This window comes from Pagrus major, chromosome 19 (assembly GCF_040436345.1).
Source record: "Pagrus major chromosome 19, Pma_NU_1.0".
Lineage (NCBI taxonomy): Eukaryota > Metazoa > Chordata > Actinopteri > Spariformes > Sparidae > Pagrus > Pagrus major.
In genome coordinates, this window is record NC_133233.1 from 27,826,193 (window position 1) to 27,898,076 (window position 71,884).

A 71,884-nucleotide genomic window follows, 5' to 3' on the forward strand; every position below is an offset into this window, starting at 1 on the left:
ACTTTCTTTCTGACTGACGTCATTTTACAAACATCTCAAGTGTCATTATAATTTAATTGAAATGATTTTTTAACCGTCTTTTGATACAGATTGTTTTGGTGAGCTTGTGCTGGGTTTTAGTGTTTGTTTGACATCTTTTTATTATATTTTGATGTGTTTTATGTTCACGTCTGTTTGTGTTGAGTGCTTCTTCAGGCTTTTTCCCTTCACAACAACAACAAAGTGAAAGTCCCAGTTGAAATGATCAGTATGGAGCCGTGATCACTACATGCAGTTACATGAGAACTGAGATCAAGTGTAAAGTGTTGCCACTGTTTTTATGAACTATTGAGTCTTTGTTAATGTTATAAAGAGCCAGTTCAGACCTGCTCTGTATGAAAAGAGCCCTGAGATCACTTCTGTTATCATCTGTCTCTATAGAAATAAAAGTGACTGGACTATTCTCTGGGTTTGTTCTGACTTTTAATAAAACTTGAGCAGGCCAAGTGTCACTTTGCTAAATCCACATGAAAGATCAGTTTGTGTCAAATAAAAGCAGCTGGACTGTCATTTTGAGCTCAATCCAACATGAGAGTAAAAGTGTGGAGCAGCAGCTGACACTAAACTGTGTTTAGAGAAAACTAAAGATTTAAAGAAATGTTTCACATCAATCTTGTTCAGACACCAGAACACTCAGCAGGAATTAGTCTGGTGGACATTTGTGGCATCTTAAAATAATATTTCTCTCTCCTGTTTGTTTCTTAAATACAAAACATGTTGATGTTTTCTCTGGTTCCTCAGTCTTCATTCTGTCTCCACAACAATATCCATGTTTGCTCGCTGCCAGTCGTCTTCTTCACTGTGTTTCCTGACACGTGGCTGCATCTGTTGGTGTGTTACCACCAGAAAGTGTCGGTCAGCACACATGTATTTACTTCAAATGACTGATGTGTGTCACCAACACCATGAAGAACATCAAGTGAGACAAAAAACAAAATCGATGTCGTCCTCTTTTATAATTTCTCAGAGAATCTGTCAGTGGATAAAGAGGCACCGGACCGAAACCAGGGTTCAGAAATGTGGTGGAGGCTTTGTTGGACTTTGCTGGTTCACAGTAACAATCCTTCAAACTGCTGCTTGTTACCACAGTGGCTGCTGCCTTCATCGCCTCAGTTATGAGGCCTTTTAACACATAAATCCTTTCCTCAAACAATCAGCACACACTGAAAATAACACAGACTGTATTATAATAAAATACAAATGATCAAAAGAAATATTGAGTCGACAGAAAGACTGTTTTCATTTTATTTAGTAATTATTACTTCCTGTTCCTGCAGGTGCAGGTGACGCGCATGCGCAGCTCCTCTCCCCTGCTGCCTCTGGACTGACAGAAGAAAAGATGAGAGAAAGTTCAACATTTGAAGCTTCGTGCTGACAGAAAGAAACGAGGCTGCTGTGAGTCCGCTGCTGTTTTATTCTATTAAAGCTGAGCTCAGTGTGACTCGGAGGAAAACTAATTCAGGACTGTATTCGTGACTCGCTCGCTGGCTGGATGAGACGGGACTGAACCGGCGGCTGCGGCCAAGATGGCGGCCGAGCGGCTGAAATAACCGTTGTAGCATTAACCAACAAACTCTGGTCGCTGCGCAGATAAACGTGTGATTTTTGTAAAATATGAGCAGAATTGTAAGACGGCTCAACAAATACAGTCAGACAGCAGCAGCGGAGTGAGCAGCAGCGGCTGTAGCAGCTGTTCTTGGCTTTAGCTCGCTGCCGTTAGCTCATTAGCTCAGCGGGCCGTTACTGCCTGGACCGCGGGGCACGAGGGGAGTCGCTGCGGGCAACGGGGCTCAGTTCAACCGGGCTCAACCACCTCCCAGTGAACACCGGACCGGGACCAGAAACAAGCTCTGAGGCCGACAGAGGTCAGTGTGAAGACAGGGGGGACGGTGTGGATCCGATCAGGACTATGACTCCGGGGACGAGAAGAGACGACAGGCGGGGACAGGAGAGACGTGAAGCGGCAGAGGAGAGAGGACGAGTCGGGCATCAGTGGCGGCGAAACGAAAACGGCGCGGAGCCTGAATATTTCCACATTTTTACTCTGTGAGCTGATGATTGATTTTCACCAAAGCAGACGTGGTTGTGCAAAGACAAAGCGAGACTTGGTGAGTTTGATTTCATGTGTGTCCAGTTTGAATGAAGTGTTTTAACAGAGTTAACAAGGTGATGAAGCTCGTCTCGGTTCTGTCAGAGAGAAACTTGAACCCAGAAGCTGGACGGGTGAATTGTTCTGTTTAGTCCAGAAAATAACTCTGTGAGTTTATTTAGTTTAGTTATCTGAGTGAAACGTGAAGAGATGTCCTGAAACGTAGCTTCCATCTTCCACATGAGTTTGTGATGATGTGTGTTTTTATGGAAAGAGTCGATCAGGAAAGTGACAAAGTTGTTCTGGTGTCACAAAGACGACTGCAGCAGCAACATGTCTGTGAAGAAGCTGCTCCAGGACAAAGCTCACGTTGAAGAGCTGAACGGTACCAAACACTTCTTCAGCTGATCCACAACCACAAACATTGTTCAAGGGAGGTGAACTCAGCTGACCAGGGGAAGTTTGTCTGACACTGATCTGAACTCAGTTTGCTGTGTTTGGTTTATGTATCTTACTTATGAGGGAGACAGTCACGGAGAAACTTTGATTAAAGTTCACATGTGATTTCCAGTAAATGACAAGAGGAGGAGCAACACTGACCAGGTGGTTCAGGTTGAGTATGTGAAAACAGGACAGGGACAATAAAACAATAAAAGTGAATGTGTTCAGTCAGTCAGACTTCATTTTGAGTCGACAGCAGCAGCAGCAGGAAAAGAAGTCAGAGACAGGGTGAGTTTTATTTCTACATAAATATTGTTCTGTGGTCAAAGTCTCTGATCTGGATCAGTACTTTTGACTGTATGTGGTGTATATGTGATACTTTCCTCTTCTCAGTCTTGGTTGAGACTCTTGAACAGACTCGTTTGATTCTCATGTTGTGAGCTCACTGTCAGTGTTACTGGTCACCTCTCAGACTGACTGAAGTCCAGAAGACGACAGTGGTTTTGTTTTACTGGATTGAATTTTATATTCAATATTTTGTCCACCACTTCAGGTACAGCTGACAAAATGATTTAATAGTTACACAGTGAATCATTATCAGCAGGTTCAGCCTTCATTAAACATCTAACGGTCAAAGGTCTGTTTTATAGACTTGGATCAAACTGCACACGCATTCAAGATATTGTGTTGTATCAGTGTAGATACAATTAATATTGTAGGATCAGTGTTGCTGTTAAATATTAACATAATGTGTTAATATTTAACACTAAGGACTATGAGCCTCTAACGTTTGAGGTTGAAACCATATTGCAAAGCTTTTTTTGTTAGTTTTGCTAATTTCAAGCAAAAGATTTCAAAATACTCAATCATTGTATTTGATAAACACCAATTTAAATGAGATATCACAAAACATGTATGTATTTGAGAAGCTTATGAAAACATGTCATCTATTGCAGGACTATTCAGTGAAGTTACATTTTATTGAGCAAAGAATAACAGAGAAGCTCATAAGTTGATCTCACCACAAACCTGAGCAGGTGATCCAGGTACATGAAAAATGGAGGAAGCAACCAACAACTGACAGAGAAAGTGTGCAGGCAGTTAGTTGAGTCTCTGCTTTGAGTGGACAGAGCAGGACATCATACTGAGGGACGTCCCTTTAATTAGACAGAGACAAGGCCGATCTTTGTAAATGTCACTTTTGTTTAGCGTCACATTGGGTGATGAGTCTGCAGGCTTCACCATCTCCATTTTACACCCTCCTCCTCTGCATCTTGTTTCACCTGTTTGTCCTCCTTGTCTTCATGTTGTTCTCCTTCCATGTGCTACATATTTACCTCAGTGCTTTCTGAAGTGCAGAAGATGAGTGATTGTGTGGAGGAAGAGGAGGACGGAGCAGAGGCTCCAGTCTCCAGCTGTCTGTCTATGAAGAGTGACCGGTCCAAAGGTTTGCCTCCAGACTTCAGTACTGAACCTGGACCCTCAGACACACAGTAAGAAGACTGCCATGTTTTTAATCACCAAACTGTCAGTATCAGCAATTTGTGTATTTAGATGAAATAAATACAAACATGTTGGTGTTTCCAGAAGTCAGTACCACAGACGGAGAGAAGAGTCTTCAGTCTCCAGCTGTCTGTCTATGAAGAGTGACCGGTCCAAAGAATATCCTCTGGACTTCAGTGATGAACCTGGACCCTCAGACACACAGTAAGAGAACTGATACTAACTTCAGTTTATACAATTAAGTCATTATCATTATATGACTGTAGCTGCCCAAATACAGGACACAATCATTTTTCTGTAAATTACATTTTAAAACTTTGTGATTTGTATTATACGTAGGGACGAGACAATTGTGTGTCAACATCAGATATTCTTTTTGAATACACCGGAGTGTTGCATCATGGGGTGTAGCTTAAATATTGTTGGCTAGTGAGAAACTTCAAGTTCATTCATTGTTTGTCTGTTAGAGAAATTTAGGCTTAAAAAGTGTTTGTACTGTACAAACTGTACTTTGTCCAGTATGGCTTAAGTTTTTAATAGCTGCTAATGAGGTCATGTTTTGTGGTCCTTTTTGTTTGTGTGATAAAATTTCCCATTAAAATAAGTTTGTTTACTAAAATCAAATGATGCAAACTGCTCCACTGTGATTCAGACAAAAACAAACTGTTAGTGATTGGGAGTTCAGTCCAGATTCAGAGCTTGGAAAGACATACTTATGTTTACAGTCTGTCTTCTCTTTTGTCAGACTGATCTGTGATTTCTAATCTGAGGGATTTTCCTTTATCTCTTCAGAAAGACAGAGGGAAGTGTTTCTGTGGAGGAGCAGCTGTCCTGCTGTCCAGTGTTAGTCAGTCAGACCAACACTGTACAAAGTAAGACTGTACATCTGTCTGCTGATGTCTTCATGTCTGAAAAAGGAACTTTTTGATTTAATCAAGATTCTTGCTCTGAATTTAATCCCAGAATATTTCCTTCTCTTTCAGCTGATCGTGTTCTGCAGGAGGCTTTAGATGAACATAAGATCAGTCTGAGGAGGAGATGTGAACGTGTGACTGAAGGAAGTGATGACACAGGAAGTGATGAAACAGGAAGTGGAACCCTCCTCAACAGGATCTACACTGAGCTCTACATCACAGAGGGACAGAGTGAAGAGGTTAATACCCAACATGAGGTGAGACAGCTAGAGACAGCTTCCAAGATGGAGGCCCTCCATGACACTCCAATCAAGTGCAGCGACATCTTTAAAGCCTCACCTGACCAACAGAGACGCATCAGAGTGGTTCTGACCAACGGTGTCGCTGGAGTTGGAAAAACCTTCTCAGTGCAGAAGTTCACTCTGGACTGGGCAGAGGGCTCCGAAAACCAAGATGTCAGTCTGCTGGTTCTGCTGTCGTTCAGGGAGCTGAACCTGATCAGAGATGAGCAGTACAGTCTTCTCAGGCTGCTCCATGTTTTCCATCCAACATTACAGAAGGTGACAGCAGAGAAGCTCGCTGTCTGTAAACTTCTGTTCATCTTTGACGGCCTGGATGAAAGCAGACTTTCACTGGATTTCAAGAACAGGAAGGTCGTGTCTGATGTCACACAGAAGTCATCAGTCAGCGCGCTGCTGACAAACCTCATCGAGGGGAAGCTGCTTCCCTCGGCTCTCGTCTGGATAACTTCCCGACCTGCAGCAGCCAATCGGATCCCTCCTTCACGTGTTGACAGGGTAACAGAAGTACGAGGCTTCACTGACGACCAGAAGGAGGAGTACTTCAGGAGCAGGTTCAGTGATGAAGATCTGTCCAGCAGAGTCATCTCACACATCAAGACCTCCAGGAGCCTCCACATCATGTGTCTGATCCCAGTCTTCTGCTGGATCACTGCTACAGTTCTGGACCACATGTTGACTACAGACCAGAGAGGAGAGCTGCCCAAGACCCTGACTGACATGTACTCACACTTCCTGCTGGTTCAGACAAAGAGGAAGAAGCAGAAGTACGATGAGGGACGTGAGACGAGTCCACAGGAGCTGACGGAGGCTGACAGGGAAGTTCTTCTGAAGCTGGGGAGGCTGGCGTTTGAACATCTGGAGACAGGAAACATCATGTTCTACCAAAAAGACCTGAAGCGGTGTGGTCTTAATGTCACAGATGCCTCGGTGTACTCAGGAGTTTGTACAGAGATCTTCAGAAGAGAGAGTGTGATCTTCCAGAAAACAGTCTACTGCTTTGTTCATCTGAGCGTTCAGGAGTTTCTGGCTGCAGTCTACATGTTGCACTGTTACACCAACAGGAACACAAAGGTCCTGAAGGCTTTTCTAAGAGACTTAAAACTCAATAACTTAGAATCAAAGTCTGTTTCTGAGAAGATTTCTCAGTTTTTTGGTAGAGGCAATGATGGCGTGGAGACCCGTTACCCATCCCTGGGTGACTTCCTGAGGAGCGCCATGGAGAAATCCCTTGACAGTAAAAATGGCCACCTGGACCTGTTTGTTCGCTTCCTTCATGGACTCTCTCTGGAGTCCAACCAGAGACTCTTAGGAGGTCTGCTGGGTCAGACAGACAACAGTCCAGAAATCATCCAGAGAGCCATCAACAACCTGAAGGAGATGAACAGAGATGATGTCTCTCCTGACAGAAGCATCAACATCTTCCACTGTCTGATGGAGATGAACGACCACTCAGTTCATCAGGAGATCCAAGAGTTCCTGAAGTCAGAGAACAGATCAGAGAAGAAACTCTCTGTGATCCACTGCTCAGCTCTGGCCTACATGCTGCAGATGTCAGAGGAGGTTCTGGATGAGTTGGACCTGAGGAAGTACAACACATCAAAGGAGGGACGACTGAGACTGATTCCAGCTGTGAGGAACTGCAGGACGGCTCTGTGAGTCCAGATGTGATTATCAACATTATAAATCAGTGTAGATTAGCAGTTTCATTCTTCAGATATACAAACTATAAAATAATTTATTTTGAAATAGCGCTTACATTTTTAAATACAATTGTGATTATTTTTTTTTAAATGTTTCACTTACCATGAGTGCAACAATGTAGATGTTTCAGTTGGATGTGTTTATAGCTGTCAGGTTGTTGAACTCAGTTATTTCATTTATTTCTAATGATCATTAAATGTGACAGTTTTTCTTCCATTAATCTTTCTTTGGGTGATAGAAGAAACCCTGGTGAAACTAATGAAAGAGGTTTTTTAACCGCTATACTGAAGAGTTTAAAATAAGATCTGTATCATTTTTCATGTGATGTTTCTAAAGTCCTTTCTAAGGTTATGTTAATTTTGTCACTCTCACCCTCATGCTAACACTGTGTTGGGCATAAACTAATCTAACTTTTTGGCAAAAGACATAGGATCAGACCACACTGACAGACTGTGGACATCTTGGAAACCCAAATGTAACTACATTTTGTCTTCCTTCATCTGCAAGATTAAAATAAAACAAAGATTTAAAGTCTGCAGGTTTTAGAGAGTGATGAGAATAAATGTTTCATGTCAAACACAGATCAGATGAAGGTTTGCTGAACCACTGATGTAAATAGCAAATGTCAATCAGAACAGAATGTTTCAAACTGTTTTGACATCAAATGCATGAAGTAAATATAAAGTGTCCTCTTTCATAATAACATTTTTGTAATATCTGTGTCATGACAGATTTTATAACTGTGGACTCTCAGAGACTCACTGTGAAGTTGTGGCCTCAGCTCTGAAGTCCAACCCCTCCCATCTGAGACAGCTGGACCTGAGTAAAAACAGCCTGAAGGATTCAGGAGTGAAGCTCCTGTCTGTTGGACTGGAGAGTCAAAACTGTGCTCTAGAGAGTCTGAGGTCAGTTCATTGTCTTGTTTTTCCATATATTCAATTCAAACCCTTCACTGAGACTTAAACAGTTCAGTTAATTAACTCTGAAGATTTGCAGCAGCATAAATCTGAAGAAATGTCAGTTCTTTGAGACATTTTCTGTGTATCCAAGTGGCTCCATCCTGTGGTGTTCAGAGGAGGCTGCACTGAAGGACTCTATTCAGTGTTTTTATTTATTAACTTTTTTCATTCAGTTTATTTCTAACTTGTAAGTGTTTGCATCCAACTGATGCCAGTCCCACTCATTTTAGAAACAGGATCATTAATTTAGAACGGACAGTTTCACTTGAACTACTCGAGTACTTCCAGAGGTGTTGGTATACCAAAAGTTTATGGACAGCCTGCAGCCAATCAGGATCCAGTTTTCACCCAGACCATGGTATAAAATATATGTTTTCCTCTTACCTGTGGTGGTATTTGTCCATCTGCTGTAGATCAGCTGGACCACTGATGTAAATAGCAAATGTTAATCAGAACAGAATGTTTCAAACTGTTTTGACTTCATCATTTGACAAACATTATCAGTATTATACTCATAGTTTGACCAAAACAATAGAAAAGTTTATTAAATGACTTTCAATGACACTTTACAACGTTCTACACAAAATGAGAGTAGTTACTACTATATTTAATAGATAATGATGAGTTTCTGAAGAACAGACTGGGAGATACTATATTAATAAAAAATGATGTCATGATCAGTTCATAAATATCCATGAATCAACATACTGACCACTTTCTTCATGAGTCGTTCCTGATAAACCAGCTGCTTAGAGGACAAACACTAGTGATGATTCATTCGTACTAATTACTTAATGCTAAGTTACTTTCTGAGTTCCCCAACAAGTGAAGTGAAACATCAGACTGACATCAGTCACTGTCTGTTCAGTGTTGAGGAGTTTTGAGTGTGTAGGGGGGGTCGAGCTCGTTCTCATGCATATATTTAAATACTCATAAAAACACACAAAATCCACAAAACAAAGGACATTTCTTTCACGTTTCTTTTTTAAGTTTAGTCAAAGTACTTGTCATTGATCAAGTGCTACAGTAAACAGGTCAGTTCAGTTTGTTCTGAAACCAAAACGACCCTCAAAAAAAGAAAAAAGAGAGATTTCTTACCAGTTCATTGATTATCAGGGCGTTTGATTCATTCCTCACTTTCTTAGTAACTTGTTACATTTTTGTGTACTGTGCTGTAAAGTGTTACCTGACATTTCTTTAAAAATGTGTTTGATAATTATTTATACTAGAGGTCGACCGATAGTGGATTTTTAAAGGCCGATATAATAACGATAGTTTGGAGCATGAAAAAGCCGATAGCCATTTAATCAGCCGATATCACCCCCCCCACCCCCCGCGCGAAAAAATTCAACACTGTTGGAAATTAACAATCTGACGAGCTATTAGCTATATGTTATTATATGTGATTAATATGTAATTAATATTATATAATATATATTTAATTTAAACTTGTATGTATTCAATATCTATTAAAATCTACATGGATGATTTAAGTTGCACTTTAATATGGGGGGAAATTAAGTGATCCTTCACATTTTTGTGAGTGATGGCACTGTGTGCCATAAAAAATAATAGCAAATAGCAAAGGTTAAACAATAGTGAAGGGATTTGAACTGTGATTTTCTCATCCTCCCATAGTCAGGCTGTAACCACTAACCAGCTATAGGAATGGTATGTTAGGATTTTATCTTTATCTTATCCAAACTCTTAACAGTCCTGTTCTTTATCAATACTAAAGAATGGTTTGTTTTTTTGATTGTCTTTTTTTAAAAGAATAAATTCAGAACAGGGAATTCGAATTATTGTTTCCACTGCAGCAACAGTAAAGTTGCGGGCGGCTGGTTTGTCTCAGCCAGCAGCTAAAGTTTACAAGAAATTGCCAAATTTTAAGATTCATGGCAAACTAAGCTGAACAGACTACACACAGACAGCTTTCATTTGAGCGTGTTCTTAACAAGCGGTTAATTGTTGTCTTAATGAGCACTGCGGTCATGTAGGCTAAAACATGCCGGTGGAAATGTCGCTGTTTATGCTGAAATATGATGCACGTTTATGCTTGTTGATGTTTGTTGACTTTCAACCCGTGAAGGTTTTATTGCCCTTACAATAACACGTGTGGTCGTGTTGAGTTATCTTCTTCACCTCTCTCCTCTCTCTGCCGCTGCATACGCCCGTCTCTCTCTCTCCCCTGCTCTCTCTGTGTGAAGAGCAGCCCCGCCCCTCAGGGATCAGAGTGACAGGGAGACAGAGAGCAGCGCAGGGAAGAAGCAGTTTATGGCGCTGTGGAAAAAACTGCAGCCATCGGCCACTATCGGAGCCAAGTTCTGCCGATTCCGATAGTTTGTAAAACGTCCTATCGGTCGACCTCTAATTTATACACATTACTTACAGACTAATCTCCAAGGCTGAAGAATTTAGTTGACTGTGAATTACTGCTGATCAGTAGATGGAAACACAAAATATGATTCATTGCAAATAAATCAAGTGTTTGTAAATGTTTTAAGATGTATTTTAACTCACACGACTCACTTTTTACCTTTTAACAAATGATCTAAATCACCAACTTTACTTTTAAGAGCTGTTTTTTTTTATACAGACTTGAGTGAATATGGACCTTCTCCTTTAATTACACAGACTATACAGCCCTACATGTCTTATTTAATGATGATCCTCTAGTTCCAGACCTGACTGAGATCAGCAGCATGTTATTGATCTGTGTTGACATGAACAGCTGTACGAATGTTGTGCTGACATGTGGATGATGTCTGTAGAAGGCTGATGATGATCCACAATAACACAATGACAAAGTTACTCTACTCATTTTAGAGAAAAGCTCATTGATGAGGACACAGTAATGTTGAGCTACACATTTAAAACCTGAACACATCTGATTGGATTATAAATTAATTTTTGTCTACATCATTTATTCTTTATACAGTTTGATGAGCTGCAGTTTGTCAAAGATCAGCTGTGCTTCTCTGGCCTCAGCTCTGAAGTCCAACCCCTCCCATCTGAGAGAGCTGAAGCTGAGTGGAAACAACCTGAAGGATTCAGACGTGAAGCTGCTGTGTGATCTGAAGAAGAGTCCAGACTGTAGACTGGAGACTCTGAGGTCAGTAGAGGGTTGGAGTCAGTTCATGCTGGTTTCAGCAGTATTGCACTAAACACAGTATCAAAGTAAAGATCCAGTATTTCCTGCTTTCCTCAGTGAAGCTGTGAGAGGAGAACGGTGACAGGCTTCATGATTGGACAGAAAGACAGAGAGAGAGCAGTCAGCCAATCAGACGAGCCAGAAGCTTGTTGTGATCGTGTGTTTGAGTTGATGTGAAGACGACTGTTGCTGTTGTGTTCATGTCTACAGGAAATAAAGCTGGATCACAGCTGACAGCATCACAGGATGTATAGAGACAGTGTCCTCATTCATCAAACTGTCGGAGCATCAAATCTGATCTCAAAGTGTTTGTTCTCTCATTTCAACACTGAACAACTGATCAGTTCATCTTTGTCACAGCTCTCAGATCAGTCTGACTGAAGCCTGCAAATCACTGGCTCTTATTTCAGAGAACCATCATTACATTTAGTAACCATGTGGTCTGTATACGGACCAGAACCTCTGCTGAAGTCCACAAACCACAGCTGATGTTTTACTGTTCAGTGTAGGACCTTTAACGTTATATTTATATCTGCCCATGTGTCATTTGATTTGTCCAGATATTTTTATAACAGACTCCATATTTACATATTTGTCATGTGATGTTTCCAAAGTAGATGAAATATTTAAATGTGAGTGAGACTCTGGTTTTTAACAGCAGTAAATCATCATTAAAGTGAGCTGTGAGTATCTCTCTGTTCCTGCAGTAATGATGCGTTCAGGGACTGTCAGCAGTTTATTTCCACTGTGTCCTTCAGTGAAAGCTGCAGAGTAAACAGACTTGATGTCCAAAGTGTCTGCAGGTCTGTGAGCTTCACTCCAACACGTTAACATGAGAGCTGAAAGGAAGCTGGCTACGCTACACAGCCGCTCCACTTGTGGTCTGAACAGGACTGAAGTCCTGCTGGTCTTTATATCACTGACTGACAGCTGATGGAGGGAGTCTCTGTCAACACTCATTTATCACTTTACTGTCTCTCTGCTTCTCTCATCAGCTGGTGGTCTCTGTCGGAGTGATGAGAAAGGTGGAGGTGTTGAGAGGATCAGCTGTGTCCTGATGATCCAGAGAGGTTGAAGCAGCACCATCAGCTGGTGGGTGGAGAGGCTCTGACTGGGCCGTGTTACTGGGAGGTGGAGTGGAGAGGAGAGCTTCATCCAGCAGTGACTGACGGACCAATCACAACAAGTGGAGATGACTGTCAGTGCTGCAGTGTGAACTGCTCTGAGATCAGCTCCACTGTCACACACAATGTCCAGTCCAGCATCGTCCCTGTGTTCCTCTGGATGTGACAGAGTATCATCAGTGTATCTGGACTGCTCTGCTGCTGCTCTGTCCTTCTACACAGTCTCTGCAGACACACTGACGCTCCTCCACTCCTTCTGCTCCACACTCAGACACCTCCTCCACCTGGAACCTGGATCTTTATTCTTTTATTCACTCACATCTTCTCAACACAAAGAGCCTCAACACTTTAATCTATCGAGGCGTGTTTATCACCACATAATCGTACATTGACACTTTTAATTGGATATTTCCTTGGTGCAGTTAATCTCCACATATTCCTGAATAACAGTGGAGATTAATGCAGTACTCTGTGTGTACTGCCACTGAATAAGACATCAGTGATGTTGTCGATGTTAACTGACATTCATTTTAATCTAAAATCAACATTTTAACAGATGAGTTTATGATGTAATATATGATGTAATAAATGATGGCATTGTTTTGTTGCTGTAACTGATGACCATGAAAGGAAGAACATGTTGATTTCACTGATGTTATTTAGTATTTTTATAGTTTTGTAACACAGTCTTCTCATATGATGGAAATGTTGTAAAACAAACAAACAAAGCACAAATATTAAACACCAGAGTCACATATTTTGGTGGTAATGTCTTTTATTAATGCTGTAAATTCTGTCTCAGCTCTGCTTTGAATTGAATTGAAAAACATTGTTTCCATGTAGACAAAGTGAGCATTTAAAAAACTTGATTTCCTCACAGCAGAAACACACTTCAAATGTGTCCAACAACACAGAACAAGGTTGTGATGCACAGTTACAGTTTCAGTCCCACTGGGACCATCAACAATAAAACATAGTATAGTGACCTCAAACAAAGAAGCGAAGTCACTGAGAGGCTAAGTGAGGGAGCATTGCCTGCTGACTCGCAACACAAACGACAAAGCCATTCCGTAATTTTCGAGTCTGCCCGTATTTATTTCCAACGCCAACAAACATACAAGCAAGGCAAGGTGTTCAAACTACTCAGTTTTCAGTAGGATTAAGCGGTCAACAAAAAATATGCTCTCCCTACTCACCCCCTCTCCATGCAGCCGCCGCGGTGAACAGGTGAATATATGCTCATTCATTCACTCAGTCAATCGCTGCTCCTTAACCACACCCCCCGTGACATACGTGAAATGTGTCAAACAGCTGATGCCAACACAAACGTAAACATCAACATCTCAGCTTGTTGCACAGCTTGTTGCACCTACAACTGTGTTTCCTGACACATGGCTGCATCTGTTGGTGTGTTACCACCAGAAAGTGTCAGTCAGCACACATGTATTTACTTCCCCATGCGGCCCACTTGTAGAAACATCGGCCCATTGCACTACGAGTGGTCACAAACACCACAGGGTGCCTTTAAGGATGAATGAACTTTCAGATCAACATGGACATGTATTTATAGTTTCAACATGAATCATTTGATTGATTTCATATCAGAGACTTGGACCATGTCATCATTTATTGAACTGACTGAACGTCTGACCTCTGCTCTGACCTGGCAACCCAGGTATCTACAGTGACCCGCAGCCTGCTTGTTTTTATTTTTAATTTTTATATATATTTATTCAACAAGGCAAATGTAGACATAAAAAGACACTTTCAACCATCATGTCACAAACTCAGTTTCTGTTTGAGCAAGAGAGACAGAGAAAAGGTTCAGAGTGTATGAAATGAAATACAACTCGTTCAGAGACGAGTAAAAAGGACGCAGATGAATAAAACACATAAGAAACAAACGTAAAATAATCATAATAAATAGATAAGATAAAGCAGGCTCATCTCAAATGAATGTGTACAGAGTGAATAAAGAGAAACTTTGACAGCTGTTTTATCTTCATAATCGACAGATTTACTTTGCACTTTTAACTCATTCTTCATGTTTATCAGACAGGGTTTAGTTTTGAAGTATCTGCATTTATGTTTCAAGAATTGACTTAATAACAGTAAAATATCGATAACAAAATCCAAATCCCGACTTTGGTCAGAAAGTCCAGACTTGACAGTTTCCTGTGTCAGTGGTGATGGTTCGGTCCTCTTGGACTGTAGCCAGCCCTGCATGTCGGTCCAGAACAGTTGGACTGATTCACAGTGAAACAACATGTGATCCAAACTTTCAAACCACAGTTATTCACATCAAAGTTAAACCTCAGTCTCAAGAATCGGTTTGTTTGATGAATCTCAGTGAAGATGTTGAAGTTCAGCTCCTTCAGCTGAGGAGGGAGAGGGATTGAAATGTTTCTCCTCCGTCTGATCTGCACCTCATCACCGGAGCTGCTTGTTGTTGACAGGCTCATCATGTTTGTCTCATCCAAACCTGGCAACAATGACCGTGACGGTGACGTACGTACGTAACGTGGCCCGTGGCCGGTGGGCGGGGCCAGAGCGTCAACGTCTGTCCGAGTTGGACGGCGAAGATGCGTCGAAGGATCAAAGCGTCAGGCGGCGAGAAAAGGAGGAGGAAGAGGCTGAGGAAGCACCAGAACCAGAACCAGGTGATGTGAAGTGATGCAGTGCTCACCAGCTGATGGACGTTTAGCGACAAAGCGTCTGTTTTTAGTTCAACATGTAGAAAAAGCCGTCAGCGGCTGCGGGTGCTGCTAGCTAGCTAGCTAGCTGTAGCCTGCGTCAGGCTCTGGCGCCACCGGCGGTCGCCTCAGTTCTGGAGAAGAGAGAAACTTGAACCCAGAAGCTGGACGGTTGGATTTCTCTCTTTATTTAAAATAGATAAAACATATATGTGAATGTTTCTCTTCTCCGCATATTTTTGAGTTTATTTAGTTTAGTTATCTGAGTGAAACGTGAAGAGATGTCCTGAAACGTAGCTTCCATCTTCCACATGAGTTTGTGATGATCAACAGGGCTCAAGTTCTCAGCACCTGATGGACCGGGATCATGGACCAAGATCGTCCAGCGGCTCCTAATCAGGGAGAAATCGAGCCCTGCTGATTATTGTTGCTTCGCAATAGCAGCAATGAAAGTGTGTTGTCTTTCGACAACTCAAGACACATTTGATGATTGTGAACTCTGAAAGAGACACAACAGTAAAGTAACATTATAAGATTAAATGAAATACATTGCGCTATAAATAAGGGAAAAATGTCAAATCAAAAAATGTGTCTTGTTTTTATTCAATATCAATTTGGAAAGCTGAGGAGACGAGGAGTTCAGGGTGGACAAGGGCAGGAGAGAGTTATATTACAGTGTAGGGCTGTAGGGCAATTACTCCAACATTAAGAAGAATTAACACAAATGTGAAATTGGTTCATGTTAGTTACTCATAGTCCAGAGAAATATAGGCTGAATATATGCATAGAGGAACTATAAGTAAAACTGAAAAGAAAACACGCACAATGCGTTTATTATAATACCATATAATAATATTACATATAGAAAAATAATAAAATATGACCAGAGGCTCATAAAGCATCCTATTTCTGAGTTGTATAGTATAAAATCAAAAAGACAAGATATGCTCTTAATGACAAAAGAAAAAAATCACTGATATATTCATAGAGCATATTTACTGTACATGTAAATATAAAGTTTGCAGCTAATTCACAGAACCTAACGATACACCTAAAATTATATTACATTATAAAAGTCACGCTTCCTTCCATTATTTATACCGAAGCGGAAACAGAACCGAGGAAAGAGACAGGAAAACAGGAAAACCGAGCAGGAAGCATCACGGTGACGTCAAATGTTGGAGAGTGGGCGGAGTTAAACGTTTGACTCCGCCCACATTGAGGTCTGCGGCCTGCAGGGCGGAGACATGAAAGTGAAAGTGTTCAGACTTCATTTTGAGTCGACAGCAGCAGGAGGAGGAGGAAAAGACGTCTGAGGCAGAGGTGAGTTTTATTTCTACATTATTGTTTTACAGTCACAGTCTCTGATTCATCTGTGAGAACAGCGGGATCGGCTACAAAATTCACATTGAACAAGAGACAACAAGCTCATATTTAAAGAAAACTGACCAGGAGCTGGATGTTTGTTTACTCTGTGTGTGTGTGTGTGTATGTGTGTGTGACTTCCTCCTTCCTCAGTCTGGGTTAAGCCTCTTCAACAGACTTTTCTCGTGACTCTTGTGCTCTGAGCTCAGTCAGTGTTATGTTGCTTATTTCTCAGACTGACTCAAGTCCAGAAGACGACAGCAGTTTTGTTTTATGAATTTTATTGTCAATATTTTGTCTCCCACTTCAGGTTCACCTGACAAAATAGTTTAACAGTAAAAGTTTCCACTAATAAAGCCTCGATTAAAGTCTGTTTCATGGACTTGGACTTCGCTGTTCACTCATTGAAGATATTGTGTTGTACCACAGTAGATCCTGGACTGTCCTGTTGGTCAGAAGGATCCAGATTGCTGTTTCAGTATTAACATATTTTGTTATAACTTAACACTAAGAACTAGATTCTGTTAGACATTTAACCTCTGACATTTAAAAGATGAAACCCAGTTGCAAAGACACAAAATGTTTTCTGTAGAAATCTCAAGTGAAAGATGCCAAAACAATCATTTTATTACATTTTACACCCTCCTCCTCTGCATCTTGTTTCACCTGTTTGTCCTCCTTGTCTTCATGTTGTTCTCCTTCCATGTGCTACATATTTACCTCAGTGCTTTCTGAAGTGCAGAAGATGAGTGATTGTGTGGAGGAAGAGGAGGACGGAGCAGAGTCTCCAGTCTCCAGCTGTCTGTCTATGAAGAGTGATTGGTCCAAAGAATTTCCTCCAGACTTCAGTACTGAACCTGGACCCTCAGACACACAGTAAGAAGACTGCCATGTTTTTAATCACCAAACTGTCAGTAACAGCAATTTGTGTATTTAGATGAAATAAATACAAACATGTTGGTGTTTCCAGAAGTCAGTACCACAGACGGAGAGAAGAGTCTTCAGTCTCCAGCTGTCTGTCTATGAAGAGTGACTGGTCCAAAGAATTTCCTCTAGACTTCAGTACTGAACCTGGACCCTCAGACACACAGTAAGAGAACTGATACTAACTTCAGTTTATATAATTAAATCATTACCATTATATGACTGTAGCTGCCCAAATATAGGACAAAATATTTTTTCTGGAAATTACATTTTAAAACTTTGTATCTCATGGAAACTGTCCCAAAATCTTCACTCTGACATTGTTTTTATCTTCATCAAACCTTTTTATCAAACACAGTTGTTGAAAAAAGAGGAGGGTATATTGTACTAAGCGTGGCCGTGTACTTTGTCCAGTATGGTTTAAGTTTTTAATAGCTGCTAATGAGGTCATGTTTTGTGGTCCTTTTTGTTTGTGTAATAAAATTTCCCATTAAAATACATTTGTTTACTAAAATCAAATGATGCAAACTGCTCCACTGTGACTCAGACAAAAACAAACTGTTAGTGATTGGGAGTTCAGTCCAGATTCAGAGCTTGGAGAAGACATACTTATGTTTACAGTCTGTCTTCTCTTTTGTCAGACTGATCTGTGATTTCTAATCTGAGGGATTTTCCTTTATCTCTTCAGAAAGACAGAGGAAAGTGTTTCTGTGGAGGAGCAGCTGTCCTGCTGTCCAGTGTTAGTCAGTCACACCAACACTGTACAAAGTAAGACTGTACATCTGTCTGCTGATGTCTTCATGTCTGAAAAAAGGAACTTTTTGATTTAATCAAGATTCTTGCTCTCAATTTAATCCCAGAATATTTTCTTCTCCTTCAGCTGATAGTGTTCTGCAGGAGGCTTTAGATGAACATAAGATCAGTCTGAGGAGGAGATGTGAACGTGTGACTGAAGGAAGTGATGAAACAGGAAGTGATGAAACAGGAAGTGATGAAACAGGAAGTGGAACCCTCCTCAACAGGATCTACACTGAGCTCTACATCACAGAGGGACAGAGTGAAGAGGTTAATACCCAACATGAGGTGAGACAGCTAGAGACAGCTTCCAAGATGGAGGCCCTCCATGACGATCCAATCAAGTGCAGCGACATCTTTAAAGCCTCACCTGACCAACAGAGACGTATCAGAGTGGTTCTGACCAACGGCGTCGCTGGAGTTGGAAAAACCTTCTCAGTGCAGAAGTTCACTCTGGACTGGGCCGAGGGCTCCGAAAACCAAGATGTCCGTCTGCTGGTTCTGCTCTCGTTCAGGGAGCTGAACCTGATCAGAGATGAGCAGTACAGTCTTCTCAGGCTGCTCCATGTTTTCCATCCAACATTACAGAAGGTGACAGCAGAGAAGCTCGCTGTCTGTAAACTTCTGTTCATCTTTGACGGCCTGGATGAAAGCAGACTTTCACTGGATTTCAAGAGCGATGAGGTCGTGTCTGATGTCACACAGAAGTCATCAGTCAGCGCGCTGCTGACAAACCTCATCGAGGGGAAGCTGCTTCCCTCGGCTCTCGTCTGGATAACTTCCAGACCTGCAGCGGCCAATCAGATCCCTCCTTCATGTGTTGACAGGGTAACAGAAGTACGAGGCTTCACTGACGCCCAGAAGGACGAGTACTTCAGGAGGAGGTTCAGTGATGAAGATCTGTCCAGCAGAATCATCTCACACATCAATACCTCCAGGAGCCTCCACATCATGTGTCTGATCCCAGTCTTCTGCTGGATCACTGCTACAGTTCTGGAGCACATGTTGACTACAGACCAGAGAGGAGAGCTGCCCAAGACCCTGACAGACATGTACTCACACTTCCTGCTGGTTCAGACAAAGAGGAAGAAGCAGAAGTACGATGAGGGACGTGAGACGAGTCCACAGGAGCTGACGGAGGCTGACAGGGAAGTTCTTCTGAAGCTGGGGAGGCTGGCGTTTGAACATCTGGAGACAGGAAACATCATGTTCTACCAAGAAGACCTGGAGCGGTGTGGTCTCAATGTCACAGAGGCCTCGGTGTACTCAGGAGTTTGTACAGAGATCTTCAGAAGAGAGAGTGTGATCTTCCAGAAAACAGTCTACTGCTTTGTTCATCTGAGCGTTCAGGAGTTTCTGGCTGCAGTCTACATGTTCCACTGTTACACCAACAGGAACACAGAGGTTCTGGAGGACTTCCTAAAAGACTCAAAGCCAAAGTCTCCCTTTAAGAAGATTTCTAAGTTTTTTGGTAGAGGCGATGATGGCTGTGAAGCCCGTTACCCATCCCTGGATGACTTCCTGAGGGGCGCCATGGAGAAATCCCTTGAAAGTAAAAATGGCCACCTGGACCTGTTTGTTCGCTTCCTTCATGGCCTCTCTCTGAAGTCCAACCAGAGACTCTTAGGAGGTCTGCTGGGTCAGACAGACAACAGTCCAGAAATCATCCAGAGAGCCATCAACAACCTGAAGGATATGAACAGAGATGATGTCTCTCCTGACAGAAGCATCAACATCTTCCACTGTCTGATGGAGATGAACGACCACTCAGTCCATCAGGAGATCCAAGAGTTCCTGAAGTCAGAGAACAGATCAAAGAAGAAACTCTCTGAGATCCACTGCTCAGCTCTGGCCTACATGCTGCAGATGTCAGAGGAGGTTCTGGATGTGTTGGACCTGAGGAAGTACAACACATCAAAGGAGGGACGACAGAGACTGATTCCAGCTGTGAGGAACTGCAGGACGGCTCTGTGAGTCCAGATGTGATTATCAACATTATAAATCAGTGCAGATTAGCAGTTTAATTCTTCAGATATACAAACTATAAAATCATTTATTTTGAAACAGCGCTTACATTTTTAAATACAATTGTGATTATTTTTAAAAAGTGTTTCACTTACCATGAGTGCAACAATGTAGATGTTTCAGTCGGATGTGTTTATAGCTGTCAGGTTGTTGAACTCAGTTATTCCATTTATTTCTAATGATCATTAAATGTGACAGTTTTTCTTCTATTAATCTTTCTTTGGCTGATAGAAGAAACCCTGGTGAAACTAATGAAAGAGGTTTTTTAACCACTATACTGAAGAGTTTAAAATAAGATCTGTATCATTTTTCATGTGATGTTTCTAAAGTCCTTGAGAATTTCTTTCATGCAGTTATTGTTCTCATTAAGTCGGTTTAGAGACATGTCACAGTGAGCAAATGGACCAAAACGTTCCAGCTCAAATTAATTCTTCTACTTTACCTTTTATACATGACATGAGATTTTTTTCTGAATTGACTCTTATTTAGTTTTAATCTTTATGTATTTTTGTTCTGTAGAATCAGGATCAGCTTTATTTGGCCAAATATGTGTTGACATACAAGGAACCTGACTCCAGTTTATCATTGCTCTCAGTGTAGTTACACAGAAGAGACATACAGCTGGAAAGGAAAACACCAAAACTGAACCAACAACTAGATGAAACGTGAAGAATAAAGAATTGTGAATGTTCAGGACTGCAATGTACAATAGCATCTGAAAAGAGAGTAGGTGTATAAATCAAAATCACCAATGGCAACACCATAAATGCGTAAATCATACAAGTCTTTATAGAAGTCAACTGTTCTGAATCACATCTGTATTAGCTGGCAAAATATGAATCATGTAAATGGAGATTTCTAAGATGGTTTTTCAAACTTCAAGCTCATCCATGTTGAATTCGGGAGGTGCACGATCATTCAGCAACATGATTTGTGGAGCCCACATGCTCGACACAAGACGTGTAATGATGTTAATTTTGGCACTCACCCTCATGCTAACACTGTGTTGGGCATAAACTAATCTAACTTTTTAGCAAAAGACACAGGATCAGATCACACTGACAGACTGTGAACATCATGGAAACCCAAATGTAACTACATTTTCTCTTCCTTCATCTGCAAGATTAAAATAAAACAAAGATTTAAAGTCTGCAGGTTTTAGAGAGTGATGAGAATAACTGTTTCATGTCAAACAGATCAGATGAAGGTTTGCTGAACCACTGATGTAAATAGCAAATGTCAATCAGAACAGAATGTTTCAAACTGTTTTGACATCAAATGCATGAAGTAAATATAAAGTGTCCTCTTTCATAATAACATTTTTGTAATATCTGTGTCATGACAGACTTTATAGCTGTGGACTCTCAGAGACTCACTGTGAAGTTGTGGCCTCAGCTCTGAAGTCCAACCCCTCCCATCTGAGACAGCTGGACCTGAGTAACAACGGCCTGAAGGATTCAGGAGTGAAGCTCCTGTCTGTTGGACTGGAGAGTCAAAATTGTGCTCTAGAGAGTCTGAGGTCAGTTCATTGTCTTGTTTTTCCATATATTCAATTCAAGCCCTTCACTGAGACTTAAACAGTTTAGTTAATTAACTCTGAAGATTTGCAGCAGCATAAATCTGAAGAAATGTCAGTTCTTTGAGACATTTTCTGTGTAAACAAGTGGCTCCATCCTGTGGTGACTCTATTCAGTGTTTTTATTTATTAACTTTTTTCATTCAGTTCATTTCTAACTTGTAAGTGTTCGCATCCAGCTGATGCCAGTCCCACTCATTTTAGAAACAGGATCATTAATTTAGAACGGACAGTTTCACTTGAACTACTCGAGTACTTCCAGAGGTGTTGGTATATCAAAAGTTTATGGACAGCCTGCAGCCAATCAGGATCCAGTTTTCACCCAGACCATGGTATGAAATATATGTTTTCCTCTTACCTGTGGTGGTATTTATCCATCTGCTGTAGATCAGCTGGACCACTGATGTAAATAGCAAATGTTAATCAGAACAGAATGTTTCAAACTGTTTTGACTTCATCATTTGACAAACATTATCAGTATTATACTCATAGTTTGACCAAAACAATAGAAAAGTTTATTAAATGACTTTCAGTAACACTTTACAACGTTCTACACAAAATGAGAGTAGTTACTACTATATTTAATAGATAATGATGAGTTTCTGAAGAACAGACTGGGAGATACTATATTAATAAAAAATGATGTCATGATTAGTTCATAAATATCCATGAATCAACATACTGACCACTTTCTTCATGAGTCGTTCCTGATAAACCAGCTGCTTAGAGGACAAACACTAGTGATGATTCATTCGTACTAATTACTTAATGCTAAGTTACTTTCTGAGTTCCCCAACAAGTGAAGTGAAACATCAGACTGACATCAGTCACTGTCTGTTCAGTGTTGAGTTTTGAGTGTGTAGGGAGGGTCGAGCTCGTTCTCATGCATATATTTAAATACTCATAAAAACACACAAAGTCCACAAAACAAAGGACATTTCTTTCACGTTTCTTTTTTATGTTAAGTTGAAGTAATTGTTTTTCTACAGACTTGAGTGAATGTGGACCTCTCCTTTCATTACACAGGCTATACAGCCCTACATGTCTTATTTAATGATGATCCTCTAGTTCCAGACCTGACTGAGATCAGCAGCATGTTATTGATCTGTGTTGACATGAACAGCTGTATGAATGTTGTGCTGACATGTGGATGATGTCTGTAGAAGGCTGATGATGATCCACAATAACACAATGACAAAGTTACTGTGTGTCTGTGTGTGTGTGTGTGTGTGTGTGTGTGTGTGTGTGTGTGTGTTTTCATTTCATTTTACTCTATTTTATTTTTCTCTTAGTCACTTCCTACCTCGAGCTGCTATTATCTGTTATTGTTTGCACACTGTTCCTTTGTGCTGCAGTGTCAAATTGAATTTCTCCTACAGGGGATCAAGAAAGGTTCATCTCATCTATACTCATTTAGAGAAAAGCTCATTGATGAGGACACAGTAATGTTGAGCTACACATTTAAAACCTCAACACATCTGATTGGATTATAAATTAATTTTCATCATTTTCAGGAGTCTTTCCCTATTTTTAAGCCCTTCACCTGCTGTGCTCCCGTTTGGTCATTTCTCTTGATAATATCTCGGGGTGTGACGAGATCTTGTGGCACAAGATCTCATGTTATTAATACGTGTCTGACGTTTGACTTGAAATTAGCATAGAAGATGCCCCCGCCACTTTCAAACCGTTTGTGTGGCAGCATTTTGGTGCCTGATGGAAACAATAAACGGCGACAGACTGACAGACAAGACACGAACAATATATAAGAACTGTAAGAAAATAGTGCCGTACACCGCGGCTAACACGAGCAGTATGCAAAGACACCTACAGAACCACCACAGCTCTCTACTGAAATCAACCGTGCCTGTGAAGAAAACACTGAAAGGCCGGACAACACTGACAAATGCTTTTACATCTCAACTTCCACAGTCAAGTGCTCGAGCCACAGCAATAACGAAACACATCAGTGTTTTCATTGCAGCTGACATGAGGCCATTTCCCATGGTGGAAAACTGGCGACTCCTCCACACATTGGAATCAAAGTTCACCATCCCAGTGGTCCTGAACCTCTACACAGATAGCATACCTTTCCATCCCTGCTACCTCCGCTCCAAGTGAGCGTGTCTTTTCAACTGCAGGAGACATAGTTAGTAATAAAAATTTGCACACCATCTTTTTTAATATCCAAGAATTCAAATCATAAACTCTCCCACTGACTTCCTCAGTAATGGTTGGGTAGTTTGAACACCTAAACTGAGTAGTTTGAACACCTTGCCTTGCTTGTATGTTTGTTGGCGTTGAAAATAAATACGAGCAGACTCGAAGATTACGGAAATGGCTTTGTCGTTTGTGTTGCGAGTCAGCAGGCAATGCTCCCTCACTTAGCCTCTCAGTGATTTCGCTTTTTTGTTTGGAGTCACTATACAGATTATTAAACACTGAATGATTTCAAGCAGGAACGTTGTCTTCTAAATTTACATAATTTATTCTTTATTCAGATTGTGGGACTGCAGTTTGTCAGAGATCAGCTGTGCTTCTCTGGCCTCAGCTCTGAAGTCCAACCCCTCCCATCTGAGAGAGCTGGACCTGAGTGTCAACAAGCTGCAGGATTCAGGAGTGAAGCTGCTGTGTGATTTTCTGCAGAGTCCAAACTGTAGACTGGAGACTCTGAGGTCAGTTCACTGACTCTGTTACTGCTAACTAATATTTGAGTTTACATTCATACATAACTTACATTGATAAAGTTATAGATTTCCTTTGGTTCATATTTTCAATTTTCTTGAACTAAATTTCTTCTTCAGTCACAAAAGACTTCTGTTTCTTCAAGAAACTGTAGAAAATGTTCAGTTAGTTGTTAAAGTTAATTAATGTTTATAATTTAATCTGTTAACAGAAGAACTGAACTAACATTTGATTTAAATTGATAAAGTTGAGAAGCTGAAGTAGAAATATTTTGATTTCTGTTGATGTCAATGTGTTTTCACAAATAATATCTGATCATTGATATTGATCCTACAGAACACACACAGATCAAAGCATCTTTTCAAAAGAAGATGTTTAAAAGAAAATTCAGTTTTTTCTCCTCTAATAACAGACCTGACTGAGATCAGCAGCATGTTATTAATCTGTGTTGACATGAACAGCTGTATGAATGTTGTGCTGACATGTGGATGATGTCTGTAGAAGGCTGATGATGATCCACAATAACACAATGACAAAGTTACTCATTTTAGAGAAAAGCTCATTGATGAGGACACAGTAATGTTGAGCTACACATTTAAAACCTGAACACATCTGATTGGATTATAAATTAATTTTTATCTCCATCATTTATTCTTTATTCAGATTGAGGGGCTGCAATTTGTCAAAGATCAGCTGTGCTTCTCTGGCCTCAGCTCTGAAGTCCAACCCCTCCCATCTGAGAGAGCTGCAGCTGAGTGGAAACAACCTGCAGTATTCAGACGTGAAGCTGCTGCGTGATCTGAAGGAGAGTCCAGACTGTCGACTGGAGACTCTGAGGTCAGTAGAGGGTTGGAGTCAGTTCATGCTGGTTTCAGCAGTATTGTACTAAACACAGTATCAAAGTAAAGATCCAGTATTTCCTGCTTTCCTCAGTGAAGCTGTGAGAGGAGAACGGTGACAGGCTTCATGATTGGACAGAAAGACAGAGAGAGAGCAGTCAGCCAATCAGACGAGCCAGAAGCTTGTTGTGATCGTGTGTTTGAGTTGATGTGAAGACGACTGTTGTTGTTGTGTTCATGTCTACAGGAAGTAAAGCTGGATCACAGCTGACAGCATCACAGGATGTATAGAGACAGTGTCCTCATTCATCAAACTGTCGGAGCATCAAATCTGATCTCAAAGTGTTTGTTCTCTCATTTCAACACTGAACAACTGATCAGTTCATCTTTGTCACAGCTCTCAGATCAGTCTGACTGAAGCCTGCAAATCACTGGCTCTTATTTCAGAGAACCATCATTACATTTAGTAACCATGTGGTCTGTATACGGACCAGAACCTCTGCTGAAGTCCACAAACCACAGCTGATGTTTTACTGTTCAGTGTAGGACCTTTAACGTTATATTTATATCTGCCCATGTGTCATTTGATTTGTCCAAATATTTTTATAACAGACTCCATATTTACATATTTGTCATGTGATGTTTCCAAAGTAGATGAAATATTTAAATGTGAGTGAGACTCTGGTTTTTAACAGCAGTAAATCATCATTAAAGTGAGCTGTGAGTATCTCTCTGTTCCTGCAGTAATGATGCGTTCAGGGACTGTCAGCAGTTTATTTCCACTGTGTCCTTCAGTGAAACCTGCAGAGTAAACAGACTTGATGTCCAAAGTGTCTGCAGGTCTGTGAGCTTCACTCCAACACGTTAACATGAGAGCTGAAAGGAAGCTGGCTACGCTACACAGCCGCTCCACTTGTGGTCTGAACAGGACTGAAGTCCTGCTGGTCTTTATATCACTGACTGACAGCTGATGGAGGGAGTCTCTGTAAACACTCATTTATCACTTTACTGTCTCTCTGCTTCTCTCATCAGCTGGAGGAGGTGGTCTTCGTCAGAGTGGTGAGAAAGGTGGAGGTGTTGAGAGGATCAGCTGTGTCCTGATGATCCAGAGAGGTTGAAGCAGCACCATCAGCTGGTGGGTGGAGAGGCTCTGACTGGGCCGTGTTACTGGGAGGTGGAGTGGAGAGGAGAGCTTCATCCAGCAGTGACTGACGGACCAATCACAACAAGTGGAGATGACTGTCAGTGCTGCAGTGTGAACTGCTCTGAGATCAGCTCCACTGTCACACACAATGTCCAGTCCAGCATCGTCCCTGTGTTCCTCTGGATGTGACAGAGTATCATCAGTGTATCTGGACTGCTCTGCTGCTGCTCTGTCCTTCTACACAGTCTCTGCAGACACACTGACGCTCCTCCACTCCTTCTGCTCCACACTCAGACACCTCCTCCACCTGGAACCTGGATCTTTATTCTTTTATTCACTCACATCTTCTCAACACAAAGAGCCTCAACACATTAATCTATCGAGGCGTGTTTATCACCACATAATCGTACATTGACACTTTTAATTGGATATTTCCTTGGTGCAGTTAATCTCCACATATTCCTGAATAACAGTGGAGATTAATGCAGTACTCTGTGTGTACTGCCACTAAATAAGACATCAGTGATGTTGTAGATGTTAACTGACATTCATTTTAATGTAAAATCAACATTTTAACAGATGAATTTATGATGTAATATATGATGTAATAAATGATGGCATTGTTTTGTTGCTGTAAGTGATGACCATGAAAGGAAGAACATGTTGATTTCACTGATGTAATTTAGTATTTTTATAGTTTTGTAACACAGTCTTCTCATATGATGGAAATGTTGTAAAACAAACAAACAATGCACAAATATTAAACACCAGAGTCACATATTTTGGTGGTAATGTCTTTTATTAATGCTGTAAATTCTGTCTCAGCTCTGCTTTGAATTGAAAAACATTGTTTCCATGTAGACAAAGTGAGCATTTAAAAAAGTTGATTTCCTCACAGCAGAAACACTTCAAATGTGTCCAACAACACAGAACAAGGTTGTGATGCACAGTTACAGTTTCAGTCCCACTGGGACCATCAACAATAAAACATAGGAGCATGAAAAAAGTGTGTAAACGTAGAAACCTGATTATATTTATTTTACATTATAAAGTTTTTAAGGGAAGATTTTTGTTTTCAGGAATATTTTGCTAAATATTGTCATTTTCCATCAGAAGAAATCAGCAGGAAAGAGCAGGAATCTGGAGACTTGGATCAGGACAGACGAGCTGCATGGGGCCATTTTATATCACAAATGTTTGGTGGAAACATCGAACCTGTAAAATATATCGACATAAATGACGACAGATTTAGGGACAGCACAGAAATGTGGAGGATGTCCTTTACTGCTCGTCCTCACGCACACAAGTCTGAAGTTAAATTTAAAGATCAGCACATGTGATATTAAGTTCTGCATGAGGCCATAAAACAGACAAATCTACCAGTTCATCAGACTCATCTTCCAGATCTACTGTGTCACTGAGAGCTGAAGCTTTTTCTATGGACCATGATTTCACCAAGAATTACAATTAAACACAAAGTGGCACATAAACAATTGTTTTATTGCATTAGTCTGATATTTGGCTCATAATTACACATTGAAGAGAAAAAACAACCTTAAAAAGGAAATTTGACAAATTGCATTTAAATTAGTTAGATGTAATTTGTGAATGGGAGGAACTCCTGAAATGGAAAATTAAAAAAAGACTAATAGAAAATGGTTCAACATTTTGGGAAATGTGCTTTCTCAGCAGCAGTTGTCATCTTAGTGTAAAGAGTGGAAAGTGGCATTGTGGGTAATGACACTGCTGGACTCATTATGGACAGTTTAAAAGACAACTGATCCAAATCAAAACAAATTAAATCAAACGTCATCAGCACCGTTCATGTTCTGCTGGTCCTGCTGGAGCTGCTTCCTGCCAGCAGATGTCCCCATTTCCACTGTTTGGACCCAGACTGGTTTGTGTGAATGGATCCAGGTTCTGTGTGCGGTGAGAACTCAACTGGTGACGTCAGTACTTTCTTTCTGACTGACGTCATTTTACAAACATCTCAAGTGTCATTATAATTTAATTGAACTCGATTTAAAATGATTTTTTAACCGTCTTTTGATACAGATTGTTTTGGTGAGCTCGTGCTGGGTTTTAGTGTTTGTTTGACATCTTTTTATTATATTTTGATGTGTTTTATGTTCACGTCTGTTTGTGTTGAGTGCTTCTTCAGGCTTTTTCCCTTCACAACAACAACAAAGTGAAAGTCCCAGTTGAAATGATCAGTATGGAGCCGTGATCACTACATGCAGTTACATGAGAACTGAGATCAAGTGTAAAGTGTTGCCACTGTTTTTATGAACTATTGAGTCTTTGTTAATGTTATAAAGAGCCAGTTCAGACCTGCTCTGTATGAAAAGAGCCCTGAGATCACTTCTGTTATCATCTGTCTCTATAGAAATAAAAGTGACTGGACTATTCTCTGGGTTTGTTCTGACTTTTAATAAAACTTGAGCAGGCCAAGTGTCACTTTGCTAAATCCACATGAAAAATCAGTTTGTGTCAAAGAAAAGCAGCTGGACTGTCATTTTGAGCTCAATCCAACATGAGAGTAAAAGTGGAGCAGCAGCTGACACTAAACTGTGTTTAGAGAAAACTAAAGATTTAAAGAAATGTTTCACATCAATCTTGTTCAGACACCAGAACACTCAGCAGGAATTAGTCTGGTGGACATTTGTGGCATCTTAAAATAATATTTCTCTCTCCTGTTTGTTTCTTAAATACAAAACATGTTGATGTTTTCTCTGGTTCCTCAGTCTTCATTCTGTCTCCACAATAATATCCATGTTTGCTCGCTGCCAGTCGTCTTCTTCACTGTGTTTCCTGACACGTGGCTGCATCTGTTGGTGTGTTACCACCAGAAAGTGTCGGTCAGCACACATGTATTTACTTCAAATGACTGATGTGTGTCACCAACACCATGAAGAACATCAAGTGAGACGAAAAACAAAATCGATGTCGTCCTCTTTTATAATTTCTCAGAGAATCTGTCAGTGGATAAAGAGGCACCGGACCGAAACCAGGGTTCAGAAATGTGGTGGAGGCTTTGTTGGACTTTGCTGGTTCACAGTAACAATCCTTCAAACTGCTGCTTGTTACCACAGTGGCTGCTGCCTTCATCGCCTCAGTTATGAGGCCTTTTAACACATAAATCCTTTCCTCAAACAATCAGCACACACTGAAAATAACACACACTGTATTATAATAAAATACAAATGATCAAAAGAAATATTGAGTCGACAGAAAGACTGTTTTCATTTTATTTAGTAATTATTACTTCCTGTTCCTGCAGGTGCAGGTGACGCGCATGCGCAGCTCCTCTCCCCTGCTGCCTCTGGACTGACGAGAAGAAAAGATGAGAGAAAGTTCAACATTTGAAGCTTCGTGCTGACAGAAAGAAACGAGGCTGCTGTGAGTCCGCTGCTGTTTTATTCTGTTAAAGCTGAGCTCAGTTTGACTCGGAGGAAAACTAATTCAGGACTGTATTCGTGACTCGCTCGCTGGCTGGATGAGACGGGACTGAACCGGCGGCTGCGGCCAAGATGGCGGCCGAGCGGCTGAAATAACCGTTGTAGCATTAACCAACAAACTCTGGTCGCTGCGCAGATAAACGTGTGAGTTTTGTAAAATATGAGCAGAATTGTAAGACGGCTCAACAAATACAGTCAGACAGCAGCAGCGGAGTGAGCAGCAGCGGCTGTAGCAGCTGTTCTTGGCTTTAGCTCGCTGCCGTTAGCTCATTAGCTCAGCGGGCCGTTACTGCCTGGACCGCGGGGCACGAGGGGAGTCGCTGCGGGCAACGGGGCTCAGTTCAACCGGGCTCAACCACCTCCCAGTGAACACCGGACCGGGACCAGACACAAGCTCTGAGGCCGACAGAGGTCAGTGTGAAGACAGGGGGGACGGTGTGGATCCGATCAGGACTATGACTCCGGGGACGAGAAGAGACGACAGGCGGGGACAGGAGAGACGTGAAGCGGCAGAGGAGAGAGGACGAGTCGGGCATCAGTGGCGGCGAAACGAAAACGGCGCGGAGCCTGAATATTTCCACATTTTTACTCTGTGAGCTGATGATTGATTTTCACCAAAGCAGACGTGGTTGTGCAAAGACAAAGCGAGACTTGGTGAGTTTGATTTCATGTGTGTCCAGTTTGAATGAAGTGTTTTAACAGAGTTAACAAGGTGATGAAGCTCGTCTCGGTTCTGTCAGAGAGAAACTTGAACCCAGAAGCTGGACGGGTGAATTGTTCTGTTTAGTCCAGAAAATAACTCTGAGTTTATTTAGTTTAGTTATCTGAGTGAAACGTGAAGAGATGTCCTGAAACGTAGCTTCCATCTTCCACATGAGTTTGTGATGATGTGTGTTTTTATGGAAAGAGTCGATCAGGAAAGTGACAAAGTTGTTCTGGTGTCACAAAGACGACTGCAGCAGCAACATGTCTGTGAAGAAGCTGCTCCAGGACAAAGCTCACGTTGAAGAGCTGAACGGTACCAAACACTTCTTCAGCTGATCCACAACCACAAACATTGTTCAAGGGAGGTGAACTCAGCTGACCAGGGGAAGTTTGTCTGACACTGATCTGAACTCAGTTTGCTGTGTTTGGTTTATGTATCTTACTTATGAGGGAGACAGTCACGGAGAAACTTTGATTAAAGTTCACATGTGATCTCCAGTAAATGACAAGAGGAGGAGCAACACTGACCAGGTGGTTCAGGTTCAGTATATGAAAACAGGACAGGGACAATAAAACAATAAAAGTGAATGTGTTCAGTCAGTCAGACTTCATTTTGAGTCGACGGAGCAGCAGCAGGAAAAGAAGTCAGAGACAGGGTGAGTTTTATTTCTACATAAATATTGTTCTGTGGTCAAAGTCTCTGATCTGGATCAGTACTTTTGACTGTATGTGGTGTATATGTGATACTTTCCTCTCCTCAGTCTTGGTTGAGACTCTTGAACAGACTCGTTTGATTCTCATGTTGTGAGCTCACTGTCAGTGTTACTGGTCACCTCTCAGACTGACTGAAGTCCAGAAGACGACAGTGGTTTTATTTTACTGGATTGAATTTTATATTCAATATTTTGTTCACCACTTCAGGTACAGCTGACAAAATGATTTAATAGTTACACGGTAAATCATTATCAGTAGGTTCAGCCTTCATTAAACATCTAATGGTCAAAGGTCTGTTTTATAGGCTCGGATCAAACTGCACACGCATTCAAGATATTGTGTTGTATCAGTGTAGATAAAATAAATTCGTCAAATGGATCAGGGTTGCTGTTAAATATTAACATAATGTGTTAATATTTAACACTAAGGACTATGAGCCTCTAACGTTTGAGGTTGAAACCATATTGCAAAGCTGTTTTTGTTAGTTTTGCTAATTTCAAGCAAAAGATTTCAAAATAATCAATCATTGTACTTGTGTCAAGCCTGGACCAAAATGAGGACTCAGATGCAGAGGATATCACTTATAAGCACACTTTATTGAGTTCAGCTCTTTCTTTGAAGAGTGACAAACGAATAGGCTATGAAACACTCACTTAATCACTAAGGCCTGGCTAGAAAAATCACGGAAGAGCACAAATTCCAAAAAGAGGGAAAACACTCATAAAAGGGAGGGACAATAAACACTAGAATCAAGGAAAACAGAAAACTAGACTAGAAATCAAAACGCTCCCGAAGGAGGAAAACCAAATCTAAGATAAATGGGACAAAAGAAAAAGGCTCACCTAAACAGGAGGTTCTACAACTATCTAACACTGTCTAACACAAAATCGCTCCCAAAACGGGAGGACAGAAAACATATTACAACAAAATACAAAAACTCTAAACTAGAAAATATTATCAAACGAAAAATCACTCTCAAGGAGGAAGCAGAAAACAACTTACGTGGCAAATAAACACTCGTGGCAAAACTGACTATGACTATGATAAAGGGCTTGGGTGCACGAACCAGGACGAAACACTTTGGCACAAGACAAAGGGAAGACGCTGACTATAAACACATGAGGGTAATGGGGAACAGGTGGAAACGATCAGGGATCAGGTGAGACAATCAGACCGGTGACACATGAGGAAGGGCAAGCGACCTGAAACGAAAGGAGAGTTAGATTTCAAAATAAAACAGGAAGTTACGAGACAAAAAACCCAAGACAAGACAAACCTCACCGCGGTGTGACAACTTGATAAACACCAATTTAAATGAGGCATCACAAAACATGTATGTATTTTAGAAGCTTATGAAAACATGTCATCTTTTGCAGGACTATTCAGTGAAGTTACATTTTATTGAGCAAAGAATAACAGAGAGAAGCTCATAAGTTGATCTCACCACAAACCTGAGCAGGTGATCCAGGTACATGAAAAATGGAGGAAGCAACCAACAACTTACAGAGAAAGTGTGCAGGCAGTTAGTTGAGTCTCTGCTTTGAGTGGACAGAGCAGGACATCATACTGAGGGACGTCCCTTTAATTAGACAGAGACAAGGCCGATCTTTGTAAATGTCACTTTTGTTTAGCATCACATTGGGTGATGAGTCTGCAGGCTTCACCATCTCCATTTTACACCCTCCTCCTCTGCATCTTGTTTCACCTGTTTGTCCTCCTTGTCTTCATGTTGTTCTCCTTCCATGTGCTACATATTTACCTCAGTGCTTTCTGAAGTGCAGAAGATGAGTGATTGTGTGGAGGAAGAGGAGGACGGAGCAGAGGCTCCAGTCTCCAGGTTTCTGTCTATGAAGAGTGACCCGTCCAAAGAAACACCTCCAGACTTCAGTAATGAACCTGGACCCTCAGACACACAGTAAGAAGACTGCCATGTTTTTAATCACCAAACTGTCAGTATCAGCAATTTGTGCATTGACATGAAATAAATACAAACATGTTGGTGTTTCCAGAAGTCAGTACCACAGACGGAGAGAAGAGTCTCCAGTCTCCAGCTGTCTGTCTATGAAGAGTGACTGGTCCAAAGATTTACCTCTGGTCTTCAGTGATGAACCTGGACCCTCAGACACACAGTAAGAAGACTGCCATGTTTTTAATCACCAAACTGTCAGTATCAGCAATTTGTGCATTGACATGAAATAAATACAAACATGTTGGTGTTTCCAGAAGTCAGTACCACAGACGGAGAGAAGAGTATCCAGTCTCCAGCTGTCTGTCTATGAAGAGTGACTGGTCCAAAGATTTACCTCTGGTCTTCAGTAATGAACCTGGACCCTCAGACACACAGTAAGAGATCTGATACCAACTTCAGTTTATACATTTAAATCAGTACCATTATATGACTGTAGCTGCCCAAATACAGGACACAATTCTTTTTCTGGAAATCACATTTTAAAACTTTGTGATTTGTATTTGTATTTGTATACGTAGGGACGAGACAATTATATGTCAACATCAGATATTCTTTTTGAATACACCGGAGTGTTGCATCATGGGGTGTAGCCTAAATATTGTTGACTAGTGAGATACTTCAATTTCATTCAAAAAGTGTAAAAGTGTTTAGTTTGCTCAGTTGAACCTTCAGGAGTTTGATGGCTGATGCAACGTGTTTTGCTGCGATGGAAGAATTACTGATGAATGAAAACGAGCAGAAGTCGTCCCAATGTCTTTACTGCAGATGATCAAATGATCTGTTAAAAAGCCAAGAATTACAACTTTCACTGAATGTCAGGATGAGGAGCATGAAGTATTTTACAGATAGATAAATTACACAGATGAGGGATTTATGTTCTGCTTTAATGACAAGTGAGGATTTCTTCTATATATTTGCAAAGGAAAAGGCTCCATTGATGAGGGCTGGAAGTATCTCATGGAAACTGTCCCAAAATCTTCACTCTGAGGTTGTTTTTATCTTCATAAAACCTTTTTATCAAACACAGTTGTTGAAAAAAGAGGAGGGTATATTGTACTAAGTGTGGCCATGTTCTTTGTCCAGTATGGTTTAAGTTTTTAATAGCTGCTAATGAGGTCATGTTTTGTGGTCCTTTTTGTTTGTGTGATCAAATTTCCCATTAAAATAAGTTTGTTTACTAAAATCAAATGATGCAAACTGCTCCACTGTGACTCAGACAAAAACAAACTGTTAGTGATTGGGAGTTCAGTCCAGATTCAGAGCTTGGAGAAGACATACTTATGTTTACAGTCTGTCTTCTCTTTTGTCAGACTGATCTGTGATTTCTAATCTGAGGGATTTTCCTTTATCTCTTCAGAAAGACAGAGGGAAGTGTTTCTGTGGAGGAGCAGCTGTCCTGCTGTCCAGTGTTAGTCAGTCAGACCAACACTGTACAAAGTAAGACTGTACATCTGTCTGCTGATGTCTTCATGTCTGAAAACAGGAACTTTTTGATTTAATCAAGATTCTTGCTCTCAATTTAATCCCAGAATATTTTCTTCTCCTTCAGCTGATAGTGTTCTGCAGGAGGCTTTAGATGAACATAAGATCAGTCTGAGGAGGAGATGTGAACGTGTGACTGAAGGAAGTGATAAAACAGGAAGTAATGAAACAGGAAGTGGAACCCTCCTCAACAGGATCTACACTGAGCTCTACATCACAGAGGGACAGAGTGAAGAGGTTAATACCCAACATGAGGTGAGACAGCTAGAGACAGCTTCCAAGATGGAGGCCCTCCATGACACTCCAATCAAGTGCAGCGACATCTTTAAAGCCTCACCTGACCAACAGAGACGCATCAGAGTCGTTCTGACCAACGGCGTCGCTGGAGTTGGAAAAACCTTCTCAGTGCAGAAGTTCACTCTGGACTGGGCAGAGGGCTCCGAAAACCAAGATGTCAGTCTGCTGGTTCTGCTGTCGTTCAGGGAGCTGAACCTGATCAGAGATGAGCAGTACAGTCTTCTCAGGCTGCTCCATGTTTTCCATCCAACATTACAGAAGGTGACAGCAGAGAAGCTCGCTGTCTGTAAACTTCTGTTCATCTTTGACGGCCTGGATGAAAGCAGACTTTCACTGGGTTTCAAGAACAATGAGGTCGTGTCTGATGTCACACAGAAGTCATCAGTCAGCGTGCTGCTGACAAACCTCATCGAGGGGAAGCTGCTTCCCTCAGCTCTCGTCTGGATAACTTCCCGACCTGCAGCAGCCAATCAGATCCCTCCTTCACGTGTTGACAGGGTAACAGAAGTACGAGGCTTCACTGACGCCCAGAAGGACGAGTACTTCAGGAGGAGGTTCAGTGATGAAGATCTGTCCAGCAGAATCATCTCACACATCAAGACCTCCAGGAGCCTCCACATCATGTGTCTGATCCCAGTCTTCTGCTGGATCACTGCTACAGTTCTGGAGCACATGTTGACTACAGGCCAGAGAGGAGAGCTGCCCAAGACCCTGACTGACATGTACTCACACTTCCTGCTGGTTCAGACAAAGAGGAAGAAGCAGAAGTACGATGAGGGACATGAGACGAGTCCAGAGGAGCTGACGGAGGCTGACAGGGAAGTTCTTCTGAAGCTGGGGGGGCTGGCGTTTGAACATCTGAAGACAGGAAACATCATGTTCTACCAAGAAGACCTGGAGCGGTGTGGTCTTAATGTCACAGAGGCCTCGGTGTACTCAGGAGTTTGTACAGAGATCTTCAGAAGAGAGAGTGTGATCTTCCAGAAAACAGTCTACTGCTTTGTTCATCTGAGCGTTCAGGAGTTTCTGGCTGCAGTCTACATGTTCCACTGTCACACCAACAGGAACACAAAGGTACTGAAGGCTTTCCTAAAAGACTCAAAACTAAAGTCTGTTTTTGAGAAGATTTCTAAGTTTTTTGGTAGAGGCGATGATGGCTGTGAAACCCGTTACTCATCCCTGGATGACTTCCTGAGGAGCGCCATGGAGAAATCCCTTGAAAGTAAAAATGGCCACCTGGACCTGTTTGTTCGCTTCCTTCATGGCCTCTCTCTGGAGTCCAACCAGAGACTCTTAGGAGGTCTGCTGGGTCAGACGCACAAGAGTCCAAAAATCATCCAGAGAGCCATCAACAACCTGAAGGAGATGAACAGAGATGATGTCTCTCCCGTCAGAAGCATCAACATCTTCCACTGTCTGATGGAGATGAACGACCACTCAGTTCATCAGGAGATCCAAGAGTTCCTGAAGTCAAAGAACAGATCAGAGAAGAAACTCTCTGTGATCCACTGCTCAGCTCTGGCCTACATGCTGCAGATGTCAGAGGAGGTTCTGGATGAGTTGGACCTGAAGAAGTACAACACATCAAAGGAGGGACGACTGAGACTGATTCCAGCTGTGAGGAACTGCAGGAAGGCTCTGTGAGTCCAGATGTGATTATCAACATTATAAATCAGTGTAGATTAGCAGTTTAATTCTTCAGATATACAAACTATAAAATCATTTATTTTGAAATAGCGCTTACATTTTTAAATACAATTGTGATTATTTTTAAAAAATGTTTCACTTACCATGAGTGCAACAATGTAGATGTTTCAGTTGGATGTGTTTGTAGCTGTCAGGTTGTTGAACTCAGTTATTCCATTTATTTCTAATGATCATTAAATGTGACAGTTTTTCTTCGATTAATCTTTCTTGGGTGATAGAAGAAACCCTGGTGAAACTAATGAAAGGTTTTTTAACCACTGTAATAATAATAAAGAATAAAGAATTGTGAATGATCAGGACTGCAATATACAATAGCATCTGAAAAGACAGTAGGTGTATAAATCAAAATCACCAATGGCAACACCATAAAAGTGTAAATCAAGTCTTTATAGAAGTCAACTGTTCTGAATCACATCTGTATTAGCTGGCAAAATATTAATCATGTAAATGTAGATTTCTAAGATGGTTTTTCAAACTTCAAGCTTATCCATGTTGAATTCAGGAGGTGCACGATCATTCAGCGCCATGATTTGTGGAGCCCACATGCTCGACACAAGATGTGCGATGATGTTAATTTTGGCACTCTCACCCTCATGCTAACACTGTGTTGGGCATAAACTAATCTAACTTTTTGGCAAAAGACACAGGATCAGATCACACTGACAGACTGTGGACATCATGGAAACCCAAATGTAACTACATTTTCTCTTCCTTCATCTGCAAGATTAAAATAAAACAAAGATTTAAAGTCTGCAGGTTTTAGAAAGTGATGAGAATAACTGTTTCATGTCAAACACAGATCAGATGAAGGTTTGCTGAACCACTGATGTAAATAGCAAATGTCAATCAGAACAGAATGTTTCAAACTGTTTTGACATCAAATGCATGAAGTAAATATAAAGTGTCCTCTTTCATAATAACATTTTTGTAACATCTGTGTCATGACAGACTTTCTGACTGTGGACTCTCAGAGACTCACTGTGAAGTTATGGCCTCAGCTCTGAAGTCCAACCCCTCCCATCTGAGACAGCTGAACCTGAGTTTCAACAGCCTGAAGGATTCAGGAGTGAAGCTCCTGTCTGTTGGACTGGAGAGTCAAAACTGTGCTCTAGAGATTCTGGGGTCAGTTCATTGTCTTGTTTTTCCATATATTCAATTCAAACCCTTCACTGAGACTTAAACAGTTTAGTTAATTAACTTTCAGGATTAGCAGCAGCATTAATCTGAAGAAATCCTGTAGTGTTCAGAGGATGCTGCACTGAAGGACTCTATTCAGTGTTTTTGTTTATTTATGTTCTTCAATTACTTCATTTCTAACTTGTAAGTATTAGCATCCATCTGATGCCACTCCCACTCATTTTAGAAACAGGATCATTTGTCTCCACTATATCTTTACATAACTAATAGTTGTTTGCTGACATCTACAGATTTTAACTTCTATCTTGTTGTGTTCAGGTGTCTACGTCCTGTCTACCAGGAAGTGAGACAGGACTCTTTCCCTATTTTTAAGCCTTTCACCTGCTGTGCTCCCGTTTGGTCATTTCTCCTGTTGATATCTCGGGGTGTGACGAGATCTTGTGGCACGAGATCTCGTGATATCAAAAACATGTCTGACTCCGAACTCGAAATTAACATAGAAGATGCCCCCGCCACTTTTAAATCGTTTGTGTGGCAGCATTTTGGTACCTGATGGAAACAATAAGCGGCGACAGACTGACAGACAAGACACGAACGATACGTAAGAACTGTAAGAAAATAGTGCCGTACACCGCGGCTAACACAAGCACTATGCAAAGACACCTACAGAACCACCACAGCTCTCTACTGAAATCAACCGTGCCTGTGAAGAAAACACTGAAAGGCCAGACAACACTGACAAATGCTTTTACATCTCAACTTCCACAGTCAAGTGCTCGAGCCACAGCAATAACGAAAGACATCAGTGTTTTCATTGCAGCTGACATGAGGCCATTTCCCATGGTGGAAAACTGGCGACTCCTCCACACATTGAAATCAAAGTACACCATCCCAGTGGTCCTGAACCTCTACACAGATAGCATACCTTTCCATCCCTGCTACCTCTGCTCAAAGTGAGCGTGTCTTTTCAACTGCAGGAGACATAGTTAGTGCCCAAAGGTCTCAACTGCTGCCAGAAAACGTAGACATGCTCATATTCTTGAACAAGAACGTGACCATATCTTAGGCTGGGCAGTGTAGTTGTAGCCAGCTCTCAGCTCTGTATCATGCTTGGAGGGAAATCATGTCAGTCTCTGTTTGCACTTTAAGTATTGAGAGAGAACTACTTTGATTATTGTTTGCACTTAAAACAAGAAGACTAAGAAAAACTTTGTTATTCATTATTGTTTATTATACAGTTTTTATTTTTTACTTTCAATTTGTGGAGAGGAGTTCAGTTACAAGGTCACACAGCTTCAATTAGAAGTTAGAAGCTCACACATAGTTCATGCGCAGTTATAAGGTCTGAAGAGACTCATGAGAAATCATACAGGAGAGAAGCCAGTCAGTTGAGTTTGTGGTGAAACCTTTTACAGTTCTTACATATTGTTTGTGTCTTTTACTGCATATGATAATTGATACTCAGTCACAAAGTAGAGCTGAAGTGAAATTCATTACAAGATGATTACTCGTTAAAACATTTCAAAATGGACCTGCATTGTTTTGCAACTTAAAAAAAGAAAAAGTGTTAAAATCTTGGTACAATCTTCTACATTCTGAACCTTCTTCAGCTCTGAACAGATTATTAAACACTGAATGATTTCAAGCAGGAACATTGTCTTCTAAACTTACATCATTTATTCTTCATTCAGATTGAGTGACTGCAGTTTGTCAAGGATCAGCTGTGCTTCTCTGGCCTCAGCTCTGAAGTCCAACCCCTCCCATCTGAGAGTGCTGTGGCTGAATAACAACAAGCTGCAGGATTCAGGAGTGAAGCTGCTGTGTGTTTTTCTACAGAGTCCAAACTGTAGACTGGAGACTCTGAGGTCAGTTCACTGACTCTGTTACTGCTAACTAATATTTGAGTTTACATTCATACAGAACTTACATTGATAAAGTTATAGATTTCCTTTCGTTCATGTTTTCAATTTTCTTGAACTAAATTTCTTCTTCAGTCACAAAAGACTTCTGTTTCTTCAAGAAACTGTAGAAAATGTTCAGTTAGTTGTTAAAGTTAATTAATGTTTCTAATTTAATCTGTTAACAGAAGATCTGAACTTACATTTGATTTAAATTGATAAAGTTGAGAAGTTGAAGTAGAAATATTTTGGTTTCTGTTGATGTCAATGTGTTTTCACAAATAATGTCTGATCATTGATATTGATCCTACAGAACACACACAGATCAAAGCATATTTTCAAAAGAAGATGTTTAAAAGAAAATTCAGTTTTTTCTCCTCTAATAACAGACCTGACTGAGATCAGCAGCAAGTTATTAATCTGTGTTGACATGAACAGCTGTATGAATGTTGTGCTGACATGTGGATGATGTCTGTAGAAGGCTGATGATGATCCACAATAACACAATGGCAAAGTTACTTTGTGTGTGTGTGTGTGTTTGGAGTATGTTTTCATTTTACTCTATTTTATTTTTCTCTTAGTCACTTCCTACCTCGAGCTGCTACCTGTTATTGTTTGCACACTGTTCCTTTGTGCTGCAGTGTCAAATTGAATTTCTCCTACAGGGATCAAGAAAGGTTCATCTTGTCTGTACTCATTTTAGAGAAAAGCTCATTGATGAGGACACAGTAATGTTGAGCTACACATTTAAAACCTGAACACATCTGATTGGATTATAAATTAATTTTTATCTCCATCATTGATTCTTTATTCAGATTGAGGGGCTGCAGTTTGTCAGTGTTGAGGCAGTGTTGACCAAATATGAATCAAGTTCCTCGTTCTCTCAGAAATATATTTTCACTGTTTAGCTGTAATATGATAAAGTTTGTGTCCCTGCCACCATGTTAAGAAAGTACCAGGGACGACAGAGAGGCGTTATTATGGATCCTACTGCTGTTGCCTCTGTTGGTTCAGACATGAGGAGTGAGACTGGTTTGTGTTCGGGTAAGAATATCAGGGTAAGATAATCAGAGGCAGACCAGGGCCAATCTTAGCAAGATAAGCAGTGGGATCCAAAATGAGGCGACAGGAGGCACTCACATGCACTAACATGCACACAGCTCAGATCACAACACACACACTGAGAGTGTGACGTCATTTTGTGTTCAGGACACCATGACTCCACTATATCTTTACATAACTCATAGTTGTTTGCTGACATCTACAGATTTTAACTTCCATCTTGTTGTGTTCAGGTGTCTACATCCTGTCTACCAGGAAGTGACACAGGAGTCTTTCCCTATTTTTAAGCCTTTCACCTGCTGTGCTCCCGTTTGGTCATTTCTCCTGTTAATATCTCGGGGTGTGACGAGATCTTGTGGCACGAGATCTCATGTTATTAAAATGTGTCTGAGGTCAAACTCGAAATTAGCATAGAAGATGCCCCCGCCACTTTTAAATCGTTTGTGTTGCAGCATTTTGGTCCCTGATGGAAACAATAAACGGTGACAGACTGACAGACAAGACACGAACAATATGTAAGAACTGTAAGAAAATAGTGCCGTACACCGCGGCTAACACGAGCACTATGCAAAGACACCTACAGAACCACCACAGCTCTCTACTGAAATCAACCGTGGCTGTGAAGAAAACACTGAAAGGCCGGACAACACTGACAAATGCTTTTACATCTCAACTTCCACAGTCAAGTGCTCGAGCCACAGCAATAACGAAAGACATCAGTGTTTTCATTGCAGCTGACATGAGGCCATTTCCCATGGTGGAAAACTGGCGACTCCTCCACACATGGGAATCAAAGTTCACCATCCCAGTGGTCCTGAACCTCTACACAGATAGCATACCTTTCCATCCCTGCTACCTCCGCTCCAAGTGAGCGTGTCTTTTCAACTGCAGGAGACATAGTTAGTGCGCAAAGGTCTCAACTGCTGCCAGAAAACGTAGACATGCTCATATTCTTGAACAAGAACGTGACCATATCTTAGGCTGGGCAGTGTAGTTGTAGCCAGCTCTCAGCTCTGTATCATGCTTGGAGGGAAATCATGTCAGTCTCTGTTTGCACTTTAAGTATTGAGAGAGAACTACTTTGATTATTGTTTGCACTTAAAACAAGAAGACTAAGAAAAACTTAGTGTTATTCATTATTGTTATTTATACTGTTTTTATTTTTCACTTTGAATTTGTGGAGAGGAGTTCAGTTAGGTCACACAGCTTCAATTAGAAGTTAGAAGCTCACACATGCACAGTTATAAGGTCTGAAGAGACTCATGAGAAATCATACAGGAGAGAAGCCAGTCAGTTGAGTTTGTGGTGAAACCTTTTACAGTTCTTACATATTGTTTGTGTCTTTTACTGCATATGATAATTCATACTCAGTCACAAAGTAGAGCTGAAGTCACATTCATTACAAGATGATTACTAGTTAAAATATTTCAAAATGGACCTGCATTGTTTTGCATTTTGTAAGTTAAAAAAATTGATAGTGTTAACTTCTCGTTCTCATGAACCCAACATCGTTTATCGTCTCATCTCGTGAGCTGAGTGTATCATCACGCCCCTATTAATCTCCCATTTTCATAGTGATACAAATCAAAAAGTTCTTCTCAGGTCCTGTGTGGGGGTATGTGTCATGGTACCTGGCAACCCAACTCAGAGGGAGAGTTGAGCATGTGCCAACAACCCTGCCTGACGTTTGCCACTCGTCCCTGTGCCACTAATGCTCTGCTCCACTCACTTTGCCCCTGAAAATGGGTGAAACAGCTGCCAAAAAGAAAACATTGCTTCCAAAATTCACATAAGTTTGTGTGAAACTTTCCCCTTTATTGATAATTGTCTCCTCTCTCACTTGTGTGGGACACGCAGGAGGCTGACGTGCTGCCAAGTGCTACCTGCTTATTTTAGGTGTCCAACTGGGCTGTCCAGACCGAGCGCCCCGTGCTGTGGTCCTCCATGGCCAGCTTATGATTTCTACTGATCCTTTCATGGAGCCAGATGAAAAAATAACACCTCAAATATGAAATGATACAAGTGAAAATTTAAATTAAATAATTTATTCAGAAGAATATCAGAATAAAATCCAAATCATATTGAAATTGGAATGAACCTTTTCCTTCACTTATTTTTATTTTGAAAATGTTTTTGATTTTTTTTATGATTCAAGATCAAAACTTGAACTTTCAAGTTCAAATTTTATTTTTTCAATACATTTATTTTTTCCAAATGAACAAACCTTTTGGCCTTGATCTGGCTCCATATCCTTTCACCATCTGTCCTATTTTGGCAGGATTCTGTGAGTGAATCTGACAAAACACTGGTAATTTACTAGAAATAGTGTCGCTGCTGTTTGTGATTGTGTTTTTCTGTATTTGTTCCTCAGAGATGTGCAGCAAACACACACAGGCACAGACCACAGGCTTAAGAAAACCCCTCCCCACATATAATCACACAAGTCTTTGGTCCTTTTAACTTCACTGTTCCAGAAGAAGCAGCGTCCTGCTTATCACATAAAAGGCTTCATGTTATCAATTCATGATCTTTATTATAAAGATGCTCTACGTGTACGTCTAATTAGAAAAGAGCCGAGGAGCAGAATTTAAGTGAAAGACATTTTATGTGCTTGAAATGTTACATGTTGACTTTTGATCACTTTTGTGGACTTAGTTTAACTTTTTTGACTTGAAGACTTACATGAAGTCTTTTTACTCACTCTGACATGTCAGGATATAACCTTTTTGATTAAAACAGCATTAAAATATCATGTGATCTGCTACTTCAGTGCACGCTAACAACAAATATTACTGGGACCATAATACAAATTTGCACACCAGCTTTTTTAATTTCCAAGAATTCAAATCATAAACTCTACCACTGACTTCCTCAGTAATGAACTGGACACATTTAGGCACCTTGAGTAACCATATACTTGTTTTGTCACTTTGTGTATTTGACAGTGTTGAACCTGCATCCTGTTGGGTTCAGGTGTTTGGAGTTTCCATTTTCTAAACTTCTACCTTCTTCAGCTCTGAACAGATTATTAAACACTGAATGATTTCAAGCAGGAACATTGTCTTCTAAACATACATCATTTATTCTTTACTCAGATTGGACGGCTGCAGTTTGTCAGAGATCAGCTGTGCTTCTCTGGCCTCAGCTCTGAAGTCCAACCCCTCCCATCTGAGAGAGCTGGACCTGGACAACAACTACCTGCAGGATTCAGGAGTGAAGCTGCTGTGTGATTTTCTACAGAGTCCAAACTGTAGACTGGAGACTCTGAGGTCAGTTCACTGACTCTGTTACTGCTAACTAATATTTGAGTTTACAATCATACATAACTTACATTGATAAAGTTATAGACTTCCTTTGGTTCATATTTTCAATTTCCTTGAACTAAATTTCTTCTTCAGTCACAAAAGACTTCTGTTTCTTCAAGAAACTGTAGAAAATGTTCAGTTGGTTGTTAAAGTTAATTAATGTTTATGATTTAATCTGTTAACAGAAGAACTGAACTAACATTTGATTTAAATTGATGAAGTTGAGAAGCTGAAGTAGAAATATTTTGATTTCTGTTGATGTCAATGTGTTTTCACAAATAATGTCTGATCATTGATATTGATCCTACAGAACACACACAGATCAAAGCATATTTTCAAAAGAAGAAAAGAAAATTCAGTTTTTTCTCCTCTAATAACAGACCTGACTGAGATCAGCAGCATGTTATTAATCTGTGTTGACATGAACAGCTGTATGAATGTTGTGCTGACATGTGGATGATGTCTGTAGAAGGCTGATGATGATCCACAATAACACAATGACAAAGTCACTCTACTCATTTTAGAGAAAAGCTCATTGATGAGGACACAGTAATGTTGAGCTACACATTTAAAACCTGAACACATCTGATTGGATTGTGAATTATTTTTTGTCTACATCATTTATTCTTCATTCAGATTGAGGAGATGCAGTTTGTCAGAGATCAGCTGTGCTTCTCTGGCCTCAGCTCTGAAGTCCAACCCCTCCCATCTGAAATATCTGTACCTGAACAACAACAACCTGCTGGATTCAGGAGTGAAGCTGCTGTGTGATCTGCAGGAGAGTCCAGACTGTAGACTGGAGACTCTGAGGTCAGTAGAGGGTTGGAGTCAGTTCATGCTGGTTTCAGCAGTATTGCACTAAACACAGTATCAAAGTAAAGATCCAGTATTTCCTGCTTTCCTCAGTGAAGCTGTGAGAGGAGAACGGTGACAGGCTTCATGATTGGACAGAAAGGCAGAGAGAGAGCAGTCAGCCAATCAGACGAGCCAGAAGCTTGTTGTGATCGTGTGTTTGAGTTGATGTGAAGACGACTGTTGTTGTTGTGTTTATGTCTACAGGAAATAAAGCTGGATCACAGCTGACAGCATCACAGGATGTATAGAGACAGTGTCCTCATTCATCAAACTGTCGGAGCATCAAATCTGATCTCAAAGTGTTTGTTCTCTCATTTCAACACTGAACAACTGATCAGTTCATCTTGGTCACAGCTCTCAGATCAGTCTGACTGAAGCCTGCAGATCACTGGCTCCTATTTCAGAGAACCATCATTACATTTAGTAACCATGTGGTCTGTATACGGACCAGAACCTCTGCTGAAGTCCACAAACCACAGCTGATGTTTTACTGTTCAGTGTAGGACCTTTAACGTTATATTTATATCTGCCCATGTGTCATTTGATTTGTCCAAATATTTTTATAACAGACTCCATATTTACATATTTGTCATGTGATGTTTCCAAAGTAGATGAAATATTTAAATGTGAGTGAGACTCTGGTTTTTAACAGCAGTAAATCATCATTAAAGTGAGCTGTGAGTATCTCTCTGTTCCTGCAGTAATGATGCGTTCAGGGACTGTCAGCAGTTTATTTCCACTGTGTCCTTCAGTGAAACCTGCAGAGTAAACACACTTGATGTCCAAAGTGTCTGCAGGTCTGTGAGCTTCACTCCAACACGTTAACATGAGAGCTGAAAGGAAGCTGGCTACGCTACACAGCTGCTCCACTTGTGGTCTGAACAGGACTGAAGTCCTGCTGGTCTTTATATCACTGACTGACAGCTGATGGAGGGAGTCTCTGTAAACACTCATTTATCACTTTACTGTCTCTCTGCTTCTCTCATCAGCTGGAGGCCGTGATCTCAGTCAGAGTGATGAGGAAGGTGGAGGTGTTGAGAGGATCAGCTGTGTCCTGATGATCCAGAGAGGTTGAAGCAGCACCATCAGCTGGTGGGTGGAGAGGCTCTGACTGGGCCGTGTTACTGGGAGGTGGAGTGGAGAGGAGAGCTTCATCCAGCAGTGACTGACGGACCAATCACAACAAGTGGAGATGACTGTCAGTGCTGCAGTGTGAACTGCTCTGAGATCAGCTCCACTGTCACACACAATGTCCAGTCCAGCATCGTCCCTGTGTTCCTCTGGATGTGACAGAGTATCATCAGTGTATCTGGACTGCTCTGCTGCTGCTCTGTCCTTCTACACAGTCTCTGCAGACACACTGACGCTCCTCCACTCCTTCTGCTCCACACTCAGACACCTCCTCCACCTGGAACCTGGATCTTTATTCTTTTATTCACTCACATCTTCTCAACACAAAGAGCCTCAACAGATTAATCTATCGAGGCGTGTTTATCACCACATAATCGTTCACTGACACTTTTAATTGGATATTTCCTTGGTGCAGTTAATCTCCACATATTCCTGAATAACAGTGGAGATGAATGCAGTACTCTGTGTGTACTGCCACTGAATAAGACATCAGAGATGTTGTAGATGTTAACTGACATTCATTTTAATGTAAAATCAACATTTTAACAGATGAATTTATGATGTAATATATGATGTAATAAATGATGGCATTGTTTTGTTGCTGTAACTGATGACCATGAAAGGAAGAACATGTTGATTTCACTGATGTCATTTAGTATTTTTATAGTTTTGTAACACAGTCTTCTCATATGATGGAAATGTTGTAAAACAAACAAACAATGCACAAATATTAAACACCAGAGTCACATATTTTGGTGGTAATGTCTTTTATTAATGCTTTAAATTCTATCACCTTATATCACCTTTCTTATTCCACACATTCTTCTTCCTTTTCAAAAACCTTGTGCCTACATTACCCACAATGCAACTCAGCCACTGAGTGACATCACTGGAGGCAGTTTATCAGATTACATGCAGCTTCCTCTGAAGGCTTTATACTACTTTTTTCACACATGCAGTCGTCTTGTAAACACACTAATGTGTAAAAATGGTGGCATTACCCTTTAACACATACTGTATGTAGACGTGATCTCACTTTGCGACTGAAGGCTCCAAGTTGAAGTTGAAGCTCATCAGCTCTGCAGATTGATTCTGTGTCATCAGCAGATAAATGACTGTTGTAAACACTCTGCTGATGTGTTTGTCGCCACTGAAAGACAATTTAAAGTGACCGTTACTTATTCTGAAACAGTGAGATGTAGTGAAACAGCCACATAAAGTCAAGTGACTCCGTCCGATCAGTTATAAACCATTAACTACTGGTCATATCAGACCAAGGAAAGCTGCAGCAGCAACACCTGAGTGTACTGAGCTGAGCCAGGGTCTGTTTTATTGTTGAGGAGTTTAAAGGAACAGTTCACCCAAAGATGAACATTCAGTCATTGTCTACATAAAGTCAGGTGAATTTTCATAGTTTTCAAAACATTTGTGGAGCTTCACAGGAAACAGCGTGGCAGCATTCTGCTAAACAGCTGAAGCAGCTGGAGACTTGATTTAAAATGTAGAAAACAACCAATAATCATCAGATGACTGGGCTTTAATCAGGCGTCACACAGGCTGTTAATCAAGTCATGTGATTACTGGTGAATGTTGGATGGGTCAGGTCAGGAGTAAATGTTTAGCTGTACAGTCTCTGAACCCAACTGGACTTTTAAAAATGAGCCCTCATGTTGATGTAAAATGTAAATGATGAGGAGGTGACGGCTGAGAGGCGACAGGTTGAGCCGCTCGGTGTTTCTGCAGCAGCTGGAGGCTGCAGACTCTGCCGCCTGCTCGTCTGCAGGGTTTAAATCCTCAGATTCATCACAGAGCCTCATTCTGACGCCAACTAACCACCTGATGAACAACAACAACAGTCACACAAACAGGACTGTGGTCCAGTGGTGGAGGAGTATTCACATCCTTTAATTCAGTTCAAGTGGCTTCAGTGCAGACAAAGGAGCAAAGGAACTGAGATTAATAAGACTTCAAGCTAATTAAAATAATCCTTCCTGGAAAATCTACAGTCAAAATGACCCAACAAGTGTTTTTTAGCTCTGAAGCTGCAGTTCATTTATAAAGATCTGTGGCACTGAATTTTGAATGCAGGACTAAATAACTTGTAGATGTGACGAGACCTCGGGACCTCTCCTTCATGTTGGTGGCGACCAAAACCAAAACCCAGTGGTTTTTGTGCCTTCCTCCTGTTCTCTGCTCAACTTTGTCCTCTCGTATCTAAAATAAAGTCAGAGGACATTTACTTCTTTGTGGCAGGATGTCGTCACGTAAACACTCCCCGCTGGACCACATGAACCAGCTGCAGTGAGATTAAATCATGAAGGATTTAAATGACATTTCATCACGTGATCCCTTTTAATGACGCACTCGGGTCAAACTGGAAGAAGCGGTTTGTTTTTTACTGACAACATTTTAACAGCAGGCCAAATAATGTGAGCGCATCATCAGTCACACCTGTCCCAGCTTCACTGTCACAATGTGGAAGTGATGTTCATTTTTAAGGGACAATGTTTTTCTTGTATTTGTGATCTGGATGATCTGAGTCTCACTTTATTTCACTTTTGTTCTGATGATTAATATTCTGCAGTTCTGCACTGCAGCTGTTTTTCTTTTTAACTGTTCACTTGAAACAATCTGACATTAGCTACAAGTTATTGTCTTCATTTAGCTTCATTTCATTAATATGTATCCTGTTTATTAATGACTGTATTATTTTATAGAGCCTGTCTTGTGTTTTATGGATCTTGTCTTGATGCCTTTCTGTGTCTCATGTGAAACTCTCCAATGACCTTGTTGCTGAATATCTTTCCTCTGCTGTCAATCATCCATATTTCCATCTGATAAGAGAGAAGCTTCCTGTTTGTCCGCCTCAACATTTTCATCCAACATTTCCAGTTTGCGCCTGCACACATAGTTTCCACTCCAAAACATCTTGTGGCCTCCAGATTCTTTCCTCTGCACACAAGATGAACTCCAGCGTGCAGAAACATTATTTAAAGCAACAATATGTGTTTTTTGGAGGCAGATGGTTGATTGTTGAGTCTCATCCTCAGGTCGTCACATACTGACGCTTTGGGTTGGTGACTCGGGTCCGACGCAGCCGAAGCTAAGTTTAACTGTAATTGCTGCAGTTTAATTGAATGAAGAAAAAAGGAAAGTGTCCATGTGTTACATGAATAAATTGGTTTACAAGTAAAATCACTGAAACATATAGTAAGTCTTTGTTAAAGGGTCGTGATGCCTCTCACAAGATTGAAATCAAACACTTCCTGTCTGAGTTCTGTTAACCAGCGTCACTTCAGTAAAATGGAAAACACTGCTACAAGCCTGAGCCATGAAATGAAGTAATGCTGCTGATAAGTGGAAGAAGTTGTTATTGTTCTTTATTGATTCAGATTAATGAAGGAACGTCAGCTTCATTCATTTTCTCTCAAAAACCAGCAGACGTGCAGTGAGTCTGGGTTTCTCTGGGCCCTTTGGCCTGGGCCTGGTTTGTGATCCCGGTCTTGGTGCCGTCCTGACACAAGCATTTACTCCAGCGAACTGGATCACATTAACACACCACATTCAAACCACTCAGAGTAACAGCACCTTCACCAACACCCACCGTCTGCTGGTCGTCTGGACTTCAGCTCCTCCTCCGTCATGGCAGAGTGAAATCAGAGAGTCCAGTCCTCACTGTTTGTTTCCTTTCAGCTCGACTGGAAACAACCGGTTTCTCTGCTACTTGACATTTTTGACAGGATGCCAGATGAGCTTTCACCTGATGCCACACCTGCAGAAGACACGGCAGGTTTATTTCTACAGCAGCATCACACACAAGGCGACACCAAGTGCTTCACAGGAGCATAGAAATACAGCAGAATGAGACTTCACGTGCATTTAAAAGACCATGAAAACAAGAAGCAGTGAAGTCTGCTTATTACCACTAATATCAGCTGTTTGTCATTTCATAATAAATGAAGTGGATCAAATCTGAACACAGTCTGATTCAATCGAGGCTTTACTGAATCTTCTGGACTGACTTGTGTCTGGATTTGGTGCAAAGTCAGCAGCTTCATATTTCATCTTTCTATAACGTTTGACTATTAAAAAGATGTGTTTAACATGCTGATTCTACACTTTATGTTCATTAATCATGTCTGTAAAACAATTACAAGTACACAGAAATATAAAACTATCTGGATTTTGACAGAAAACAAACAAATCCTGTGTTTGACTGTAAAGTATGTGAAGTTTATCAGAGTTTTGTGTGAGACCCTGCTGGTTTTCACATCACATGATCAGCACAGACACATGAAGTCAACCTGTGGAGCTTTTTCTCTCACAAATCATTGTTTGAAGCTGACGTCATCAGCACCGTTCATGTTCTGCTGGTCCTGCTGGAGCTGCTTCCTGCCAGCAGATGTCCCCATTTCCACTGTTTGGACCCAGACTGGTTTGTGTGAATGGATCCAGGTTCTGTGTGCGGTGAGAACTGAACTGGTGACGTCAGTACTTTCTTTCTGACTGACGTCATTTTACAAACATCTCAAGTGTCATTATAATTTAATTGAAGTGATTTTTTAACCGTCTTTTGATACAGATTGTTTTGGTGAGCTTGTGCTGGTTTTAGTGTTTGTTTGACATCTTTTTATTATATTTTGATGTGTTTTATGTTCACGTCTGTTTGTGTTGAGTGCTTCTTCAGGCTTTTTCCCTTCACAACAACAACAAAGTGAAAGTCCCAGTTGAAATGATCAGTATGGAGCCGTGATCACTACATGCAGTTACATGAGAATTGAGATCAAGTGTAAAGTGTTGCCACTGTTTTTATGAACTATTGAGTCTTTGTTAATGTTATAAAGAGCCAGTTCAGACCTGCTCTGTATGAAAAGAGCCCTGAGATCACTTCTGTTGTCATCTGTCTCTATAGAAATAAAAGTGACTGGACTCTTCTCTGGGTTTGTTCTGACTTTTAATAAAACTTGAGCAGGCCAAGGTGTCACTTTGCTAAATCCACATGAAAATCAGTTTGTGTCAAATAAAAGCAGCTGGACTGTCATTTTGAGCTCATCCAACATGAGAGTAAAAGTGGAGCAGCAGCTGACACTAAACTGTGTTTAGAGAAAACTAAAGATTTAAAGAAATGTTTCACATCAATCTTGTTCAGACACCAGAACACTCAGCAGGAATTAGTCTGGTGGACATTTGTGGCATCTTAAAATAATATTTCTCTCTTCTGTTTGTTTCTTAAATACAAAACATGTTGATGTTTTCTCTGGTTCCTCAGTCTTCATTCTGTCTCCACAACAATATCCATGTTTGCTCGCTGCCAGTCGTCTTCTTCACTGTGTTTCCTGACACGTGGCTGCATCTGTTGGTGTGTTAGGCTACCACCAGAAAGTGTCGGTCAGCACACATGTATTTACTTCAAATGACTGATGTGTGTCACCAACACCATGAAGAACATCAAGTGAGACAAAAAACAAAATCGATGTCGTCCTCTTTTATAATTTCTCAGAGAATCTGTCAGTGGATAAAGAGGCACCGGACCGAAACCAGGGTTCAGAAATGTGGTGGAGGCTTTGTTGGACTTTGCTGGTTCACAGTAACAATCCTTCAAACTGCTGCTTGTTACCACAGTGGCTGCTGCCTTCATCGCCTCAGTTATGAGGCCTTTTAACACATAAATCCTTTCCTCAAACAATCAGCACACACTGAAAATAACACAGACTGTATTATAATAAAATACAAATGATCAAAAGAAATATTGAGTCGACAGAAAGACTGTTTTCATTTTATTTAGTAATTATTACTTCCTGTTCCTGCAGGTGCAGGTGACGCGCATGCGCAGCTCCTCTCCCCTGCTGCCTCTGGACTGACGAGAAGAAAAGATGAGAGAAAGTTCAACATTTGAAGCTTCGTGCTGACAGAAAGAAACGAGGCTGCTGTGAGTCCGCTGCTGTTTTATTCTATTAAAGCTGAGCTCAGTGTGACTCGGAGGAAAACTAATTCAGGACTGTATTCGTGACTCGCTCGCTGGCTGGATGAGACGGGACTGAACCGGCGGCTGCGGCCAAGATGGCGGCCGAGCGGCTGAAATAACCGTTGTAGCATTAACCAACAAACTCTGGTCGCTGCGCAGATAAACGTGTGATTTTTGTAAAATATGAGCAGAATTGTAAGACGGCTCAACAAATACAGTCAGACAGCAGCAGCGGAGTGAGCAGCAGCGGCTGTAGCAGCTGTTCTTGGCTTTAGCTCGCTGCCGTTAGCTCATTAGCTCAGCGGGCCGTTACTGCCTGGACCGCGGGGCACGAGGGGAGTCGCTGCGGGCAACGGGGCTCAGTTCAACCGGGCTCAACCACCTCCCAGTGAACACCGGACCGGGACCAGACACAAGCTCTGAGGCCGACAGAGGTCAGTGTGAAGACAGGGGGGACGGTGTGGATCCGATCAGGACTATGACTCCGGGGACGAGAAGAGACGACAGGCGGGGACAGGAGAGACGTGAAGCGGCAGAGGAGAGAGGACGAGTCGGGCATCAGTGGCGGCGAAACGAAAACGGCGCGGAGCCTGAATATTTCCACATTTTTACTCTGTGAGCTGATGATTGATTTTCACCAAAGCAGACGTGGTTGTGCAAAGACAAAGCGAGACTTGGTGAGTTTGATTTCATGTGTGTCCAGTTTGAATGAAGTGTTTTAACAGAGTTAACAAGGTGATGAAGCTCGTCTCGGTTCTGTCAGAGAGAAACTTGAACCCAGAAGCTGGACGGGTGAATTGTTCTGTTTAGTCCAGAAAATAACTCTGTGAGTTTATTTAGTTTAGTTATCTGAGTGAAACGTGAAGAGATGTCCTGAAACGTAGCTTCCATCTTCCACATGAGTTTGTGATGATGTGTGTTTTTATGGAAAGAGTCGATCAGGAAAGTGACAAAGTTGTTCTGGTGTCACAAAGACGACTGCAGCAGCAACATGTCTGTGAAGAAGCTGCTCCAGGACAAAGCTCACGTTGAAGAGCTGAACGGTACCAAACACTTCTTCAGCTGATCCACAACCACAAACATTGTTCAGGGGAGGTGAACTCAGCTGACCAGGGGAAGTTTGTCTGACACTGATCTGAACTCAGTTTGCTGTGTTTGGTTTATCTGTGTTAGTCTGAGCTGTTCAACCAGAGGGAGGTCATCATGGAGACACCTCAACAGATAAAGTACATGTGACTTCAGGTAAATGACAAGAGGAGGAGCAACACTGACGGGGAGGAGATATGAAAGTGAAAGTGTTCAGACTCCATTTTGAGTCGACAGCAGCAGCAGGAGGAGGAAAAGACGTCTGAGGCAGAGGTGAGTTTTATTTCTACATTATTGTTTTACAGTCAAAGTCTCTGATTCATCTGTGAGAACAGCGGGATCGGCTACAAAATTCACATTGAACAAGAGACAACAAGCTCATATTTAAAGAAAACTGATGAGAGGCAGGATGTTTGTTTACTCTGTGTGTGTGTGTGTGTGTGTGTGTGTTACTTCCTCCTTCAGTCTGGGTTGAGTATGGAGTTATAATTGTTGCAAAACTATTTGCAAATGCGTATCTCCATCTGTGTGTGTGTTCAGAACTGTGTGTGTGTAAGAAAATCCACATGTCTGTATTCTGTAGTCTGTAAATGTAAAAGGCTGACAACTAAGTTACTGCTAAAATATGAACTTTTACTGACAGCAAACAATCGAGAATCCATTGTGGCCTCTCAACATCACAACCGCTCTTTGTGCCCGCGGCTGGCAACCAGGCAGCGTGAGCCTGTGAGCCTGAGCTCAGGGCAAAGGAAAAGTGACGTTACACACGAATCTTTTCGACACATTTGCAGATCTGCCACAGCAGAAGTGTAGCAAAAGTCACGTGTAAAAAGACAGCCAATCAGAGCTCCTGCCTGAGTTGTAACTGATGACAGACATTTACAGATCTATGTACCCATTTACAGACTACAGAATACAGACATGCGTTTTTTTTTACACACACACAGATCTGAATACGCACACACAGATCTGAACACACACACACACAGATCTGAATACACACACAGATCTGACTACACACACAGATTGAGATACGCATTTGCAAATAGTTTTGCAACAATTATAACTCCATAGTTGAGCCTCTTCAACAGACTTTTCTCGTGACTCTTGTGCTCTGAGCTCAGTCAGTGTTATGTTGCTTATTTCTCAGACTGACTCAAGTCCAGAAGACGACAGCAGTTTTGTTTTATGAATTTTATTGTCAATATTTTGTCTCCCACTTCAGGTTCACCTGACAAAATAGTTTAAGAGTAAAAGTTTTCACTAATGAAGCCTCGATTAAAGTCTGTTTCATGGACTTGGACTTCACTGTTCACTCATTGAAGATATTGTGTTGTACCACAGTAGATCCTGTACTGTCCTGTTGGTCAGAAGGATCCAGGTTGCTGTTTCAGTATTAACATATTTTGTTATAACTTAACACTAAGAACTAGATTCTGTTAGACATTTAACCTCTGACATTTAAAAGATGAAACCCAGTTGCAAAGACACAAAATGTTTTCTGTAGAAATCTCAAGTGAAAGATGCCAGAACAATCATTTTATTACATTTTATTTACATAATTTCCAATTTAACATGAGTTGTTATAAAACTTGTTTGTATTTAAAAACGTATTAAAAGCCGTTATTTATTGTGGGACTATTCAACACATTTAAAGTAGACAAAACAATTATGGTCATAAAGTGACCTCACTAAAAACCTGAGCAGTGATCCAGGTACAGGACAACAATAAAGAAATAACGTCTGCAGGCAGGAAGTGGAGACTTTGAGTGGACAGAGCAGGACATCATACTGAGGGACGTCCCTTTAATTAGACAGAGACAAGGCCGATCTTTGTAAATGTCACTTTTGTTTAGCGTCACATTGGGTGATGAGTCTGCAGGCTTCACCATCTCCATTTTACACCCTCCTCCTCTGCATCTTGTTTCACCTGTTTGTCCTCCTTGTCTTCATGTTGTTCTCCTTCCATGTGCTACATATTTACCTCAGTGCTTTCTGAAGTGCAGAAGATGAGTGATTGTGTGGAGGAAGAGGAGGACGGAGCAGAGTCTCCAGTCTCCAGCTGTCTGTCTATGAAGAGTGACCGGTCCAAAGGTTTAGTTCCAGACTTCAGTAAAGAACCTGGACCCTCAGACACACAGTAAGAAGACTGCCATGTTTTTAATCACCAAACTGTCAGTATCACCAGTTTGTGTATTGACATGAAATAAATAAAAACATGCTGGTGTTTCCAGAAATCCATATCACAGATGGAGAGCAGAGTCTTCAGTCTCCAGCTGTCTGTCTATGAAGAGTGACCGGTCCAGAGGTTCTCCTCCGAACTTCAGTACTGAACCTGGACCCTCAGACACACAGTAAGAGATGTGTATAAATATATATATTATATAGTTTTATCATTACCATTAAATGGTTGTAGTGAATTATTTGTTTTACTGGACATTACATTAGAAAAAGTGGTTTGTGTTTTATACTTTATACAATTACATATCAGCAGCATCAGATTGTTCTTGAATGAACTGGTGTGACAGTGGCTCCTACAGAGTGTTGCATTATGGGTTGTCTGTAGTGTTAATGTTGGGTAGTGAGTTGTTCAAGTCCATTCATGGTGTTTGTTAGTCAGTCAGTCCTGAAAGTTGATGATGACTCTCACAGTGTGTTTTGTTGCGATGGAAGAAATAAATTCCTGAGTTTGACAACGAGCCAAAAAGTATCCCAACATCTTTACTGTCAAAGCATCAAATGATCTGTTGAAAAGCCGAGAATCACCACTGGAACGTCCGGATGAGGACGAGCACAAAGATAAAGTCTGAAAAATGATGTCATGCTGCCAGAGGAAATGTATTTGTTTGCTTCTGCAAGACTGACAAGAGTAGGATACTGTTCACATCTGAACCGATACCAGTACCCAACGGTACCTTTTGATACTTTACTCTCTATCTAATAACAAAACATGTGAATTCAGTTCTAAGCTGTTAAATCGAGTCACTTTAGAGACAATATATCATGAGTCATATTTCCAATAGCAATGTACGTTGCATGTGAGTCAGTTTTATTTCAGCAGCGTCTTGCTATACTGCGTAAATAGACTATTTTTCAAGTAAACAGCGACATTAAGCTGTTCCTGCTGCATTAAGTAATTAATATAATTATCCATTATGTCTTAGCATCGAGCTAACAAGCAAAGCGCTTGTTATACAAAATAAATTTGGGAATCAAAGAATGCATGCTTTAATATTTCCTCAGACAGTATGAAGTTCACGTGTTACTGGTTTTCTACAAAGGTTTGAGACATCCTAAAAATCACTGCCCACTATGTTAGTGAACTAAACAGCAGGGTGGTCAGGAAATATCAGACGCAGCCAAAGTCAGTCACCCTGCTGTTTACAAAACCCAAAGCCATCCTGCAGAAAACAGGTTTCAGCTTCTGTCATCCTCAACATAGATCTGTTGTGACTAATGAGGTTAAACATCTTTATCAATAAAAGCATTTACAGTTTGAACACATCAGTCACTGCGTTGTGAGGCTCGACCTGCTGTGACTGAGATTGTTGTCTTATCAAGAGGAGAGTATCTCCTAGTTTGATTTAGTCAAAGCTAAACATTAATAAAACTATGGTTTCTAATCAGGTTGATTTTCCTTTATCTCTTCAGAAAGACAGAGGGAAGTGTTTCTGTGGAGGAGCAGCTGTCCTGCTGTCCAGTGTTAGTCAGTCAGACCAACACTGTACAAAGTAAGACTGTACACCTGTCTGCTGATGTCTTCATGTCTGAAAAAAGGAACTTTTTGATTTAATCAAGATTCTTGCTCTCAATTTAATCCCAGAATATTTTCTTCTCTTTCAGCTGATAGTGTTCTGCAGGAGGCTTTAGATGAACATAAGATCAGTCTGAGGAGGAGATGTGAATGTGTGACTGAAGGAAGTGATGTAACAGGAAGTGATGAAAAAGGAAGTGGAACCCTCCTCAACAGGATCTACACTGAGCTCTACATCACAGAGGGACAGAGTGAAGAGGTTAATACCCAACATGAGGTGAGACAGCTAGAGACAGCTTCCAAGATGGAGACCCTCCATGACGATCCAATCAGGTGCTGCGACATCTTTAAAGCCTCACCTGACCAACAGAGACGCATCAGAGTGGTTCTGACCAACGGCGTCGCTGGAGTTGGAAAAACCTTCTCAGTGCAGAAGTTCACTCTGGACTGGGCAGAGGGCTCCGAAAACCAAGATGTCCGTCTGCTGGTTCTGCTCTCGTTCAGGGAGCTGAACCTGATCAGAGATGAGCAGTACAGTCTTCTCAGGCTGCTCCATGTTTTCCATCCAACATTACAGAAGGTGACAGCAGAGAAGCTCGCTGTCTGTAAACTTCTGTTCATCTTTGACGGCCTGGATGAAAGCAGACTTTCACTGGATTTCAAGAACCATGAGGTCGTGTCTGATGTCACACAGGAGTCATCAGTCAGCGCGCTGCTGACAAACCTCATCGAGGGGAAGCTGCTTCCCTCGGCTCTCGTCTGGATAACTTCCCGACCTGCAGCAGCCAATCGGATCCCTCCTTCACGTGTTGACAGGGTAACAGAAGTACGAGGCTTCACTGACGACCAGAAGGAGGAGTATTTCAGGAGGAGGTTCAGTGATGAAGATCTGTCCAGCAGAATCATCTCGCACATCAAGACCTCCAGGAGCCTCCACATCATGTGTCTGATCCCAGTCTTCTGCTGGATCACTGCTACAGTTCTGGAGCACATGTTGACTATAGACCAGAGAGGAGAGCTGCCCAAGACCCTGACTGACATGTACTCACACTTCCTGCTGGTTCAGACAAAGAGGAAGAAGCAGAAGTACGATGAGCGACATGAGGCGAGTCCACAGAAGCTGACGAAAACTGACAGGAAAGTTCTTCTGAAGCTGGGGAGGCTGGCGTTTGAACATCTGGAGACAGGAAACATCATGTTCTACCAAGAAGACCTGGAGCGGTGTGGTCTTAATGTCACAGAGGCCTCGATGTACTCAGGAGTTTGTACAGAGATCTTCAGAAGAGAGAGTGTGATCTTCCAGAAAACAGTCTACTGCTTTGTTCATCTGAGCGTTCAGGAGTTTCTGGCTGCAGTCTACATGTTCCACTGTCACACCAACAGGAACACAAAGGTCCTGGAGGCTTTTCTAAAAGACTTCACACTCAGGGACTCAGAACCAAAGTCTGTTTTTGAGAAAATTTCTGAGGTTTTTTTTGGATTATCCCTGGATGACTTCCTGAGGAGAGTCATGGAGAAATCCCTTGAAAGTAAAAATGGCCACCTGGACCTGTTTGTTCGCTTCCTTCATGGCCTCTCTCTGAAGTCCAACCAGAGACTCTTAGGAGGTCTGCTGGGTCAGACAGACAACAGTCCAGAAATCATCCAGAGAGCCATCGACAACCTGAAGGAGATGAACAAAGATGATGTCTCTCCTGACAGAAGCATCAACATCTTCCACTGTCTGATGGAGATGAACGACCACTCAGTTCATCAGGAGATCCAAAAGTTCCTGAACTCAGAGAACAGATCAGAGAAGAAACTCTCTGTGTTCCACTGCTCAGCTCTGGCCTACATGCTGCAGATGTCAGAGGAGGTTCTGGATGAGTTTGACCTGAGGAAGTACAACACATCAGAGGAGGGACGACTGAGACTGATTCCAGCTGTGAGGAACTGCAGGAAGGCTGAGTGAGTCCAGATGTGATTATCAACATTATAAATCAGTGTAGATTAGCAGTTTAATTCTTCAGATATACAAACTATAAAATAATTTATTTTGAAATAGCGCTTACATTTTTAAATACAATTGTGATTATTTTTAAAAAATGTTTCACTTACCATGAGTGCAACAATGTAGATGTTTCAGTTGGATGTGTTTATAGCTGTCAGGTTGTTGAACTCAGTTATTCCATTTATTTCTAATGATCATTAAATGTGACAGTTTTTCTTCTATTAATCTTTCTTTGGGTGACAGAAGAAACCCTGGTGAAACTAATGAAAGAGGTTTTTTAACCACTATACTGAAGAGTTTAAAATAAGATCTGTATCATTTTTCATGTGATGTTTCTAAAGTCCTTGAGAATTTCTTTCATGCAGTTATTGTTCTCATTATGTCGGTTTAGAGACATTTCACAGTGAGCAAATGGACCAAAAAGTTCCAGCTCAAATTAAAGCTTCTACTTTACCTTTTATACATGATATGAGATTTTTTTCTGAATTGACTCTTATTTAGTTTTAATCTTTATGTATTTTTGTTCTGTAGAATCAGAATCAGCTTTATTTGGCCAAATATGTGTTGACATACAAGGAATCTGACTCCAGTTTATCATTGCTCTCAGTGTAGTTACACAGAAGAGACATACAGCTGGAAAGGAAAACACCAAAACTGAACCAACAACTAGATGAAACATGAAGAATAAAGAAGTGTGAATGGTCAGGACTGCAATGTACAATAGCATCTGAAAAGGCAGTAGGTGTATAAATCAAAATCACCAATGGCAACACCATAAAAGTGTAAATCATACAAGTCTTTATAGAAGTCAACTGTTCTGAATCACATCTGTATTAGCTGGCAAAATATTAATCATGTAAATGTAGATTTCTAAGATGGTTTTTCAAACTTCAAGCTCATTTGAAGTTCGGGAGGTGCACGATCATTCAGCACCATGATTTGTGGAGCCCACATGCTCGACACAAGACGTGTGATGATGTTACTTTTGGCACTCTCACCCTCATGCTAACACTGTGTTGGGCATAAACTAATCTAACTTTTTGGCAAAAGACACAGGATCAGATCACACTGATAGACTGTGGACATCATGGAAACACAAATGTAATTACATTTTCTCTTCCTTCATCTGCAAGATTAAAATAAAACAAAGATTTAAAGTCTGCAGGTTTTAGAGAGTGATGAGAATAACTGTTTCATGTCAAACACAGATCAGATGAAGGTTTGCTGAACCACTGATGTAAATACCAAATGTCATTCAGAACAGAATGTTTCAAACTGTTTTGACATCAAATGCATGAAGTAAATATAAAGTGTCCTCTTTCATAATAACATTTTTGTAATATCTGTGTCATGACAGACTTTCTAACTGTGGACTCTCAGAGACTCACTGTGAAGTTGTGGCCTCAGCTCTGAAGTCCAACCCCTCCCATCTGAGACAGCTGGACCTGAGTTACAACAGCCTGAAGGATTCAGGAGTGAAGCTCCTGTCTGTTGGACTGAAGAGTCAAAACTGTGCTCTAAAGAGTATGAGGTCAGTTCATTCCATATATTCAATTCAAACCCTTCACTGAGACTTAAACAGTTTAGTTAATTAACTCTGAAGATTTGCAGCAGCATAAATCTTAAGAAATGTCAGTTCTTTGAGACATTTTCTGTGTATCCAAGTGGCTCCATCCTGTGGTGTTCAGAGGAGGCTGCACTGAAGGACTCTATTCAGTGTTTTTATTTATTTATTTTTTTCATTCAGTTTATTTCTAACTTGTAAGTGTTAGTATCCAGCTGATGTCAGTCCCACTCATTTTAGAAACAGGATCATTAATTTAGAACGACAGTTTCACTTGAACTACTCGAGTACTTCCAGAGGTGTTGGTATACCAAAAGTTTATGGACAGCCTGCAGCCAATCAGGATCCAGTTTTCACCCAGACCATGGTATAAAAATATATTTCTCCTCTTACCTGTGGTGGTATTTATCCATCTGCTGTAAATCAGCTGGACCACTGATGTAAATAGCAAATGAAGTGAAAACATCAAACTGACATCAGTCACTGTCTGTTCAGTGAGTGTTGAGGCGTTTTGAGTGTGTAGGGTGTGTATGAACTTACATCATTTATTCTTTATTCAGATTGTGGGGCTGCAGTTTGTCAGAGATCAGCTGTGCTTCTCTGGCCTCAGCTCTGAAGTCCAACCCCTCCCATCTGAGAGTGCTGAGCCTGAGTGACAACAAGCTGCAGGATTCAGGAGCGAAGCTGCTGTGTGATTTTCTACAGAGTCCAAACTGTAGACTGGAGAGTCTGAGGTCAGTTCACTGACTCTGTTACTGCTAACTAATATCTGAGTTTACATTCATACATAACTTACATTGATAAAGTTATAGATTTCCTTTGGTTCATATTTTCAATTTTCTTGAAATAAATTTCTTCTTCAGTCGCAAAAGACTTCTGTTTCTTCAAGAAACTGTAGAAAATGTTCAGTTAGTTGTTAAAGTTAATTAATGTTTATAATTTAATCTGTTAACAGAAGAACTGAACTAACATTTGATTTAAATTGATAAAGTTGAGAAGCTGAAGTAGAAATATTTTTATTTCTGTTGATGTCAATGTGTTTTCACAAATAATGTCTGATCATTGATATTGATCCTACAGAACACACACAGATCAAAGCATATTTTCAAAAGAAGATGTTTAAAAGAAAATTCAGTTTTTCTCCTCTAATAACAGACCTGACTGAGATCAGCAGCATGTTATTGATCTGTGTTGACATGAACAGCTGTATGAATGTTGTGCTGACATGTGGATGATGTCTGTAGAAGGCTGATGATGATCCACAATAACACAATGACAAAGTTACTCTACTCATTTTAGAGAAAAGCTCATTGATGAGGACACAGTAATGTTGAGCTACACTGATTGGATTATAAATTAATTTTCATCTCCATCATTTATTCTTTATACAGATTGAGGGGCTGCAGTTTGTCAGTGTTGAGGCAGTGTTGACCAAATATGAATCAAGTTCCTCGTTCTCTCAGAAATATATTTTCACTGTTTAGCTGTAATATGATAAAGTTTGTGTCCCTGCCACCATGTTAAGAAAGTACCAGGGACGACAGAGAGGCGTTATTATGGATCCTACTGCTGTTGCCTTTGTTGGTTCAGACATGAGGAGTGAGACTGGTTTGGGTTAGGGTAAGAATATCAGGGTAAGATAATCAGAGGCAGACTAGGGCCAATCTTAGCAAGATAAGCAGTGGGATCCAAAATGAGGCGACAGGAGGCACTCACATGCACTAACATGCACACAGCTCAGATCACAACACACACACACTGAGAGTGTGACGTCATTCTGTGTTCAGGACACCATGACTCCACTATATCTTTACATAACTAATAGTTGTATTTTAACTTCCATCTTGTTGTGTTCAGGTGTCTACGTCCTGTCTACCAGGAAGTGAGACAGGAGTCTTTCCCTATTTTTAAGCCTTTCACCTGCTGTGCTCCTGTTTGGTAATTTCTCCTGTTAATATCTCGGGGTGTGACGAGATCTTGTGGCACGAGATCTCGAGATATTAAAACTAGAGATGTACCGATCAGGATTTTTGTGGCCAATCACCGAAAGCAGTATCTGCCGATCCCGATATTGCCAATCACCGATCACAGCGTCAAATCTATAAGTTCTTCTATATTGTTGTCTTGTGTAACTTTCATATATTTAATTAATGATTCTTCTTACACAACATTGACATTGTATTATTAAGTATAAAAATTAGGAGATGAGAAAGTATCATGAATTGACCACCGTTTTATTGCAGGCTGAGGCAATGTGCAATATTTCACACTCTAGAGACTCTCTTAGAGACAACCTGGACTCAGCTTACATAGAGTAACTGTAGCTTACTAGCTTAAGCTTTCTTGTGGCAATAATTATGTGTACAACAACAACACACAACATGTGCAGTGCACCAACACAGACAACAGTAAACATTTCACACTCTTAGAGTCAATACAAGTTGTACAAGTTGTAAACTATAAACCTTAGTTTTCCTGTGGAAAAAGGAATTAAATCTTAAATTAAAAAATGGATTATGTGCACAACACACAACATGTGCACCAACAATAAACATTTCACTCTCTCTAGAGGCTCTTTCTTAGAGACACAATTTGGAGTTTAGCTACAAGCTTTTTTGTGGAAAAATAAAATAAATGTGTCATACAAATGAGAATAAGAACTATGTACACTGACATGTGCAACATTATCTCTAGAGACACTCTCTTGGTCATACAACTTGGAGCTTATACTGTAGCTTTCCTGTCAAAAAATTAACTTAACTGAAAGTTAAAATTTGGAGGTTTTATAGTCCCTTGAAATTTAACGTATCTTGTGTTGGATGTTCAAATGAGTAAAAACCCAAGACTCACACTTGAATGTCATGTCTGCGCCACTTGATGTCGCCATTTTCTCTTTCTTTCCCTCTTCTGTTTCGGGACTGAGTGGCGTGCAAAGGATCTTGGGATATGGGAGGCCGCAAAGGACAGTAGCGGTGCGTCCTCCAAAAAGGGGAAATGAAGGCCGCATTTGAAGGAGCCTTTGAATTTGGACAGCCTTCGCGCAGCGTTGTGATGTAATTGGCCTTCAAATGCGCCCTTCGAAGGCTGCAGACCCTGAATTTGGACACATCCAATGCACTGTCTCTATATTGAAACGTCATCTGATCGGCCTGCTTTGATCTATTTTGAGAACTCCGATCAAAACCGATAGGGGCATTATCGGCCGATTGCGATCGGTTGCCGATCGATCTGTGCATCTCTAATTAAAACGTGTCTGACATCAAACTCGAAATTAACATAGAAGATGCCCCCGCCACTTTTAAGTCGTTTGTGTGGCAGCATTTTGGTCCCTGATGGAAACAATAAACGGCGTCAGACTGACAGACAAGACACGACAAGATTTGCAGCAGCATAAATCTGAAGAAATCCTGTGGCGTTCAGAGGAGGCTGCACTGAAGGACTCTATTCAGTGTTTTTGTTTATTAATTTTTTTTCATTTCTAACTTGTAAGAGTTAGCATCCATCTGATGCCAGTCCCACTGATTTTAGAAACAGGATCATTTGTCTCCACTATATCTTTACATAACTAATAGTTGTTTGCTGACATCTACAGATTTTAACTTCCATCTTGTTGTGTTCAGGTGTCTACGTCCTGTCTACCAGGAAGTGAGACAGGAATCTTTCCCTATTTTTAAGCCTTTCACCTGCTGTGCTCCCGTTTGGTAATTTCTCCTGTTAATATCTCAGGGTGTGACGAGATCTTGTGGCACGAGATCTCATGTTATTAAAACGTGTCTGACGTTGAACTCGAAATTAACATAGAAGATGCTTCTGCCACTTTTAAACCGTTTGTGTGGCAGCATTTTGGTGCCTGATGGAAACAATAAACGGTGACAGACTGACAGACAAGACAAGAACATTATGTAAGAACTGTAAGAAAATAGTGCTGTACACCGCGGCTAACACGAGCACTATGCAAAGACACCTACAGAACCACCACAGCTCTCTACTAAAATCAACCGTGCCTGTGAAGAAAACACTGAAAGGCCAGACAACACTGACAAATGCTTTTACATCTCAACTTCCACAGTCAAGTGCTCGAGCCACAGCAATAACGAAAGACATCAGCGTTTTCATTGCAGCTGACATGAGGCCATTTCCCATGGTGGAAAACTGGCGACTCCTCCACACATTGAAATCAAAGTTCACCATCCCAGTGGTCCTGAACCTCTACACAGATAGCATACCTTTCCATCCCTGCTACCTCCGCTCCAAGTGAGCGTGTCTTTTCAACTGCAGGAGACATAGTTAGTGCCCAAAGGTCTCAACTGCTGCCAGAAAATGTAGACATGCTCATATTCTTGAACAAGAACGTGACCATATCTTAGGCTGGGCAGTGTAGTTGTAGCCAGCTCTCAGCTCTGTATCATGCTTGGAGGGAAATCATGTCAGTCTCTGTTTGCACTTTAAGTATTGAGAGAGAACTACTTTGATTATTGTTTGCACTTAAAACAAGACGACTAAGAAAAACTTTGTGTTATTTATTTTTTGTTATTTATACTGTTTTTATTTTTTACTTTCAATTTGTGGAGAGGAGTTCAGTTAGAAGGTCACACAGCTTCAGTTAGAAGTTAGAAGCTCACACATAGTTCATGCACAGTTATAAGGTCTGAAGAGACTCATGAGAAATCATACAGGAGAGAAGCCAGTCAGTTGAGTTTGCGGTGAAACCTTTTACAGTTCTTACATATTGTTTGTGTCTTTTACTGCATATGATAATTCATACTCAGTCACAAAGTAGAGCTGAAGTCACATTCATTACAAGATGATTACTAGTTAAAACATTTCAAGATGGACCTGCATTGTTTTGCATTTTTTAACTTAAAAAAAAAAAAAATGGCGTTAACGTCTCGTCCTCGTGAGCTGAGTGTATCGTCACGCCTCTATTAATCTCCCATTTTCATAGTGATACAAATCAAAAAGGTCTTCTCAGGTCCTGTGTGGGGGTATGTGTCGTGGTACCTGGCAACCCAACTCAGAGGGAGAGTTGAGCATGTGCCAACAACCCTGCCTGACGTTTGCCACTCGTCCCTGTGTCACTAATGCTCTGCTCCACTCACTTTGCCCCTGAAAATGGGTGAAACAGCTGCCAAAAAGAAAACATTGCTTCCAAAATTCACATAACTTTGTGTGAAACTTTCCCTTTCTTGATAATTGTCTCCTCTCTCACTTGTGTGGGACACGCAGGAGGCTGACGTGCTGCCAAGTGCTACCTGCTTGTTTTAGGTGTCCAACTGGGCTGTCCAGACCGAGCGCCCCGTGCTGTGGTCCTCCATGGCCAGCTTATGATTTCTACTGATCCTTTTATGGAGCCAGATGAAAAAATAACACCTCAAATATGAAATGATAGAAGTGAACATTGAAAATAATGTATTCAAAAGAATATCAGAATTAAATCCAAATCATTTAGATTGAAATGAACCTTTTCCTTCACTTGTTTTTATTTTGAAAATGTTTTTAAAACATTTTATGATTCAAGGTCAAAACTTAAACTTTCATGTTCAAATTTTATTTTTTCAATACGTTTATTTTCTCCAAATTAATAAACCTTTTGGCCTTGATCTGGCTCCATATCCTTTCACCATCTGTCCTATTTTGGCAGGATTCTGTGAGTGAATCTGACAAAACACTGGTAATTTACTAGAAATAGTGTCGCTGCTGTTTGTGGTTGTGTGTTTCTGTATTTGTTCCTCAGAGATGTGCAGCAAACACACACAGGCACAGACCACAGGCTTAAGAAAACCCCTCCCCACATATAATCACACAAGTCTATGGTCCTTTTAACTTCATTGTTACAGAAGAAGCAGCGTCCTGCTTATCACATAAAAGGCTTCATGTTATCAATTCATGGTGTTTATTATAAAGATGCTCTATTTGGGGGCGGTGTTTAGCTCAGTTGGTTGAGCACCCGCCCCATGTGTTGAGGCTACAGTCCTCACTGCAGGCGGCCCCGGTTCGAATCCCGCATCGAGCGGCCCTATCCTGCGTGTCATTCCCCCCCTCTCTGCCTCCCATTTCCTGTCACTCTCTATACTGACCTATCCATTAAAGGCATAAAAGCCCCAAAAAATATACTTAAAAAAAAAAAAAGATGCTCTATTTGTACGTCTAATTAGAAAAGAGCCGAGGAGCAGAATTTAAGTGAAAGACATTTTATGTGCTTGAAATGTTACATGTTGACTTTTGATCACTTTTGTGGACTTAGTTTGACTTTTTTGACTTGAAGACTTACATGAAGTCTTTTTACTCACTCTGACGTGTCAGGATATAACCTTTTTGATTCAAACAGCATTAAAATATCATGTGATCTGCTACTTCAGTGCACGCTAACAACAAATATTACTGGGACCATAATAAAAATTTGCACACCAGCTTTTTTAATATCCAAGAGTTCAAATCATAAACTCTACCACTGACTTCCTCAGTAATGAACTGGACACATTTAGGCACCTTGAGTAACCATATACTTGTTTTGTCACTTTGTGTACTTGACAGTGTTGAACCTGCATCCTGTTGGGTTCAGGTGTTTGGAGTTTCCATTTTCTAAACTTCTACATTCTGAACCTTCTTCAGCTCTGAACAGATTATTAAAAACTGAATGATTTGAAGCAGGAACATTGTCTTCTAAACTTACATCATTTATTCTTTATTCAGATTGAGGAGCTGCAGTTTGTCAGAGATCAGCTGTGCTTCTCTGGCCTCAGCTCTGAAGTCCAACCCCTCCCATCTGAGACTGCTGGACCTGAATAACAACAAGCTGCAGGATTCAGGAGTGAAGCTGCTGTGTGATTTTCTACAGAGTCCAAACTGTAGACTGGAGACTCTGAGGTCAGTTCACTGACTCTGTTACTGCTAACTAATATTTGATTTTGCATTCATACATACAAAGTAGAGCTGAAGTCACATTCATTACAAGATGATTACTAGTTAAAACATTTCAAAATGGACATGCATTGTTTTCCTTTTTGTTTTTTTGTTTTTTTCATTTATTTTTTTATTGATTTTCCAAACACATTAGTGACAGTTATAAGAAAGCAAGTATCAGGTTTCTTTTTGTAACTTAAAAAAATAAATAGTGTTAAAATCTCGTCTCTTCTCGTGAGCTGAGTGTATCGTCACGCCCCTATTAATCTCCCATTTTCATAGTGATACAAATCAAAAAGTTCTTCTCAGGTCCTGTGTGGGGGTATGTGTCATGGTACCTGGCAACCCAACTCAGAGGGAGAGTTGAGCATGTGCCAACAACCCTGCCTGACGTTTGCCACTCGTCCCTGTGTCACTAATGCTCTGCTCCACTCACTGTGCCCCTGAAAATGGGTGAAACAGGTGCCAAAAAGAAAACATTGCTTCCAAAATTCACATAACTTTGTGTGAAACTTTCCCCTTTATTGATAATTGTCTCCTCTCTCACTTGTGTGGGACACGCAGGAGGCTGACGTGCTGCCAAGTGCTACCTGCTTGTTTTAGGTGTCCAACTGGGCTGTCCAGACCGAGTGCCCCGTGCTGTGGTCCTCCATGGCCAGCTTATGATTTCTACTGATCCTTTCATGGAGCCAGATGAAAAAATAACACCCTAAATATGAAATGATATAAGCCTCATCTCATTTTCTTGACCGCTTTATCCGTGAGGGTCGCGGGGATGTTGGCGCTTTATCCCCCCCTTTCATGGGGTTGCGGGGGTTACTGCAGCCAATCCTAGTTTTCATATGGGCGGAGGCCAGGGTATATCCCTGGACGAGTCGCCAGCTCATCGCAGGGCCCTTTCTGAGGGCAGAGGCTGCCACACAAGGTGCCAACTGCGCGTCAGGAGCAATTTCGGGGTTCAGTATCTTGCTCAAGGATACTTCAGCATGTAGCTCAGTTCCGCCCAGGGGAGCCGGGGTTTCGAACCAGAGACCTTCTGGTTGCTGGTCACCTGCTCTACCCACTGAGCTACAGCCGCCCCAAATGATGATATAAGTGAACATTGAAAATAAATCATTTATTCAAAAGAATATCAGACTTAAATCCAAATCATATTTAAATTGAAATGAACCTTTTCCTTCACTTGTTTTTATTTTGAAAATGTTTTTGATTTTTTTTTTTATGATTCAAGATCAAAACTTGAACTTTCAAGTTTAATTTTTTCAAACATATCAGGGTTTCCTCTACATGTAATTGATTGTGGCGCACCGCCACGGCAAAATAAAAGCCGCCACACCTTCAGAATAATGGGTTTTTTTTGTTAGTTTTTACCTTGTTTTTATGTTGTTTTATGTTTATGTTAATGTAAATTATTGTATGAAATGTGAATTTTGGCACAAAACATGGGGTTTTTCATGAAATGTGACGCTACGCTGCAAATACCCTTATTTTGAAAAATCAACACCGGAGTCACCACCTGCCTGTCTGGCTGCGGCGCGCGAAAGACGAAGAAAGTAGAGAAGACAGTCTGACGTGGATGGAGAGAAAAGGTACCCGTGAAAACGACCCTACTGTTATAGATGGATTAGGCTACAGAAAAAATCCTGAGTCGGGATAAATGTGTTATTGATTGGTTAATGCAGGATACGCATTATTTCAGAGAGATTCTTATTTTTATTTTATTTTGTACCATTGACACTTGTTAAAGAGAGATTACTTTAGGCCTAATAAAGCATGTCGAGTCTTTGGTTATACAGTAGAGAAAGATATTATTTTGTTGTAGATTAATTTTTAACGGTAAAATTTAATTTTCTATTGATAGAGGAAACCTGTCACGTTTCAGATACACGTTTTGAACAGCACGACATAACGTTAGCTTAGGTAATGCCCAGGTAATTTTCTGCCATGACTCCTTTCTGGTTACATTTTCAGATGAGTATATTAAACTATTTTCAAAAGAAGAGAAAGGTTCCAGAGGAAGAGAGTCAGGTAACGTTACATAAAGGAGAGGCTCAATGTTCTTGATTTATTATCGTGAGGTTATTCCCTCAAGTCAATAGAAACGATAATGATGTGTACCGTGATAAGTGTAATATTTAAATATTCATAACATTACCTGCATGGTATTGGTGATGTGAACGAATTTAACACTTTCCAATATTATATTAGATAAGAGCACAGGCAGAAGTAGTGCAGGAGGTGAGAGGAGCAGAGAAAAGAGAAGAGGCAGAGAAGGAGGGTGAGCATGGTGAGGCAGCAGAGAGCAGCAGCGAAGGAGAGAGAGGGAGGAAAAAAACAAAACACACGGAATCCGGCTTGGACCCAAAATGGACATAATGTATTTAGAAAAACATTTGGTTTGAAATGGCCATAATTTCACATTTCAAAGTTCATGTCGTCGTCGTCACCCCCTCTTCCACCCGGGCAGACCTCCCCCACGGTTTAAAAAAATCCTGGAGGAAACCCTGCATATACTTGTTTTGTCACTTTGTGTATTTGACAGTGTTGAACCTGCATCCTGTTGGGTTCAGGTGTTTGGAGTTTCCATTTTCTAAACTTCTACATTCTGAACCTTCTTCAGCTCTGAACAGATTATTAAACACTGAATGATTTCAAGCAGGAACATTGTCTTCTAAACTTACATCATTTATTCTTTATTCAGATTGTGGAGCTGCAGTTTGTCAGAGATCAGCTGTGCTTCTCTGGCCTCAGCTCTGAAGTCCAACCCCTCCCATCTGAGAGAGCTGCAGCTGGACAACAACAAGCTGCAGGATTCAGGAGTGAAGCTGCTGTGTGATTTTCTACAGAGTCCAAACTGTAGACTGGAGACTCTGAGGTCAGTTCACTGACTCTGTTACTGCTAACTAATATTTGAGTTTACATTCATACATAACTTATATTGATAAAGTTATAGATTTCCTTTGGTTCATATTTTCAATTTTCTTGAACTAAATTTCTTCTTCGGTCCCAAAAGACTTCTGTTTCTTCAAGAAACTGTAGAAAATGTTCAGTTAGTTGTTAAAGTTAATTAATGTTTATAATTTAATCTGTTAACAGAAGAACTGAACTAACATTTGATTTAAATTGATAAAGTTGAGAAGCTGAAGTAGAAATATTTTGATTTCTGTTGATGTCAATGTGTTTTCACAAATAATATCTGATCATAGATATTGATCCTACAGAACACACACAGATCAAAGCATATTTTCAAAAGAAGATGTTTAAAAGATAATTCAGTTTTTTCTCTTCTAATAACAGACCTGACTGAGATCAGCAGCATGTTATTAATCTGTGTTGACATGAACAGCTGTATGAATGTTGTGCTGACATGTGGATGATGTCTGTAGAAGGCTGATGATGGTCCACAATAACACAATGACAAAGTTACCGTGTGTGTGTGTGTGTGTGTGTGTTTGTGTTTGTTTGGAGCATGTTTTCATTTTACTCTATTTTATTTTTCTCTTATTCACTTCCGACCTCGAGCTGCTATTATCTGTTATTGTTTGCACACTGTTCCTTTGTGCTGCAGTGTCAAATTGAATTTCTCCTACAGGGATCAAGAAAGGTTCATCTCATCTGTACTCATTTTAGAGAAAAGCTCATTGATGAGGACACAGTAATGTTGAGCTACACATTTAAAACCTGAACACATCTGATTGGATTATAAATTAATTTTTATCTCCATCATTTATTCTTTATACAGATTGAGGGGCTGCAGTTTGTCAGTGTTGAGGCAGTGTTGACCAAATATGAATCAAGTTCCTCGTTCTCTCAGAAATATATTTTCACTGTTTAGCTGTAATATGATAAAGTTTGTGTCCCTGCCACCATGTTAAGAAAGTACCAGGGACGACAGAGAGGCGTTATTATGGATCCTACTGCTGTTGCCTTTGTTGGTCCAGACATGAGGAGTGAGACTGGTTTGGGTTAGGGTAAGAATATCAGGGTAAGATAATCAGAGGCAGACTAGGGCCAATCTTAGCAAGATAAGCAGTGGGATCCAAAATGAGGCGACAGGGAGGCACTCACATGCACTAACATGCACACAGCTCAGATCACAACACACACACTGAGAGTGTGACGTCATTCTGTGTTCAGGACACCATGACGCCACTATATCTTTACATAACTAATAGTTGTATTTTAACTTCCATCTTGTTGTGTTCAGGTGTCTACGTCCTGTCTACCAGGAAGTGAGACAGGAGTCTTTCCCTATTTTTAAGCCTTTCACCTGCTGTGCTCCCGTTTGGTAATTTCTCCTGTTAATATCTCGGGGTGTGACGAGATCTTGTGGCACGAGATCTCATGTTATTAAAACGTGTCTGACGTCAAACTCGAAATTAGCATAGAAGATGCCCCCGCCACTTTTAAATCGTTTGTGTGGCAGCATTTTGGTGCCTGATGGAAACAATAAGTGGTGACAGACTGACAGACAAGACACGAACAATATGTAAGAACTGTAAGAAAATAGTGCCGTACACCGCGGCTAACACGAGCACTATGCAAAGACACCTACAGCACCACCACAGCTCTCTACTGAAATCAACCGTGCCTGTGAAGAAAACACTGAAAGGCCGGACAACACTGACAAATGCTT

General features: G+C 40.9%; 4 protein-coding genes across 4 annotated transcripts; all 4 read left to right on the top strand.

Annotated features, from left to right (window-relative positions):
- Nucleotides 1–3,099: 3,099 nt before the first annotated feature.
- On the top strand, nt 3,100–12,116 carry LOC141014359 (protein NLRC3-like). Its single transcript, XM_073488097.1, has 6 exons — nt 3,100–3,122; nt 3,912–4,062; nt 4,865–4,944; nt 5,056–6,940; nt 10,965–11,060; nt 12,095–12,116. The coding sequence occupies exons 2-6, from the start codon at nt 3,932–3,934 to the stop codon at nt 12,114–12,116; spliced, it is 2,214 nt and encodes a 737-aa protein (XP_073344198.1). The 5' UTR covers nt 3,100–3,122; nt 3,912–3,931.
- A 4,840-nt stretch (nt 12,117–16,956) lies between these two features.
- On the top strand, nt 16,957–25,240 carry LOC141014360 (protein NLRC3-like). The gene is made up of 8 exons (XM_073488098.1): nt 16,957–17,157; nt 17,255–17,369; nt 17,922–17,973; nt 18,086–19,970; nt 21,371–21,544; nt 23,827–23,836; nt 24,101–24,273; nt 24,947–25,240. The coding sequence occupies exons 1-8, from the start codon at nt 16,985–16,987 to the stop codon at nt 25,170–25,172; spliced, it is 2,808 nt and encodes a 935-aa protein (XP_073344199.1). The 5' UTR covers nt 16,957–16,984; the 3' UTR covers nt 25,173–25,240.
- A 9,604-nt stretch (nt 25,241–34,844) lies between these two features.
- On the top strand, nt 34,845–40,957 carry LOC141014361 (ribonuclease inhibitor-like). The gene is made up of 5 exons (XM_073488100.1): nt 34,845–34,849; nt 37,547–37,720; nt 39,427–39,600; nt 40,583–40,677; nt 40,929–40,957. The coding sequence occupies exons 1-5, from the start codon at nt 34,845–34,847 to the stop codon at nt 40,955–40,957; spliced, it is 477 nt and encodes a 158-aa protein (XP_073344201.1).
- Nucleotides 40,958–55,818: 14,861 nt separating this feature from the next.
- LOC141014362 (protein NLRC3-like) lies at nt 55,819–67,225 on the top strand. Its single transcript, XM_073488101.1, has 6 exons — nt 55,819–55,841; nt 56,689–56,768; nt 56,881–58,738; nt 60,139–60,312; nt 60,906–61,079; nt 67,039–67,225. Exons 1-6 carry the CDS (start codon nt 55,819–55,821, stop codon nt 67,223–67,225), a joined length of 2,496 nt encoding a protein of 831 aa, XP_073344202.1.
- The last annotated feature ends 4,659 nt before the right edge of the window (nt 67,226–71,884 follow it).

Bases quoted from the DNA above. Each gene is read 5' to 3' on its own strand.
- LOC141014362 (XM_073488101.1), top strand. From the start codon at position 55,819: ATGAGGACGAGCACAAAGATAAA. The intron at 56,769-56,880 runs GTAAGACTGTAC...CTTCTCTTTCAG, and splicing joins TCAGACCAACACTGTACAAA to CTGATAGTGTTCTGCAGGAG. The intron at 58,739-60,138 runs GTGAGTCCAGAT...GTGTCATGACAG, and splicing joins AGGAACTGCAGGAAGGCTGA to ACTTTCTAACTGTGGACTCT.
- LOC141014361 (XM_073488100.1), top strand. The intron at 37,721-39,426 runs GTCAGTTCATTG...TTCTTCATTCAG, and splicing joins TGTGCTCTAGAGATTCTGGG to ATTGAGTGACTGCAGTTTGT. The intron at 40,678-40,928 runs GTAAGAATATCA...TGTTGTGTTCAG, and splicing joins TGAGACTGGTTTGTGTTCGG to GTGTCTACATCCTGTCTACC.
- LOC141014360 (XM_073488098.1), top strand. From the start codon at position 16,985: ATGTGCTACATATTTACCTCAGTGCTTTCTGAAGTGCAGAAGATGAGT. The intron at 17,974-18,085 runs GTAAGACTGTAC...CTTCTCCTTCAG, and splicing joins TCACACCAACACTGTACAAA to CTGATAGTGTTCTGCAGGAG. The intron at 24,274-24,946 runs GTCAGTTCACTG...TTCTTTATTCAG, and splicing joins TGTAGACTGGAGACTCTGAG to ATTGAGGGGCTGCAATTTGT.
- LOC141014359 (XM_073488097.1), top strand. From the start codon at position 3,932: ATGAGTGATTGTGTGGAGGAAGAGGAGGACGGAGCAGAGGCTCCAGTC. The intron at 4,063-4,864 runs GTAAGAAGACTG...TTATCTCTTCAG, and splicing joins CCTGGACCCTCAGACACACA to AAAGACAGAGGGAAGTGTTT. The intron at 11,061-12,094 runs GTCAGTAGAGGG...TTCTCTCATCAG, and splicing joins TGTAGACTGGAGACTCTGAG to CTGGTGGTCTCTGTCGGAGT.